Genomic DNA, 72,089 nt, shown 5'->3' with positions numbered 1-72,089 from the left:
CACAATCCCCCTGCCAATCTTCACTGGTGAGCCAGTTAGTGGACCTACTTCCGGTTCAAGTTTCTTCACCGCTTCATCAACAATTTTATAAAGTTCTTCATACATTTCAGTTCCTTGTAAAAGTCTTTGGCTTAAGGAGACACGATAACAGAGTATATCAACACGTCTAGTATCCTTTGCTACCATCAGCTGTTTTCTCCAGCATCTGATACATTTTAAGAAACAAGCCCACATGAGATTCAAAACTTGCCTATTTACAAAATTTTATCCTAAAAGTAATATGGCACATACACTACTCATTGAAAGAACAACTTTACCATCTTTTTATTGAACAATTACAATATCTTCACCATATTGTTGAGTAGAGGGTCACTCATCATCATATCTATGCAATCAAAAATTAATTAATCTCTCTCTCTTTCACAAAACTGATCATGCCTAAGATTCATCTAGAAATAACAATCCTACGAATGTTCAAAGCAAATTATAAACTAAAAAAAAAAAACATGATCCAATTTGCTATTATTATACGCAGCCTAAAGCTTTATGAACTAAACAAAAGAAAGGGGGAGGAAGAATCTTCTAAAAAAAAAGAAGGAAATAGACAGATTTCCGTTTATATTATTGACTCAATTGACTTTTTCCCCCATTATTGTCTATTTTGTTGCGTTTTGTAGACAACAAATGACTAAATTCAATCTTCTAGAACCCTGTTACATATTATTTTGCATGTGTAGTAAGCTTATAGCGTTCAAGACATTCCTAGATAGAGGAAAAATGAAGCAGAAATTTTAAATAGATACATGATGTCATTTGAGAAACTGAATAGCTTCAGTATAATTACCCGAGTAAATCATTTACTTTCCCACAAGAGACACAGTAGAAGCCTCCATCTAGCTTGGGACGCTCACCCTCTTTTCCAATTCCAGAACCATCATGCTTTAAAGCACACTCAAGGTGACATGACAAGCCACAAGAAACACCAGGAAATGGATTCTCAGAACTACATATTAACCACAGGCTAGGGTCTTTGTTGTCATCATACTGATGACAAATGCAGCATGAACATCTTTTGCAAAATGCATCTGCTTGATTTAGGGTAGCTTTGCAAGCTGAGTTTTTGCAGTATGTAGTACTAACAACATCACCACCATTACTGACAGGAACACTGGTCGCAGGAACAGGTATGTGAGAAGGATTCTCAGATTTTCTCTGCCTTTTAGCAGGTTTCTGACCTGGTGCAGGAGAAGAATGTGGTTCAGGGTCGGTTGCAGTTTCATTCCCCCCTGATTTCTTTTCAGAAACAATTTTTAGAAGATTTTCTATAATTTTCAACTTTGTCAGCCCAGTATATTTTCTCTCTTTTCCCATCTCTGCACAAAGTATTTGCAAAATCTCTTGACGGCTCCATGACTGCAGCATCTCAGAAGCACCATGCGACTTAGATACTTCATATACAAGTTCTCTTTTTTTCTCCATACTCAATTTACTGCACTTAGAAGGATCAAGTGCAAGGCCTGAGATTAAGGAAAAAGAAAACAGCACATTAGATACATGAAAGTATTCCAACTTTAAAACTTCCAAGCAGTGAAGAAGACAAGACTAGGTCTACAAAGACTCCTTCCATAACATGTATTCATGCGAGACATATCATCATCAACGAATTAGACATTTCTTGAGACCAGAACATGCAAATAAAATGCAATTATCTTTCTACATAAGTAATAAGTCAGTCCAGTCAGTTATCTTACTAGTCAATGCCATAATTTCGTTATGGTCTAAAATATTGACTACTTAAAAATATTACCAAGAAGGCCAAACAAGCAACATAATAAAAGGTATACAATTGGAACCAGTTGACTTTGAATCACAGGGACATCCCAACCACTTGAAGCACAGTAAATAAAAAGAAATATAAGAGACCCCGTGCAATGGACTAATCAAGTAAGACAATTAGGCAGTTGGACTTGATCTACCTTTGACCATTATTGGAGACTCCATTCTCCTAATAGAGAACCCATAAACCCGCTAATTTATTAGCTGGCACATTGTATACCAAATTATAAGCTTGTTAACCCTCCTTCCTCCCTTATAATGCATCAATTAAGTATTTTACATTGCTAAGATCGTGACCTGCACGACCCCAAATGCAAAATCACTAAATAAAATAAAAATACAATTAAATCAAATCATAAAAAAAAAAAAAACACACACACACACAAACACAAAAACAAACACCTCTCTTATGAAAAACTAAACTAAAATTTATAAAAATAAAAAATAAAAAATAAAAATAAAAAGCTAATCACCACCCAATAATCAGAAAAGTCGCACAGGAAGAGATCACAACAAATTAAATCAAACCACAGAAAAATCAGATAAGTCACAATGCTAAAAAATCATACAAACTAATCTGCACGTGGATCGTTAATTTCCACGAGCCTGAACATAGCGCAGATAACGAATCCTTCACAGAATTCAATAACCTCAGTTTCATGAGAACAAAACAGTGAAGGCATGAAAATTAGAAGAAACACAGATAATTAGAGAGCCAAAATAAGCAATTCACCCTCAAAAGACGAATCCGTAGCCATATCTATGCAACAAGAAGGAATCACTCAACCCACCACATTACCACCAAAAGCCCAAAACTTGTTCGAACCTGCACAACACAAAATCCAATCCACATCATGGGTCGCCGTTTATAAACCAAAAAATCATAAATTCAAGAGAGAAAAAAATATGACGACCCAAAAAATTACGAGAGAGAGAGAGAATGGAATAACAAATACCAAGAAAAGATGCTGGATTGAAATTCTAGAAGAAAAAACGAATCCATCAACCGAAAATTGGTCTCACACACAGTCTCTCTCTCTCGGTGAAAGAGGGAGATTGGAGGAGGTGGTGGAGAACCTTTCTTCTAGAGAGAGAAAGCTTCCAACTTGTATAATAGAGAGAGAGAAAGAAGCGTTTGTTTGCGTTATTTGTTACATAAAAATAAAAATAAATAAATAAAAAGCAGCTGCATGCTATTGCTCTGTTGCTAATTGCTATTGATATTGCATACTCACTCAACGACATTTTCACATTTCAGCTGCTTGGAAATTGGAATAGTCCAACCACCTTATTTACCAAAATACCCCTCCTTTCATTTTTACTTTTCTGTTTAAAATATCACTATCCATCAACCAAATCTAAATTCTATATTATCTCGTAACGAGAAGATTAGTCACTGTTATCGGCGATGAATATTCTATAGACGAACAAAATTTTTTTTTATATTATCTTATACGTCAAAATTTGTTCAACCAATTACAATACTACAACCCAATTACGTGTTTGTCCGCTACTCATCACATAACAAATAAAACATTAAAACTTATTTAAGAAATTAACCTATTTTAAAAACAAAATTATATACATATAAAAAACATAAAATATCTATACATATATGAAACTCGTGTGCGTGCCTTAATATCTATTAGGCGAGAGTGCATTTATGTTTCTGGTGCGTCCCAGTTAGTGTAGCATCCACATACACCATATCTCATCACTAACCTGCACCATAAATTCACACATCAGACCCATTTCGAAAGGGAGAGCTCTGGCGTGACATGCCATTGTAGGACAATATTTTAACTATGTCCTGTCTATTTTTCCCTTTTTCAGTTGTCTTTTTTTTCTGCCACATTTTTCTTCACGTATATCATCACTAACACATTACGTATTTTATGTATATGCAATAAATCAACATGCTACACAAAATGCTAATGATTTTTACTATTTTATCTGGATGGAAGGTGCAGGATGCTAAAAAAATTGAAGATTTAGTTAAAAATAGTTGGTTAATACGTCTTTTAATAATAGTATTTTAAAACAATTTTAGAATAATAATCATTAATTTTGTGTAGAAGATATTATTTATTTTCTGACAGAAGGACAAAATTATCCATACAGTAGCGGCCGGATAATGGAGTGTTAAATTTTGTTGGTGGCATGCAGTACGCGGGAACACATGGGTGATCAGAGTCAACAAGAGGGGTGATATCGTCATTTAATATTAGCCCCCACAAAATTACTGCAGTTTTGGATCAAAGTACGGGTTTAGGTTTATATCTGCATGAATTTTCTTGAAGTTTGTTCACATTTTTATTTTTATTTTATTTTTAGAGAAAAATTTGTTTCAAATCTTATTTGTATAAGAGAAACACCAAAGTCCATCATACATTAGAGTGGAAAAAAAGATAAATACAAATATAATATATAAAAAAAAGAGTATATGTTATATATAATATATATAAAAGTGTAATGATGGGAAGTGATCCTTTGGCATCTCATGGCTGCAATTGGTTTAGCTTATATTGCAGTCCGACATGTTAATAATGTTTGGTTTCTTGTACACTTAAAAGATGTATAAATTAGGTGAGCAACGTGTTTTATGGTTGTTGGTTTTCTTCCAAATATGATATTGTACTTAAAAGATATTACTGCTTTAAGCAAATTTATGGTTCTAAAAAGAGAAAAAATAGACAAATTTTCACCAATACACACGCTCCTTTTGCTTTTTATCATTATCTTTAATTAATTGAAAAAAATAGGATCCCTTTCCACAATGCTAAGTGTGTATGTAGATAAATAATATGAAATTATAATTAAGAATGAGAAAAAATTTAATAAAATAATAATGCGAGGCAGGATTCCAACGGAATAACAGATTATAAAAATGGCGTGGAGGATTATGAATGGTGGAAAGAAAGGGAAAAGAAAAGATAAAGGTGAATTATAGTTGAAATGAAAATGACGTTTGGAAGAGAAGAGATAAGGAGGTGCAGCCGACGAAATAATATTTATGGGCACAAATGATGGGATGGAAAGCCTGGAAAGCTTGTTTGCTTCTGCATGTGCCTTATTACTTTTTTATTTATTTCAATCACACTTATTTAAAGCTTAGTCTCCTACCCTTTTTTTCTTCTTTTTGCAATTATAATTTTTTCACCCGACAAATATTTTAAATTAATGTATAAGTAGTATTTTAATCTGTATAATATATGGACATATATATTATATAATTAAAATTTATAATAAATTATATATAAATAAATATTATATTCAAATATATAAATTATATTTAAAATTTGTATAATTAAATATTTTCAATATATAAATTAATTTTATATTTATGATAAATAACTTATGTTGTATCACAAAATTTTTATTAATAATTTATTATAAATACTAAAATTTAATTTATAAATAATTATAATAAATAAAAGTTAAATTAGATAAAAATTGAAAAATAATTTTTTAAGTTCTCTTGTTAATGAAAAATTCATAAAAACATTCGTAATGATTCATATTTAATATATAATAGTTGATAAATGTGAACTATTTATTCATTTTATTTATGGTTTAATTTTTATTAAAAAATTTGATTAATTATTTTTAGGATGTTTGTATAGAAATTTTAGTTTTTCATAATTTTGAAATTAAAAATATTAATTTTTCATATTCAATCTATTATTTAAAAATAACAACTGTAGAAAATACTATTTTATAAAAATTAGTATTTTAGTGTGTATAATGCATAGACATGTTTATTATATGAGATTAAAATTTATAATAAATTATATATACATATATATATTATGCTTGAATAAATAAATTTTATTTAAAATTAAAATACATAAATACTTTTAAACACATAAATTATATTCTAGGTTTATCATAAATAATTTATATTATAAAAAAATATTTATTTATTAATAATTTATTTTAAAATATGAATGTTTAATTCATAAATAATTTTGATAAACAAAAACCAAATTAGGAAGGAAGTTAAAAGAAATTCTACAAACCCTGCAATTGAAGAAAAATGATGTGGGTTAATAATTATTTTATAGAGATTGATTTTTTTTTACCTATATTTTTTGTTAAAATATTCTAATGCCAAAATGAGAATTAACTTCCTTGAAACAAAAAAAAGTTATTACAATAATACCTTCATTAACTTATTTATTGTCATAAATAATTTTTTTTTTGGAAAAGTTCTATTAAAATAAAATATAAAAATATTTTATTTTTAAAAATATGTATAAATATTATTAAAAATATGTAAATAAATAAATATATTTTAGTTTTATCAGAGAGATAATAATTTTCAAATCTTAAAAATTTGTAATTTTTTTATCTCATTGGATAATCTTTTAAAAAAATTTAATAAAGAAGCCAATTTTTCTCTTTTACAAAGCACACCTTAGTAAGGTCTCATCTTTCAACTCTTTTTTTTTTTTTTTAATTTGAAGTCATGTTCTTATTTAAGAAATTTGTGTCAAATTTCACTACAAATAATGAGATATTGATTTTATCAAAAACATTTATAATATTATTGGACTAACTTTCACAAGTATAATTTTTTTAATATTCAGACGATGATTGAAGATTTTATTTAAAAAAATTTAAATCACTTAAATCAATCATTTTTAATATTAGTTTTTTTATATTTCATGCAACAACAAAAAACATTGAATAAATAAATAAATATTAAAGCATATGTGCATGATTAAGATTTTTTGTTTTGGATTGTGTAACATTGTTGACTTTGAGGTACTTTGATTTAATTGTATGATTTGCATTATTTAGTTGTTAATTGTTATTATATATTTAAGAACTTTGGAGTCAAGGAGTTATGATGGTTAAATTGATCTCGAGAATAGTTATGTCATAGATAAGTTAGTTCAGTTTTAAGAAAGATATTTAAGAGTTTACTTAAGACTTGCACCTTATAATACATGTTTTAAGAAAATCTAGAAAAGTTCTCTAAGAACTCCAATCTCATTCTTCCCTTGTTTTCCATTGAAATATTTCTTTCCTTCCTTCTTGTAGCTGAATCCACTTACTTGAGTTGGAAGATCCAAGCCTGTGGAGTTGAAGATCTAAGTCAGGAATGTCAGGGGTTCTTTATCTTCCTATTTCCTTCTCCTCTTCTTGGTTGGAATCTATGAAAGGCAAGGGAAGCTTTGGATTAAATTTGGTTTGTGCATGTTGATTTTGTTGCCTGTAATCACTATATTCTTAGTTTTATTGTTGGAATCCATGGGATGATGGTTTGTGGGGTTGGGGTTCTCTTGAAGTGATTATGAGTTGAAAGTGTTGATTATAGATCCTTGATGAATGCATGTTATTTGTGTTGATAGAAATGAGTATTCCTTATGTTGTTTAGATGTTGTATGTTGTTATGCATGTGGAAATTTGCTAAGTTTCAAATGGATTAGGCTAAAATTCAGTTCTACGTAAGTGTAGAACTAATGTTGCATTTGGCGTGCCTTCATGGCATCGAGCATGATTTCAACCAAGAGGTTTTGTCTTGTTTATGTCAAACGCAAGATTGGTGGCACCAAACGTGAGAAGAGAGAATCTTCTCTATCTAGATCCTCGTTGGGCACTAGTGAAGTGACGATGGGTGTGAGTCAGGTAGAGGCCTTCTGCTTGATTAGAACCAGTGTGGGCTCTTACGATGCTAGGAGTGAGAGGGTGGGAAACTCTCTACCTCAACCACGCTAGACGCAAGTAGTTTGTTGTCGGACATAAGCAAGACAAAGAGCCCCTTATATCAATAGCACTAAGCATCCTATAAGTGGCACCGAACGCGAGTCGCATGATAAAAAAATTTTGTTTTAAATTGTTTTATGGTTGAATGATGATGAATAAGTTCTGTAGATGATGATGTATGATGATGAATCTATATGTTGTAAGTTGATACATGATTAATGATGTTTATACCCATAAGTTATGAGATGATAGATGGTTGAGTTGTAAATTTGTGTGTTGCTTTAAATTTCTTGGGGTATTAAGATGTTAAGCATGTGGTGAAAGACACGTGTCTTTGTTGAGATGCATAAAAGCTAGAAAGGAGTAAAATTTATTTTAGAAAACTCAATTTCATATTGTGTGAATATGCGTTATGGTGCTCTAAGAGTCCAAGTTGAAACCCTTCAGTAAGTAAGTTGACTTTTAAATTATTAGTTATTTTAAGTTGTCTCCTCTAGATTTTATGTGGTATTTGTATGTAAACAAGGTCAATACATACATGTATAAAGCAACCAACTAAGTAAAATACAAAGTCAGAAACTTAGTCCCTAACCAAGTATTGGAATGATGTAGTATTTGGAAGGCAGTTGGTGGAGTTATCCTATAGGCGACTTAGTATTGTAAGTTAATGTCATGGTAGACTTATAACCAAATTATTTTATCCTAACAATAGTACTTGACTTTCTAATTTAACTGACAAAACTTGAGAAATCAATCTAGTTGATGCTAGTTGGTTGCTTCTAGTTTTATACTAGTCATTATTTTTTATTTTATACCAATCGTTGTGACTCATTAAGTCAAGTCACTTAAATTACTTGTCTTTGTTATAAGAAATCTCCATAGTTGACATGTATAACAACGCATTAGTTGTATATTGTGTGTGATGACATGTTAATTTGAAGTTAATGAGTTATTTTACATTGTAAGTTGCATGAGTTGTATTGGTGATATGTTGAAGTTATATGAAGAAATTAATGTTGTTATTATGTTGTTCATGTTGATATGAATGTTGTGTTTGCATGAGGCTTTCATTTCACAAGCTTATCATGTGTTTTTCTTGTGGTAGGAACTATTATAATCATACATTAGTATAGGAGCAGATCACGATTAAGAGGATTTGTTAGATGCTTTGGTGGTGAGTCACACTACAACACAAATGATATTTAACATTTGAAAAATGTTACTTAATTATGTATAAATGTTGCTAATTTGTTTTAGCAACATATTATCAAATGTTGTATATAGTCCATGTTGCTAAAGACTTTTAGTAACATTTTTGCATAATTAGGTAACATTTTTTAAATATTATCAAAATAGTATTTTTGTAACATTTTAATGATGTTGCCAAGATTTTGTTAATCTTATAAAATAATAATTAATTTTAATTTAAATATTATTATCAATTATTATATTTCTATGTCTCCTAAACTTTTAGGAATTTCTTAAGTTTTTAGGGAAAGACATTTTTAGTTAGTCACCACTAATTATATATAGAATATCAAATTTCATTTATCTTAAATATAACTATATGAATATATATATTCTTTATGAATCATTAATCTACTCGATGTGAGACTTTAATTATGGGTTACAATTAGATATAAAAGAAATATACTTTTTTTTACTCGATGTAGGACTTTGATTTTAGAAGCAATTATAGTAACATTTTTCAAAAAAAATGTTACAAAATAACTTATGTAATTTATTTTTTACCCAATATGGGACTTTGATTTTGAAAACAATTGGAAAAAATAATATTGAAATATAAAATGTTACTCTATCTATAATGACATTTTAAAAAAAAAAATGTTACAAAATAACATATTTATATAATATATAGTAACATTTTAACAAATATAAACAAGAAAATATTGTTAAAGGATTAAAATCTAGTAGTGTCATAATGGTGGTGACTCATTTTGTTGAGGTTACTCAAAAGTAATCAAGTATTGTATAGTCACTTGACTGGTACGAGTAGAGTTTATTTTGCATACAATTACGTAATGATGTAAATTGTATATGTGTACAAGGCATGTATATGACCATAAGAGATTTTTATTTTTAACAATTTATTTTTTATCCAATACATATATAGTTTGTAGAATTATCGATCTATATAGTTGTTGCATAATAATTTTAAGCAAGTTATTGTCTATTATATTGTATAGTGACAAAATTATAATAAGTGTAATAACCTTTCACGTTATTACAAATTTTATCCACCTACTCTAACTAAGAAATATAAAATGTTACGAGAGCAATCTTGCAAGTGAATTTATTTGACTTTAAATTTTTAATAATGAAATGAAGTTATTTAGTACGATTTTAACAAGTGTATTCGTAAAAAGAATACATCAACTGGTTCTTTGATTTAGGGATTTCTAATGCCCTACGCCTTCATACAAAGAAAACACACTTTGATGTTTAAGCCATAATATGTCCTTTTAAGTATAGCTTTCTGGTGACAAAAAAATATATACAAGTTTTTTCTTAGTTATTTTAATGTGTTTTTATTACCTAATTATTTCCTTCATCTACATCATCACAAAAAATAATATTACATGAGAGTGCGCCTCACGGGATTTAGTATATAAAAAATATGTGATTTACTTCTTTAATTGATATGTATTCTCTAAGTTATACATGAGTCAATATCAGTCTAGTATGTTCAATTTCACAGGTATTATTGTAAGTATTAAAGATATTTGACAAATTTAGTGCTTGTGTGTTTTATGATTTTTTCTTTAAGAGATATATCATTATGTGAGTGTGTCATAAAATTTAGCATATAAAAAATGAGTTAATCATTTATATATATAGTGTAAATTTTTTTTTATATTGGCAATCAATTCAACATGTATCATTGTATGCATCAAAAGTATTAACAAATTTGATGTTTGTATGAGTATTATGATTTTGTCTTTAAAAAATACACCACTATATTTAAAAATATATAAGGATGTTCGTAAATTATTTTTTATCTAATTTTTTAAATAATGCAAGATTTTTTTGGTAAATTGAAATAATATCAAGGGTTAAGATATTTTTTTTAAGTTATAACACTAATGTTCTAACTTCATATTCATTACATTGTTAAAATTATCACATCTTATGCATTTGTTTATTTTAAGACAAGGAATAAAAATATTCATAAATTAAAACAAAACTTAAACAAAATTCTATAAAAGTTATTTTTTGTTATTTTTTTAATAAAAAAATAAAGTTTCACCTTAGTAATCCGTTTAATAAACATTTGCTTTAAAAGATTAAGCAAACTACCAAGATTTACATTAAATTATTATTCAATAATAGTTAAGGAACAATACAAATAACATATAAGAAATTGAATATAAGTTTTATCCAATAAATACTGTTCTTAATATCAATTCCTAAATAATTTTTTATGACATTTTTGGTATAGTGCAACATACTATCAACTATGAGAATAGATAAGATGATTGTTAAGATGTGTAATGTTTTCCATGTAACTTTTTTATTTTTAATTTGTTTATTTTTATTATGCAATTTAAATAACTATTACTATTGTTTAAGACACTATTTTAATTTTATGTTGGTATTATTTACTTCTTTTAGAACATGTATCATGTCATCCGTAATTGTTAGTATTGTGTGGAACAACATGCATTATGACTTGAAAATTTATGTATATGATTTTTTTAATTTAAAAATACGTTAATATTTTAATCACTTTACTTTATTATTCAACTCGACCAACCCGGCTAATGTTGAATCGCTCGACAAAAAGTATAAATATGACTTATCTGATCAAATTAGAGTTGAATCTTAAATTCAGTAAAAAATGACTCATTTATATTTCCAGAAAGTATCAGAATACCAATGTTTTGTTCAGTTTTTTTTATCCGTCTTATTTTTAGTTTTATGAATGTACAAAGAATATTTTTTCGGTTTTTAATATAGGCAAAATACTGATAATAAAAAAACTATCTATGAACTTAAAAAATAATAATTTACATTATTTAATTCTACCAATCTTATTTTTAAAAAATATTTCATTTTTCTAAATTACTTTATTTAAAACTTGATATCAAGAATAAAAAATATTAAAAATATAATACCATCTAAACAAAATATTTTAAAATAATAACATAAAATAAAATATAAATTTTATATTTGAGATTATTAAATATAAGATGAATTTTGCTTATATTCAACCTCAAACTAAGTAAATGCATCATAAATGCACCACGTGCCCTATGTGTTTAATATCTCAACTCCCAAGAAGGGAGAAAAAGAGAACATGTTTAACCAATATCTGAAAAACGAATTTATACTATAAATTTTAAAAAATTATCACAAAAAAAAACTAAAATATATTAACAAAATATTAATATTAAACTTTTTAGTTATAATAGATACTAGATTAAGATATAAATTTAAAAATATAAAAAATATAAAAATATAAAAAAAAAATTATACAGATAAATATTAAAAATATTAAAAAAATAAAATAAGGAATTATAATAAAAATAAATAAATAAATAAAATGACTGTTATGGTGTCTCACAATTATAGTGAGTACATATAATTTCTCTATTTAATTTGGTTGGTAGTTTAACGATTGCTACACTGTACTTTCTTATAAACGGTAAAGTGTGGAACCTGACAATTTTCCAGTATTCAATTGCCCTAAACACGTACACAAAACTCGGTGCAACGAGTTGCCCATTACACCAAGTCTTGTTAATAATTTTCCACACTTTTTTTTCCTCTCATCTATCTTGACTTATTATAGAAATTATTATAACAAAAAATGTGAAAATAATATTACTCTTCTGCATATACATGTGGTTTAATTAAAAAAAAAAAAAAAACTCTCTTAGTGTATTATGTATCAAACACTAGACCATTTTAAAGCGAAATTTACGTTATTCCAACTGGCAGCAGCTGCCATGCATTTTATGAAACAAGATTAAAAAAATATAGCGTTGGAAGTAGGTAACAAAGAACCAATTGTGTATATTGCGCATTTCAATCACTTAAAAATATGAAAGGAATATTTATTGTTTATTAGTATGTAAAGGCTTGGATACATTGTATACGTACAATTGGGAATCATATTAGTGATATAGTAATTAATTATCACTATTATTGGTTTGGCTGTTCCATAAAGAGTTTTCTATTCGTCACCATCGTTCACTAATTATTATTCTTTTTGTGGTCCTTGTTCATTCATACATATTTTTTTGGGGTGGTCCTTCTTATTATCAATGATGACATGAAAATTATTGCACTAGCTCCTTATCGCCCCTTAAGTTTCCTTCCTATTTATAAATGGGATTACATGTCCAAATCACTGTGTGAAATATAGTGCCATTGTGTGAAGGTTCTCCTAAACTCCAAAGAATTATGATTCTTAAAATAGTGATGACTCCATATGAAAGAGAAAGAATAGTAAGAAGGAAATTTTGACCTTCAATATATATATAGCTCCAGTGCCCCCACCAACTTCATCTCCCTTGTCCTGCGAATTCTGTTGGATTTTTTTACATGGTTCTCTTGCAACAATATATCACAATAATTACAAGAGTCCTTAATTAGCTTCAATTAATGCAACTTATATTTCTTGTGAATGAGAAATAATTCCTCCATATAGCTTTTACGATATGTTTACAGTTAATTAATACAAAGCATTTTATTCTATTCAGAAAAATTCTCGGTGAAATCATACATTATAAAGGAATCGAAATGTTATAAATTGAACCAACTAGATTTGGACAATATAGAAAACAAAAGAAAAAACAAAACGCCGAAGTCAAGTCATGGTGGTTCTAGATTATTACAAATTGCTGTTAAAGTAAAAGGATCGCAAATCACTTTCTACTCGGTGGTTGAGGGGTGTGTGTGTCAAATTAGCAAGATATTTTTTAGTCTTTTGACTTGTCAGCATAACTTTCTGATATATGTATACTGATTTACCTACTCCTAAAGCTTTAAAATGTTTTCTAAGCTCATCTTGAAAGTAACTTAATTAAAAACTCGTCAGAAATTTTATAGGATTGTTATTTTCCTACTATACAAGCCATGGATTAATTATAGAACAAAAAAGTAAGAATATTGAGGAATTAAATTAAAAAAAAAACATGTTGACTGCGCAATATACTTTCTGCATCATCGGTGTCTAGTTTCGGATGAGATTTGTCAAATACAGAGGGCACTTGTTTGTGTTTTCATATAGCAACTTTCACGGTGTTTACTTTCTGAATGATTAAAAAAAAAAAATAGCAACTTTAACGTAAAATCAGAAAATCAGAAAAAGCCACACATGACACAATTATGAATTATCGTAGAAAGATGTTACAAAATTGCTCAGTATGCGTAAAAGTAGGCTTGAAGAGGAAACTTCAAACGAGAAAAAAAAAATGAATATAGAGATCAGTTTCCTCACAGTCTAACTACGTACATATCCATAAGTGACCTTAAAGTAAAAAAGAAAGGAAATTGTTCATATGCATTTTATATATGTTTTCTGTAAAGTGAAAGATTCAAAAAGAAGCGCAATAGAATATGCATGAAAGTGAGTTCAAGTCGATCAATGGTTGGTGACTCTCCTCACTTTTCACAAAATCGATGGAAAATTAATGTAGGGAAATCCAAGGGTACACACGCAGCCACTATTTCAAGATTTATTTCAGTTACACACATAAGTACTATATAAAGGAAATTAATGGTATATTTAGATGAATTTAATTATGAGTCTGTTTATTTAAATTTAAAAAGAAGTATTTTTAAACAGGTGATTTAAAAAAAATTAAGAAACACATAGAAATTGATTTTTTTTAAAATAGAAAAATAATTATTAAAAACAATTTAGACAAATACATTAAAAAAAAGTGTTTATTTTATTTAAAAAATACTTTATAACAAAAAAGGTTAAACAAACAAACTCGATATCAATGCATACTATAATATATATTCTCAATCATAAAATAAAAGGTTAATTAAGGCTAAAATTATGTAATTAATAATATCATAGATTTCAAATTAATAAAAGTATTTACCTAAAAATCGTTAATTCAAGTAATTTAATATTTATGTTTCTTTATTAATGAACAGAATTTTATACTTATCTTTAACAAGGAGTCATGCACGATATAAAATTATTACTTTATCCCTATATAAACTAATCCGATGAAAAATATCCTTATGAAATAAAAATAAATAAATAAATAACAACCTTTTAGTCTAAAATCAACATTTTTTAATCTAATGTTAAAATAAAATGAATAAACTAATGTACTCTAATCCAACAAGCAAACAGACTAGATCTAGTTACAAAGTAGCCTACAAAAATTTGGATCGAATAGAAATAATACACTAAAAAAATTACAGGCATTAGTTTGAATGGATCAATTCAACTCATTTGATCACAACTCTAATTAGTATTATAGAAAAATATTCATTACTTTAATCCTTATTTAGAAATATGACAACAAAAAAGAAATGTGAGAATGATTATCCTCTTTTTAATGATTAGAGGTTTTATATTATATGATGAAAAATAACAGTTTTTCTACTATGTTTGTTGACTTGTGTTTTTTTTTAATTACAAAATTATCTTTGTTTTTTAATTTATTTTTCGTGTTCCAAAAAATTGTACAAGAAACATTAAAACTTTTTATTTCCTCTATTTCCTACATAATTTTAAAAAAAAATTGAAACAAAGGTAACAATTTTGTAATTAAAATGTTAAAACAAAAAATTAAAATAGAAAATGCAACAGTAGCAAATGCCCCTAAAAATGCAAAGCACGTAATCTCATATCACCAAAATTTCCTTGCCGAATATATGGTACTTAAACATATTAATTGACATAAATCCAAAACAACATTTACATCATATCAATAAAATATTACACCAAGACATACAAATAAGGTATAATAGTCGTTAGTGCAATTTAAATTTGCAATTATTTAATTATCAAAATATTACATGAAAAATAATAAGAGAATCAAAATTATTTGATTTTCAAAATATTTTTTCATAATTATGTTCATGATAGGTGAGATCTTAATCATATAAATAATATTTATTTAAATATACATATATTTTAAATAAATATTATTTATTATAATTATACAAAATAACATTTGCAATAATTATCTAAAAATGATAAAATTAAATCACATTATAATTAAACAAAATAAATATAAACCATTTACTTTATTTGTATAAAGTAAAAAAGTCATTTAGTTTATTGTGTTTTTATTACTTCATGTATATATATATATATATATATATATATATATATATATATATATATATATATATGTATGTATGTATGTATAAGTATACTCCTGCATGGAAACGCAGATGTAACGATGAGGAAACTATAGAAAGCAATTTTTTGTGTGTGAAAGCAGCAAAGGTGCCAGCAAATCAAAGGTTGATCAATATTACATTAAAAAGGGTACACCTTGTCTATTATAAACTTTTGCACTTTTCATTAAAAGAAATAATCTAGTTATTTTTGTTGAAACTTTATACTTTAAATTTAAAAGCTAGGGTCCATCATGTTCAAACCCTTCTTCACTATCCAAATTACTTCTCTCCCAACATATTGATTATCATCATCAATGATGAGTTCAAAACAAATTGTCTACTCTGCACTCCCTTTTCTCATGTATAATGATGGAACAAACTCTGGAATCTCCCAAACTATTATAAGGGTGGAATTCTTAGTTTACTTTTATCATGGAGAGTTTCTTATGCTTTATTTTATTATCACATTAATTGTTACACTAAAATCTAGTTAAAATTGCAAATGATAAAGACTAATATAATCAAGTTGTTACCCAATAGTCATTCAATAATATAAAAATAATTATAAAAAATCAAAACACATATCAACAATTCTTAACCCACCCTCTTATTGGCTTCCCACTCTCTAGCTTTTCAATGTACTGAATCATTAGAGTACAGTGAGTGGCAATAGAATAACTTGCTGAAGTGATTTTTAAATTTGAAGATAGGGGAATCTTTGCACACATTTCCTCACTTCGGCCAAAGGCCTTAAAAGTATCAAGAGTCACCAGCTAACAATAGTGACTTGCTATTTTTCAACAACACCTATAGCAAAAAAAAAATGACAATAGTCAGAAGCTAACAATAGTGACTTGTTATAATTTAATGATTAAATAAAAAATAATAAGTTTATATGGAGTTATTCAGTAATATAGAAGTATTTTTTTTTAGTTCGAAAATATATTTTGGAGTGTAAAGATACAATCTGAAAGTGATATAAAATGATTGTCTACTTATAACTCTATTTAGATATAAGCTTATGTGTAAACAATCAATATGAGATAAAAAAAATATAAAAAACAAATTTATGTTATAAACAAAAATTAATTTGTGCATCTTATTGAAAAGTTAAATAAAAAATATGGCTTAAATATGTTTTTAGTCCCTCAAATTTAAGATAAATTTATTTTTAGTTCCTCAAATTTAAAATTATTATTTTTAGTCCTATAATTTTCAAAAATTTTGTTTTAGTCCATCAAGTCACCAATAACATATTTGAAAGTAACTAATTAAGATGATTATGCAATATCAATCAGATTTAATGTAATATTTTTACTAACAGGGACACCAATAGGTAGATTTTATACAATAATATTTGATAAATTTCTTAACAACATTTGAATATAAGGACTAAAATAAGATTTTTTAAAATTATAAGAACTAAAAATAATAATTTTTAATTTGAGGGACCAAAAACAAATTTATCCGATTTTTAGGATGAAAACAAAAAAATGAAAATGTAGATTACTTTTTTTGAACACATAATATTTTTACTTCAATCTTTGTACTTAAAGAACAAAAAAATGATATGATTCAACCTCAAACTCATTTGAATGTAGCTGATAACAACGGAGCACGCGAACTGATGTGTATTCGAATCCTAGGAGCAAGTAATCGACGATATGCTTATATTGGTGACATTTCTCTTGCTGTAATAAAAGAAGCAGTACCAAATACGAACTTAGAAAGTTGAGAAACTAAAAATATATTTAAACCTAAAAAAATATTTTATAAAAAAATGTATAAATTAATTTTAACTTATAAAAGAATCTTTCTTTACTTTTCTACAAATTTATTCAAATAATTTTTGTATTTATCGGCCAAAAAAGTTCATATTTTTTACAACACTAATTAACATTCTCTTGCACATGATGCCAATGATTCTTTTATTTGAGAATTGTTGAAGATCTTATATAAACTAGAGATAATGATATAATATTGTATATAAGTGAGAAATGGTTCTCAATTTATAAATTGATTTTGTAAGGTTGAATTAGACTCTTAATTATTTTTTAATAAGAATATATAAACATTATACATTAATTTGCTGAAAAAATATTTTATAAATAATATAATACAATATTATTTTGGATTCCACATGCGCATTTAAATAGAAAATCCGTCTCAAGATGAATGTTCTCTTATTCCAACTTCCTCACAGCCTCCAGTAATACAACCAAGACAAAAAAATAATTTTCAACCTTAGTAGGAATGGAGAGAGAACTTTTGAGACTTCCAAAGATCATGACAAATTTTTAATCAAGGATACACTTAGCCTAATTCATTTTTCGGTGCATCAGTGCTTAATTAGTGAGTTATGATAACTTTTTCAAAGATTTGGTGAGAATTTTCTTACATCATGAAGGTAAATAATCAAATTCTAATTATATTGAAGTGAAATTATATATATACGATTTAGGAGGATTTGATGAAATAACATTAATTCATTTAGTTATTCATATATTATTTCTATCTTAATTCACATTACCCCCTAATTTTAAAGTAAGTTATTGAATATTATATAATCTTTTGTAAAACTTTTCCTAACATCGATTTTTTTATATTGTAATAGAAAACACTAAACTAGTTAAATCTTAGATGATATTAAATTAAATATATTTATTTTGTTGGAATGAATAATTTATTTCATAAAAATAAAAAAGTGTCGTGCTATTCACGGGTTTAGTATGCATGTGTAGATATGAAAGAATTTCTGAATTTCACGACTAGAGTGAGACAATGGCGTTGTGGTTATGCCTGTTTTAGTTGCATGTTGCAGTTGTGTTGTGAGAAAAGTAAGTATGAAGTATGATAGAAATTAGGTCAATTCCAGCTACCTTCCTTTGTCTTCACATACTTTTTCTTTCCCAGCTAATAAAAGTTGGTTTAATTAGTAAAAAAATGACTCATATTTTATAAGGATCTAGATTCAATTTTTGCTGGTATGAGAATCTTATTAAAGGATAATTTATAAATAACTCTATAAACGTTCACAAGACATTGAGATTTGTTCTAATCCTAATGAATTCTTGGAATCCAAATATTTACCTAAACTTTTTAGTGTAAAAAATATATATTCTTCCCTTCCTTCCATGGCTAAATGTTGCCATTTTGAGATTAATCCAATCATTATGGAATGATAATTAACAATTAAAGCATTGATTGGGGGCTGTCATAAGCCATATCATGAACATGTGGGTTAACTTTTCGTACCAAATCAGCAAAAAATTAATTTTGAATTATGTTTATAATATTTGTAAATCGTTGTCAACAAATATTCTAATTAAAATATTTTAATTATATATTCCTTATTGTATAATCACATTAATTTGGTTTAAATTTAATTATTATATGTACATAATTAACACTTAATTAATAGCAAAAGATATAACAATTCATGGATATTGACTATAATTGAGCTAAACTCTTTTAGTATCAAGTGTAATACTTAATGTTAGTCTTGTGACTTTCTTATCCTACTTATATATCTATGGTGTTTTTGGAATATATGATGGAACCTGGTATTTAAGGGACAATTAATTTTTTTTTCTTTTGTTGTTTCTTTTTTTCATTAATTAAAAAAAGTGTAAGAATTAAAATGATAGAAATATTGTGTACAATCTCAATAAATAAAAAAGACAACCATTTAATTTTCTTTAATTATTATTTATTATTTAGATTTTAATTGACATTAAATTTAACATTTCTTAGTGAATAATATTAAATATTAAAGATGTAATTCTCGATAAATGCTACAACCGTCAATTTTTTTTAAAAAAACATAATTATAATTTTCATAAATCCAAAAGTTCTTCAGTATTCTTTTCTAAATTTAAGGATCTTGAAAACATTTTCTTTTTAGAAAAATATAAATTAATAATTCTTAATATTATTTTAGTTTACGTTTAACATAATTGCATAAGCTAAATCAACATTTTATATTTAATTTATTAAACTATCATCCAATGGAAGTTTCTTGGAAGTTCCGTTGCTTATTCTTAAGCAACACCATAAGCACCCTCCATTGGAGGTGCTCTTAGAGAAAGAAAAAAAAATACTTTATTTTTTCTTTAAAAAGAAGTGGGAAAAGAGAGAGAGATAAATATAGATAAAAAAAACATCAAATGAAATCCTCTAAAAACTAGAATTAAAAAGAATCCATTTTACAAGTGTATTAAATATTTATTTTATTCACTTATCTGATTAGTTTTCACTATGCAAACACTACAACATGTTGGAATGTGGAGAAGGGTCTCTTGAAATATTGGTAATGACACCATTGATGTGGTAGCAAGCACTGCAACAACTCTGTCTGCTGCTCAAGGTCTTGGATTGGATTGCAGTTGTACTGTTTCTAAATAAAATAGTAGGAACTTGAGGATGACTTTTTCAGTAAAATATTCATAAGAAAAAGTCCATTGTACTTTTTGGTTTTCAGTGAAAACCAACATGTTTTCTTTCTTTCTTGCTGGTTTGGACAGAGACAAGCATGCATTCCAGTAAGAAAAAGTATCCACAAACACCGTCAATTATTCACTCTTTTTTTTAATTTTTTTTATGCATCACTTATTCAATAGACAATAGTACAGAGATGTCTTTTAAACAGTTCAAACTTTTGATTGGACGATTTGTGTTGTATCAATGTGGGGTCAAAGTCCTCTAAACTCTAAATGTGGGTATGGACATGCTTTGATAGAATTAATTTTTTATTAAGATGATTTTTTTTAATTGTTTTATCCGTACAAATTATTTATGATTTTGTAAATACTTAATTTCTATCATAGAACTTGATTCATTACTTTAAATGATTTCATATACACACATATGAAAATTTATTTAATAGAATTGACCAATTGAGTTTAATATTATTCAGACAAATAATTTGTTGATTTAGATTTACATATTTTTTTTAAAATAAATTGTGATTAATATTAATTTGCAGTAATGAAATTTTTGTTTGAATAATAAATATTAAAATGTGATTTTTTTTCCATAAAATGTTGTTAGAATATGAAGAGAAAAAAATATTTCTAATGTGTAATTATAAAAAATGAATTTTAAAATATATTATTTTTATATTATAATGTGTTAGAAAAATAATTCAAAATTTCAAATTCAAATCTTTATAATATTGTTTATATTTTAAAAGATATTGATTCTTTTAGAATATTGTTTAGAATTGAAACATATTATATTTATTATAAAGATTTATTGTCTTTTTTAAGATTAAGATGCTAGATTAGAGGCCCTTGATATAAGAAAAATCACCCAACTTGTAAAGGGGGTCACCATGTTAAATGAGAGAAAAAATCATATGAAAAAGGTTTTTCAAATTTTATTAGAAAACTTGTGAAGAAGAAATTTTTAAATTTTACTCATACAACTTAAGAGGAAGGAATTTTCAAGTTTCATTTAAAAAAAAATTTGAGGAATGAATTTTCAAGTTTTACGTATAAAACTTTGTGAGAAAGAATTTTTAATTTTCATCAACAAAACTTAAAGGAAGGATTTTCATAAACATACATATAATATATTTTAAGATGATGAATATTCTTATGGATGTAAATATGAAGGAGCGAATTATGTAAAATAAATTATATGATCTTTTCCTATTTCTTTTATAATGTTTTATGTATTCTCTCATTATTTTGCAAAAATAAAAAATAAAATATAAATTAGTGTAAATCCAATAGGTTTTTTATCGTGATTTTTCTGTGGCAATGAAAGTATATACTATTTGAAAGGGAGGAAATTAAAACATGGTCATGTAGTGATTAGTAGCCTTTATACTACTAGGATTAGCCTAGTGGTGTAGAGTTAAAGTAAAATGTATAGAAACTTAACTCTAATCTATCATTATAATTTCAATAAATAATAAAAAGAAAAGAATTTAGAGAAAATGTAATAACCAGAAATTTAAAATTGATTTTAAATGAAGGAAAAATATTTTTTTTATTGCTTTTAACTCCATCTAATTTTTTCTCTATTCAAAATGATTTTGTTTTGAAAATTTAAGTCAAATTTGATTAGACTTGTTCAATGTGATGATTCCATCGTGAAATCAAACATGTGCCAAGATCTAATTCATTGGAAATATTTTTTGTTGTAATTTTATTAATAATTATGAAAAATATGCTCTTGCTTTATTTTTTGTTTTTCAAATTTTATAGGAGCACAGGTAAAACCAATATGCATGTTTTAAAAAAGCTCTCAATTTGTTCTATTAAAATTATGTATTAACACATTAGTCTCCTCAATTTTTTTTTTATCACCACTTTATGAGTACTTTAAATATTTTGTCACTTAACTAATCTCTCATGGACTTAACTTCCAGTTACTAAATTAATGTCTCATACATAAGAAGAAAAATATATTAGCAAAAAAAAGTTAGTAACTAATTAAATCTTTGAAAAACTTTTCTAGGGACAAAATCTATAGATGACTGAAATATGGTAAACTATTTAAATCTTTAAATGGCCACAATTTGGTAATCTTAATTTTTGAAAGACTAGTATGATGAATAAATGGTGCAAATCACTTTGGATAATTAAATAAAGAATTTTCTTTAATATATTGTGATATTTTTAAAAACTGAAAGCAACACTATAATCTTTTTTTTACAAAAAAAACATACCTTTTGACTTTTCAATTACTCAATTTCTGTCCATTTATCTTGAAGGGAAATGAAAAGAATAAGTTCTCCATTTAATGGCCATTAAATTTAGCTGAAGAACAGGATATATATATGTGGGATATCTTCTTTCATGCGTCAATTAGTGCATAAACTCCTCTCCCCATATAAAATAATTTGGGGTATATATGATCGATGATTCCCCACTAGTGGTAGTGAAATTAGGATCATATTCAGTGTCCAAAGGCAACTGCCATATTTATTAGTGGGTTCGTCATAGATACCATCACTACATAACTCAGCTGCTGCAAAAAGTATAAGATCAAGACATTTTATTTGAGTCAATTTTTCATGCCAACAACACAGTCATGCATTCACGTGAAATTGCCTTGCCTTGCCTTGTGTCATGCCTTATGATAATTCCATGCAGTATTGTCATTATCAGTTTACCAATTTTCTCTTTTTTTCTTAGATTTTAGTTTCACGGTAACATCAGCACAAAGATATATATCTAAAAAGTGGTCACAGCCTCTGTCTCACATTTTGGACTATCTTCAGTAAACCTTCGTAAGTTTTGTCTTCTAAATTATAATTATGTGTAGAATTCGTACGTGTTTAAAAATATTAAGTCGTGAACATAAATTTATGGGTTTAAATGTTTTATAGTTACACACTGTTAGTGTAAATTTTATTTTCAACTAATTATAAATCATGATTAATACAAATTTTTTAAGTAACTATATTAAATTAACAAATTTATCATAGATGATAATTTGCTATTGAATGAGAATAAAACAGTTTTTATGTTTTCAGTGCATAGACTATATTATCTGCATATACAATTACTACCTTTTGAATTCGTTTTACAAAATTCAATTTCCTAACATGTTTTTTTTTCTCTTTCAGATTATTATAAGTTTGAACGTTACTACTAGAGGCTTTTTATTTTTGTTTCAGCCCGATTCCTACAAAACAATGAGGTATTATACAAATGTGATCGGGCCTTTGTCCACCATATAGTTTTACATACAGGCCTAGTCCAATTACTGAAATTAAAGGATGCCCTATTAGACTCATGATACATACACTTATATATATATATATATATATATATATATATATATATATATATATATATATATATATATATATAAGTATACTTTTTATTTTTATTTTTTAAAAATATTAAAATATCTTTAATTTTTAATTTTACACCTCCAACTTTTAATTTACTATTTTTTTCTTCTTTTTCAAAGGTTTATTTCCTTTTCCTTTTTAGTTTTTACATGTATCATCTTATCTTTCCCCTATTCTTCACTTATTTTGATAGGTAATTTTAATTCTCTTGATTGTCATATTACTCTTTTTCTCTCACTTATTTCAGTTTTCTCATGCACCTGAATTGTAGAATTGGTGTGCAACAATATTGTAGGCACATGCGACTTCCTTGACAATTTTTTTCGAGCTAGACGCACATTTTTCTTCTAACACTATTTTTCTTTCAGATTTTCGAAAATCTTAATATCAAATTTAGTGTTATGGAAAAGACATTCTAGACCACTAATTTCATTATTCTAGAATACTTCCTAGAATAGTGAAATTAGTGTTTTAAAAATATTTTAATCGTATAATTTATATACTTCCAGAAAGTACTTTTGAAAAGTATGAAATCCGTAACACTAATTTTAGTGTTCTAAAAAGTATTTTTTTGGAATAGTAAAATTAATGTTCCAAAAAAATACTTTTTAGAAGTGTGTAACTTTACATAATTTCAAAATTTGCTTTTCGAAACTATAAATTTAGTATTCTGGAAAGTATTTTTCATAAATATGTTAAAAATACAATTTCAAAAATATTTTGAGAACATTAATTTTACTATATAGAAAATACTTTATGAAACACTAAAATTATTTGATATTATGCTTTATAGACGTGTAAATGAGAGAAAATGCTCAAAGAAAAAGCCCACATTTGACTCAGCGTCTTCAACATTGTCAAGGAAGTCACACAACCTATAACGTTATTGAAAACTAGTTATATGTCTCATGTGCATGTGAAAACTAAAAGAGAAGAGGGAAGATAATAGTATGAAAAAGAAAAAAAAATATAAAATTGAAAAAATTAAAATTACATATTGAAATAGGTAGTGAGTAGAGAAAATAAGTGGAAGTGAAAAAAAGGTAAAGAAATACATGTAAAAACTGAAAAAGAGGAAGAAAGGAGGTGCATACAAAAAAAAAGAAGAAGAAAATGCTAAATTGAATGCCAGAATATAAAATTTAAAAATAAAAAATATTTTAAGATATTTTTTTAAAATGAACCGTACTTATAAAAAAAATGAGATGTACCTATTATTGTTCGATTTTGAACCCAAAACTTTTTTATTTGGTTCGACTCAACCTGGACATGGCTATGGTTATATTTTAAAAGATAAAATATATTTTTATTTTCTGTAATATATATATATATATATATATATATATATATATATATTTTCCTTCTTAATCCTAACTATCAATAAACCATATACGAATTCTTTTTTATTCAAAATATGTACGAGTTCACGATCAAAAATTAGTGTAAATAGATTTGACACTCGTGATCAAAATTATAAATCTTCATTTAACCTCTTTTCTCATTTTTAAATATTAAAATTTTATTATAATCTATATATTTATTATTGAAGATTTTAATTTTGATACACTATCGATGTAAATATTTTTTTTCCTGTGAATTAATTAAAAATAAATCACATGACTTTTAAAGTAATTATTATAAAAATTAATAATTTTATTATACATAGTAATTTAATTTTGAATGCATAACTTTTATATTGATGCATAATAGAAGACGTAATTTGATTATTTTTTATTTTATTTACACTTAATTCTTTTGTACATGGATAATAAAAAGGAATTATTCAGGTGATTTTAAATGTTATTATTACTTCTACTCCGAATCAATTCACCAACCTTGCCAATTATTTTAGGAGTATATTTTTATTCCATCAATAGTAATTATTTGTGTGGGCAAACCTGTGAATCTGCAACTAAACAAATAGGTTGAGGTGAATAAAAAAAAATATCGGTGAATCAAAAAAATAAACAGGTAAAGATTTTCGACCTATTTTGTCAATACATTCTATCATTTTTATTATTTTGGGCCCATCACAGCTCTTTATTTAAATGGACCATTTTTTTTTCTTGGGGTTACAGTGGGTTTTGCGTGGAGATTTCAACTTGGACCATTTTATTCTCTCTCCTCGTTAGTAGAATGGGCCCTCCATTAATCAGTTGATGAAGGGAACCCTATTCTCACACTCAATACTATTAAGTTTACATTTTTTTATTCTTGACCGAAACATATTTTTCTAATGTTTCAAGCATCTGACTTTGCAATATACAACGGAAAACATAGATCCATTGTGTAATTTGATCGTCAAATATAATGGAAATGCATTTCCTTATGTATAATTATACAATACAAGTTACCTTTTTAATCGAAATTAAATTAATGACGATACAATTTACCTTTTCTAGTATTAATTTTGAATAATATAGTTTTTAATTAAATTTAAATAAATAACAATATTATTTACCCTTTTATAGTAATCAAAATATTTGTGATGTAAATTATCTTTTTAATTGAAATTGATTTGATTACAATGCAGGGTACTAATTTTTTAAAAATAATTGAATTATTTACGACGTAGTGTCTTTTACAAATATTTAATGAATAAATTATATAATTTGGTTGTTACAAAAAAAAAGGATATCGGTTCTAATCTCACCTTTATTAATTTTGTTATTTTATAAACCATAAGTCTATTTGTTACGTCAAAATTAACATGTCATATTGAGTTAAATATCAGTTAATGAATAAACTAAAGTTGTTTAATTTTAGAATTCGGTTTACTAAAATTTGGTATCAGAAAAAAAATTAAATTTACATATTGAAAATTATGAGTAAAAATGTAATTAAATCATAAATTTACCTGTTATGGCAGTGTTATGTCAGAGTTAATGTGTCATCTAAGTGTTAACTAAAATTCTATCTTTAAGATGTGATCAAAATAGTAAATATTAAAGATTACAAGGAGATAAAAATTCCAATTATATTATTTTTTATAATATTATACAAAGATTGCTTCTCTAATTTTACTTACTAATGCTATACGATGATTAACGGTGTTGGGAAAAATAACAAAGTAAAGATATAATGCTTTTTATGTAAAAACTGTACAAGTAAGCTGATGCAATTTTTAGTCGCGAGTAATAATTAAGTTCGCATGACACCACACCACGTGATTCGAGACACTAATATTTTGACAAACGTTTGTGCTTGAAATTACAATTTATTTCCATTAAGCACGTTAAAAAAATTAATTATGCAAGCAATTACTTACGCAATTCAAAATTCTAATTGTGAATTTAAGTATTTAACCATCAATTATATATTATTTGAATTCATCTTCATATAATCCCTTTAAATAAAAATATTTTTGTTTTCAAAGATATTTTAATGATATTTTTTTTTCTATAGAAATAATTCATGTTGTATCGGATAGATCCTGGGTGTCCTTGTCAGAAACTTAAGTGTTATCGACCTACATAAAATTTGATAACATTTTAATCTAAATCGAATGTAATATGCTGTAGGTCAAAGAATTCTTAATCTTATTGAATACATTCCTCTGCGATTAAACTTTAGAGAAAGTAACATTCAAACGTTACATAATAATAAATTTTTTGAATGCACTTAATTGATTGAATATTTAATGATAATATTTTCTTATATATATATATATATATATATATATATATATATATATATATATATATTCAGAAGGTAGCTTACAACCATTATAATCTTAAAGACCAAAGAACAAGAGCTTAAGACTTTATATTGAAAACTTTAGACAAATATTTATCACTAAATACATGTGTAATATCTCAAAATTAATGCATTTCTAAAAATAGCATATGAATATCGTATCTCAAAATATATCTTACTACCACCGAATAAAAAGGCTTGATCGATAAAAATTTCATCCACTAATACATTTCAAAAATGAATTAAAAAAGAGTATCGGGAGAGATCTGAGATCAATCGGGAAATATAAACTAAAGGAGTAGAGAAATAAGATCTGGTCAATCTAATTCTGACGTCGAACCGCACGCTTCGCTGGTCAGAAAAAGCACGTGAGGCTTCATCAACGCATGATTATCACAATATTAACAAATGATTATAATAATTCCTTCCTCACACTAATTTAAAAAAGGAGTGTACGACGGACAAACTAAGCAATATTTGTTAATTATGTCCATGATTTCTTGTTCTCATCCCAAAAGGAACACTTGCTCTAATACTTTCGTCATTATATTAACATAAAAAGAAACACAAACAAAACAAATAGTGGGTTTGGTAGCTAGCTAGCATAGATACAATTTTAGGCCTCAGTCAAAGGTACTCACCCAGCCAAAAAGAAGACATGTAATTAATAAATCAACAAAGTTTTATGTTTGTATTATCCTATGGCCGACATAAGTTGTTCGTATGGGGAACATAGATTGTGACTTAACTCACCCAAAAAAAAAGCATTACAGAAAGAAAACAGAAAAAAGAGGTCCCCTACGCTCAAATTTAACAAGAATAAAGGAAAAGGAGGGAGCTTTTTGCAGTTTTACATTTGACTACCATTATTCATTTTGTTCCATTTCAAAGTGTAGCCTTTTCAACATATATATGCATGTGCCTGTCAACTTGGTTTGAAGTTTGAACACATCAACTAGGTTGACATAAAGTTATCAATTACTTTCGTACAAATTAATCGATGCCCGCCCACGTTTTTCTCACTCTAGAACTATATACATATATATAAATGAAGAGACCGATTGTGTTGTTAAATACCCTTCTCAGAACTGAGTTAACTTCTCAAGCTAGACTTTCATCTACATATATTTGATCTTAATACGACGGTTATATTCGGAAATAAATAGTTTAAACATGGAGCCTCCTTCTTTGAAGGATATGAAGGACCATTCCCACTATCTCAACGGTGATTACTTGGGTTTCTTCGAATCAAAGTAACTGTGACCGTGTGACGTATTTCTTTCTCTATTTATATAATGTTGGTGGCTGTGGTTTTTCGCTTGACTTAAAATTTGTAGGTAGGGCATTTGAGTGGAGACAAATTAAGGCTTAATTATTATGAACACATGCAAGACCTTAATTATTATGGGCGACAATGCCTGGGACTTTCATACTATACTCCTAGCCAATACTAGTACCTATGTCCCAATAATGACAATTACGTATAATTGTTTATTACTCGAATAAACAGACAAAATTTTCTTTGAAAAATTATGGTAGCTAATAATGCTCGAGCCAACTTGGATAAGGTCAGCCAAACTTTGAATTATCCCGGAATCTCGTATAATTCATGCATGCAAATTGCAACACTGACCCAGTAGTCCAGCTTTCTTTACAAAACTTACATTTCACAGGTAATTAATGTAATATACACCACGGGTATATATTATTATGAATAGAACGAAACAGGAAGAAACCCTATATGGAGACTCCGGATCCCAATGAGTCCTATAAACGCACACGAAGTCAATCACTTTTTTAATAAGAATATAATAATTTTATTGTAATTAGCATAATCAATATATTTTTGTAAACAAATGTGTATTAACTTAATTAAAAGACAAATAATTAATACGAGACAGATGAAGTGTTTCAAAATTGTAGGAACTATATCAGGTGAAGCATTTGTTTAACAATAAAAAAGAAACTCTAACGATTTTAGACGCGTTAATTAAACGGAGATCTTGTAATGAATTTGTTCCATGAAAACTAGCATGACTTATTGATATCCAACTCAATACTACTAATTGATTGAAATTAATTGGTATACCTTATCCCCTCAAGCAATGTGATACGGTGTAATATGCTTGACAGTGGACACTCCTTTCATGATTACATTCTATATTATTAGTATTATTATAAGTTGATTTTTTAAAAAATTAATATTAATTATACAAATTCCTATAGTAAAATGACTAATTTATTTTAACAAACGTATTACTGTTTTGTAAAATTTTCAAGTATTTAGGTGAAGTATTAATAAATGAAAGAAATATTAGAAAATAAAACAAAATCACTGCTTTCCTAATTTTGTAAATTGAAAAAATATTTTGAGATAAACGAAAATCATCAAAGAGACATATATGATGAGAGATATATTATGATAGTTAAAAAGATGCATGATGGCAAAATCTTATAGAAGCTGACCACACGATCTGAACAATCTATGCATGATTAAAGACAAATTAAATTGGTTTTACTATTTAGTTAGTTGTGTACTTGTGTTTAACCTGGTAAGGATGTATACCCTCGTCCTGGTGCATGGTAGCAGTTTCTGTGACATCTCTTTCCATCATATTAATGGAATATTCTCCTCTCTTTTCGTTCGGATGAAGGGGTTGGAGTTAATTTTGGACATATCGGAGCGTTATTCCGAACATACTGTATTCGTGCTATAGCATCCATTTTCAGTACACTTCAATATGTTATTGTGCTTCAAGCAAAAAGATGCAATAGTCAAATCTATGGTCAAAGATGAGGGCATGGTGGGGAAGGATCTAATAAGCGCCGAAAGGTACAAAGGACACTCATCATGTAATCCTTAGGGTTTAAGAGACAAGAAAAGACACATTTTTTTTCTTTTTCTTTGGCGATCCCTTCTTCTATTCCCTCCTTTTCTCGTTCCATTTTTCTTTCAAATTTTTGAACTATGTCTCCAAACTATGTCCAGTTGTAACTAGTCTAAAAGGAAGGGACCCATCACAAAAAGTTCACAACAACACTAACAATATTATGGTTTTTGGTTCTGTCCTATGTATATCATGATCTTGCTAGCTAGTTACACTTTATTTTTATCACTTTTGAATTTCGATTATCCAACTTTTGGTCAAAATTGTGCTTCCTCATAATTAGTGGCCCCCGACTTACCTTTCTAATGTAAATAGTACACAAGCATATAGGACCAATTATTGCATATTCCTAAGTTAGTATATACATTGCTGAATTGTGGAGTTTGACTATTAGGACCGTGAAAATAGAATAAAGAGATATAATAGTTAATTACTTAATTGTTGGTTATAACAAACTGATGTGTTTATTCATTGTATAACAAAGAGCAGCGAAAGACAAAACCTACTAAAACAATTGTATTTGATTAATCTAAAGAAATCATGTTTAACAACTAGCTAGCTAAATTGAGTAGGATCTATCCTTAAGATCTTTCTAGTCGTGCCCTAGTTGAACACAAAGTATATTTGTTTTATTAGTAGCACTCATTCCTAGGCAACTGAACGGAGAAGTATGTGAGAAGAAACTTTTAAATGAACGTACTTTTGCTTCTTCCAAATTGAAAACCAAACACACTAAAACTAGTACAGAAAAGCATTTTGAAGATCTTTATTTATTTATTTATTTTTTAGAGGAATTGAAGATCTTTATTGTTTATGCATCACAGTTCCCTTTATATGTTTTGTTTTGGAAAGTATATAAATAAAATAGGGTTAAAATGTGTATTTTTTATTTTATTACCCAATTAAAATTGAAAAATGATATAAAATAATGTGTTGATTATTATTGCAGTTTAAAACGATGACTTTTTAAAACTTGTCTACGTCATTTTTGTTAGTGGATTGTTACCAGACCTAAACGACGGAAGCATCCAGGTGTATCATAGACGAATTTCTTGAACTATATGGTTGTCCAGTTGACCATTTGTCTTGATAAGTCGAGAATAGCATTATGAAATTCAACCGGACCATTTACTTAAAATGAATAAAAATGCACGCAAGCATGCACCACCATATTCTGGACAGACTGGATTTCTATAAGAACAATATCTACTCAAAATTATCATTCGAAATTAATAGCAAAATATGTACTTATTCTTATCTTAAATTTATTTGATTAAACTAATATCTGAAAGTTAATAACTATCTGAATTCTGAAATTATTTTTTAAGATAAAAATTACGCACAAAATAAAATCCTACTATAAGCCAATGGAGAAATATGCACTAATCTAAAAAGAAACAAATATTCATTATTCTTTTTTGAACAAAGTAAAAAGTAAAAGCAAATGACTGACTCTATAAAGTACAGAGAGATGCGTGGTAGCTTGCATGTGAAACAAGTCTAGCCGAAAGAGAAAGAGACACGCACTCACAATAAACGCCAGAGTTCAAATTCTCCCGAGGCTAGCTCAACGAATATAATCTCAGCTTTATCCGTGGCACACAAGTCACACCAGGTGGACGAAAAAACATCGGAAAGACCACTTACGCTAGATAACCAAGAAAATGCTCTAGATAATCAGGTCAAAACTAAAGAAGAAAAATATGATAAGAGAAACCGAGTCAAATTTAAAACCATTACGTTTGTTATTGTAATTATCTGAATCAGAAAACAACTAGGAACCAACGAATTGATGCGAATTTACCTAAATAAGTTAAAAGACATAGCAAAGGTACGCCAATATAACGGGCATTCAATGCCTTTCGCACAGATGTACTACTAACAAAAAAGAAATGAAAGAGATTACAAAAGGATTTTCTTCCCATTATACTCAGAAAATAATGTCAGTATATTAACAGGGACAAAAAGCTAAAGGCGAAAAAGAAAAAGAAAAAAAAAAAGAGAAAAATATCGAAAACATAACAAGAAAGGAACTTTGAGTTAGTACAGTGTGAGCTAGGTATAGCTATAAGGTAGGCTCTGATGAATTATGACTGTCAGTCCAACTCATTCATTCATAAACTGCTGCATCAGCAAAAGAGACTAGTTCGTCCTTGCATATGCATTGCATGCTAAAACACCATCACCACTACTTTCATCATTATATGCACAGATTCTCATCCCACCACCTCGTGCATGAGCTCATTCCATGCCAAATATTGGCGTTTGAAAGAGACTCGCTTTTGCATGGGATTGGAATGTGTGCAGGCTTGGACCAATCCAGTTTCCATAACCACCACTGCTCTCATAACTAGCATTACTATTTAGAGAAAATATGGGCGTGGCGAATGGGATTGAACAGCTCAAAGAGGAACCACTGCTTCCACTTTGTTGCTGATGAACAAACATGCCTCCACTGAAAAACGCGCCATTGTTATCGCTGCCGGTGCTTGAGGGGGCACTTGAGAACTCCATGTGGAAGGGTGTTGCTGTCACATTATTGTTACTAGCATTGTTGGAACACGGGAACGATGCTGAGGTAACAACACTAGTAGTGTTCCTTTCGAGGGAAAGAGGATTATGGCTATGATTGTACCCCAGAACGGACCAGTAATCTGAAGGGTCTTGCTTTATCGGAATGGCAAAGCTCAAGGTAGAGCTTGAAGGTGGCTGTTGTTGCTGAGACTGTGATCCAAAGGTCACGGATGAAGCTGATGATGGATCGCGTTCGTCGGATCGGCTTGCCTCGTGGCTTTTGCTCTCAGATACAGAATCGTTGTTGTTTTTGTTCTTACTGGATAATCCTCCAATGGGAAGTGTGCTATTGGCAATGCTTTTTACATCGTAGCGACTCATGTCGAAGTTTGTCACAGCATTTAATCCCCTGAATTTGATAGCTGCAATGTCATAGGCCTCCGCAGCTTCTTCTTGGGTGCCTGATGCCAAAGTTAATTATTGCATATTATACTCTAATCTCGACCATAGTGGTTTATTATATGTTTGTATTAAAAATGAGAAAGTTGTTTGCCTTTGAAAAATGCACATGCGTAAACAATAATTGATGTGAATAAATGGAAGATATATTATTGATGACTTACTGAAAGTGCCAAGGTAGAGGTCTTTGTTTCCGGCAACTCTGCCAATTCTGGCCTGCCATCGGCCATGCTGGTGGTGTCTGAATCAATTTATTTTATTCATTCAAAATTCAGAATCAAAACATAACCGCTAGCGGCCAAAGGAAATGAACAATGAAGCCACTAAACGTTAAAACGTAAAAGTACACATATACATACCTCGTCACTCCTCTGTATATAGAGGCCCCCCTAGAGAAACCACTGCTCTTCCTATAATATGGAGAAAGAAAATGAATTAAACATAACCATGAAACTACTGTCATACATATCTAATGTCATGATAACTCGTGAAACCATTCAAAAATAAAAAGTAAATATTTAATTTTACCTTCGTAGAGAAGCAACAAACTCTTGCCTGGTCATGTTCTTCATCTCATCCAGTTCCTTCTCATAGTTGGAAATCTGTGAAATGCAGAATAGATATAACATACTGGGAGTGTTGAATAAGACTAGAGATATGAGAATAGTATAATAATAGAGGCAAAAAAATAAGGCATTAGTGAAATGAAAGGAATGTCCCTTCTACTACTACTTACTGGAAAGTTGGTGGTGGTAGTTGGACCCCAGTACTTGAGAGCTGCAAGATCGTAAGCTCTGGCTGCCTTATCTTCCTTGTCATAACCACCTATAACACACGAAGGAAGAAGAAACAAAAAGTCATTTTTTGACTAAAATGATTACCAATCCATGAGAGGAATCTGAATCTAAGAAATGCGCAATCACGTTGATGATGATCATAAATGAACAGGAGAAGGGAGAGAATATGCTTCGTGACGGTAAAACAAAATGATGAGGTCAATGTTGCAAATTAAAGCAAAGCATACTCACCCAAGTAAACTGAAAGGACATAATGAGCAAAAGATCCCACGAAGTCAGCAATCATTCCCCAGGAGCAAAAGCAAACAAACGAAAGCACGGTCAGAATCTTCAACAACAACAACACTACCACCACCACCACCCATTCGCTTACACTTATAATAAAATTATTAATTATTAATTATTAATTATTAATGAATAAACAAACGCAAGCACTGTGTCACTGTTGCAGTTGCACTATATCATCCTAGAACCTAAATAGACATGACACACTATAGCAATACGCCAAAAAAATATGTAGAGCAATCTAATGCTGGTGGCAGAAGAATCTGAACCATTGAAAGGTTTGCATTGGGATTTGAAATAGCGAGCCACATTCTTTAACTCCCATTTATTCCGGTCACATTCAGTGGACCATCTCACACTCACTCTGCCTCACTCCCAGATCTCGTGGACCCGGTTAGTGCATGAACCCTCCAAGCGCATATTAATCTTAGTCACAACATGCCATAACTCATGATTAATTAGCATGTAAATATTAAAATTAAAATTATTACCTTGCCTTCCTTTTCTACTTTGTCCCTCCCTTCTACAACTATTATCCCACAGATGAGCCTCATATCTCCCGGTCCATCTATGTCTGCAAATAAATAAATATAAAATTATAAAAAATAATTCAAATAAAGAATATAGAAGGTACTGTTGGATATTGAATAAGGCACCGTGTAACGCCGCGGTAGATGGAGGTGCGTTGACCGAAGGTGTCCACAGTTTTCTTGGGGGAGGGCTTTTGCGGTTCGGCGGTGGCTTCGGCGGCGAAGCCGCGAGGGAAGCACGCGGCTATTGTTGTCTTAAGCTCCGAATCGTAAAGGTTGTTGTTGTTGTTGTCGGTGGAGAACTGCGGAAGCTGTGGCGGTGCACAGGTGGCGGAGCCGCCCAGAAAGTCCTCGAACTTTGGGGCGCCGGTGAATATGGAGAGGTTGGTTGCTCCGGCGGCGGTGGCCTCGGGGGATGCGTCCACCGTGGTACTGCCTGGAAGATAAAATGAAAATAATATTATAGTGAGAGAAAAAAAAATGAAAAGAATAGAAACGTGAATAGAGAGAGAGAGAGAGAGAGAACCTGTGAGAGTGAGTGATGGATAGGTGAAGGAGTGGAAAAGAGAGAGGGGAGAGGAAGAGGAGGAAGAAGAAGAAGAAGGGTTCTGGAAGTGATTGGAAAGAGAGAAAGGGAGTGAGTTGGTGTTGTTGTGGGAAGGTGGTGAAGAAGAGTCCATGGTCATGCTTATGTGAACTATGGGGTTTGAAGTTGAGTTGGGTGTCTTTGGAAAGTGCGATGTTGCAGAGAGAGAAAGAAAGAGAGAGAGGTTGAAGAAATATGGGGAGGGATTATGCACAGATATAGAGGTGGTCTAAGAGAGAGAAAGGACTGAGCTGCTGGTGCTGGTGCTAGTGCTTAGGGTTGCACCAAAAACGAGGATGGCTGTAGATATGCCACACAACAGTGACATTTCTATGCTATAATTTTCAATATATCAACGCTAAATGCCCATGCCTCCATGCATCTCTCTATGTATATCCATAAAATCATCTCAACTCCTCAAACCGACAATTTTTTACCCATGGTCCATTTCTTCATATTCTACGTCAATCATAATACCAATCAATTTTACATCGTAACTATATATATATATATATATATACCAGTTATTGGGTGCCTAATTTTATTAACTTGTTTTTTGTTTTTTGTTTTTTGTAGTTCAAGAACTACCCATCATCTACGTATGTTTTATGCAAAGTTTTATTACGTTTTATTTTATATATTTTAAAACAATCAATGTTTAATTACAATTGTTAATATAAATAATTTAGCATGTGATATTCAACTCTACTTTGAACATAAAATCACGACTAAATATATTATTTCATTTTATTCATGTGAGAAAAATAAGAATAAAAAGTATTTTATATTACATGAAATAATTTTGCATTTTATTATGAATTTATGAGATTTAATTTAGTGGAGTGACGAGAATAAAATAAGGAGGAGGGAAAGTGGAAGGGTTTTATAGGAAGAATGGGCGGTCGCAGTCTGACTTTAGCCAAGATTAGAAAGCATTGTTTTAGGATAGAGATAGAGATTTGTATGTGAAGCAAATACGCAATAAAAGTATGGGTATAACAGATATTTTTGGTTCAATTAATTTAGGATATAGAGAGGGATCATAGTAAACAATAAACTAATTAATATACACATTACATATAAAATATATGAATTATAGTATATGAATTGGGTGTTAGTGTATGATTGTAGGGAAGCAAGACGGAAGAAGAGGGGACACAGTGGCCCTTCGCCCATAACATGCTTGCTCTCTCAATATTAGTATTCATTTATTTTGTTTATGGAAATTTTCATTGAAAAATGGTAAAGAAGAAGAGTATATGAATGATCAAATATGGAGGGTTGGCATGGCACCTTTAGTCAGATTTTCCCACTGTCCAATCCAATCGTGTAGCGTTTCTTTTGATATTTATCTATTTCTCTGTATTTGTAAAGCGCACCAGCACATCCCTTTTCTTTTTACTCCTTTAACATGCCTTCTTCCCGCCCTATACATTCCCTTCCATGCTCCTCTCAAGCTCTATTACCTACTTTTATTTTTCATCTCTTTTTAAATCAACTCCCAAATTTATTTTCTTTTTCCTTTTCCCTTTCAGAAGATTGTTAAAGATGTCAAAGAAAAAAAATTGGAAACATTTTATAAAATATACTTTGGTTGCACACACATACAATGGCAGACTTAGAAACTTGAATTTGTGGAGCAATTATTTATTTCAAAATATATATATAAATTATATTATTATACAAATAATGACATAAATGTTATATAAAAATAAATATTATTTCATTACATCATGTGTATGATCAGGTTTTAACCCATACTTAAAAAAAATATTGGAATTTCTTTAATCATAAGAATTTTGGTATATTAAAATAAATTATCTATAAAAATTAAAATTTGATACACATAAATGATGATAAGGATGGATGCATGTTGAGAGTAATGGAGAACAATTATCTCCACAAAATTTCATATTTTATTTATATATATTTAAAATTTAATACTTCCCCCCCCCCCCCCCCCCAAAAAAAAAAGTATTATTCCCATAACATAGTTTTCTTTAAAATCAGTACAAAAAATAATAAAAGATTAAAAAAAATAGTACTAATTTTATTACTTTTAACTTTCTAATTTTTATTATTTTGTCTTTTTTATTTATAAAAACTATAATGTTGACAATAATAAAATTCAAACTTAAAATTTAGTACATACTATTTCAATCATTGACTATTAAAGTTGACCTTAGTGTAGTCCCATTTTCATTTTTTTTTCTTTAATATTAAACAAATTATATAAAATTACTAATACAAACCTCATTACAATCTCGAACAAAGAAAAAAAATGAGAAGTTGTCACTCTAATCACTAAATAATCCTAATTTGTATATAAAAAAAATTAGGTATATTAGATTCTTTAGTCATAAAAATATGTATTTATAAAAATTTATTATATTTTTCTTATATATAAATATTATAGACTATTTTTTTTGCCTCCTCTAAAAATAAACTTCATATTTGTCACTCGATGATGACATGAAATATTAGTCTAATATAATTATCTAGATATGAAATTATAAAAAAAATATTTTATCAACTTTAACCAATTATAAAGAGACTTCTAATTTTGAGGACTAAATTACTAAATAATAAAAAATATGAATGACTAGATTATAATTTTTTTTAGTCTATAGACCTATTTAAAAATTTCTAATAGTTCAAGAGTCAAATTATATATTAAACCTTAATTAATCCATCTAAAATATATTAGAGATCTCAATTAATTGGTTAAAAAATTATACTATAATCTACCTTATAACAAGAGATTAAGATAAGTTTATGAGAATTTAAGTTTTATTTTCATTATTATTATTAAGACTATATATAGATCTAAACCAATATATTGATCTAATAAAACTGAATCAGACAAAAAAAAATGAATCAGTTAGACTATTAGATCAGTTCAAATTTAAAAATTAGAAATCTAATTAAGATAGTCTGAATCTCGAATTTTAATTTCTAAAAATTAAATCAATTTGATATATATAATTAAATAAATATTATATTATACTTATTATTATTATCAAGTTTGGTTTAGGTTATCAAATTTGGATTTTTACCGTAAAATAAATCTATTTAATGTCTGAGAGTACTTTCACAAACTTGTTATATAGTGTTGGCTTAAGAATTTCTTTTTGGTGTCTTTATAACATTGTTGAGCATGATATATTTTTAGGTTTTATTGAGTTTATAATGTTTTTATACTTGATAAATTTTGAGTACTTTATAATATTAATAATATTAAATATTTTACTAGTTGATGACATACCAACATGTTTTACATGTTTTCTGTAATGTAATTTTTTATTTTTGAAAATTCATATTATTTTAATGATTAATATAATGAACTGAGCCAAAATCAAATTAAATATGATTAAATTAGATCAGTTCATATTGAAGACTGAAAATGAAAGAAAAAAAATCAATACAAACCTATTGAACTTGATCATGTCAAATTAAAAATGTATCGAATCTACTTCGATCTAATTCGTAGCAACCCCTAATCATTAGGGTAATATTTTCTTCTGAAAATAAAATAATCGGTAGAAATATTAAATGAAATCGATAGAGAACTAGAATGTCTAACAATAGAGTATAATGTTAAGAGAGGGACGGAGCCAGGATTTCAATACTGGGGGCCGAAAATAAATAATATATAATTTATAATAAATGAAAATTAAAGTATCAAAAGCATATAAAAAAATATAAAAAAAAATTAAAATTGTTGGGGGGCCGTGGCACCCGTAGGTCCCCCCTTGGCTCCGTCCTTGGTTAAGAGACTATAATTTTTAGTGATTAAGTTATATATTTACTCTAACTTATTACTACCTAATAACACATTCATATGTTTTTAGATCTGTTTGTACACAATTAATTTTAATAAATTGTTTTTCAACTATTCATATAATTAAAATATGTACTTAAACTAATTTTATCATAAATGTTGCTTTAGAATTTACAGAGAAAAGTAATTGATTTTGTCGTGTAATTTAACCGACACTCGCTTTTTTTAAACCTCGAACAAAAAAACCGGATTTGGTACAGCAGCATCACCGTGCGTGCATGAAATTCTATAGACACGTACTTAATATTTTAATGTTTAGGATAAGCAAATTTCGACACGTGTCAACAGTATCTTAGGATGCCATGATCGAATATTTTTCAATTGTCTCTCTGAGATATGCATTTTTTTAATTTGAAATAAGAAAATAAAGAGTTTTAGTTATAATTAAAATTTATCATAAATATTTATTATAATATATAATTTTTAATCATATATTTTATCTGAGTACAAAAAGTATATAATGTTAAATAATATTTAATTTTAATTATTCACATAAAATTGTATATTTAATATTCCTTTCTCTTATTGTTATATTAAAACATTTTTGTTAGATACATCATGTATGTATGGGTACGTGCACGTGGGAGATGTGTTTGGTAGTTTGGATTTTTCCTTTTAAAATTTGAGGAGTGTTCCCTACGTTTCTAATTATAATATTATAATTGAAATTTATTTAAATTATTAAAAAAATAAAATTTAAATACATTAAATAAAAATAAAACATACAAAAAAATATATTCATTATAAATAATAATTGTAGTAGTAGTAATAATAATAATAATAATAATAATGATGTATTGAAAATGTTGAATTAGAATTTTTCTTTAATTTTTTTTGAAAGTATTAGGGAGATAGTTCATTGATGCATGATACAGAGAGAGTAAAGAGAAAAATAAAAAATGTATGAAAAGATGGGTAGTAGTGACAGAGCCAGGCTGCCCCTGCAATTGCTAAGATATGGCCACCAGAGGGCATTCAAAGGCCATGGACCTAGGACAATAAATTCACCCTTTATTGCCATTAAATAAATGGTATGTGTAAAAAAAGTACCAAAATTATGTTTTATAGAACTATCATATTTGATATTTTCTGGAAGCATGCACAAGAAAATGAAAAATACGTGGCTGGTTGTGATTTAATTTATCATTGCTTTTTTGGTAACTAGATTTGATTCTTCTGATTCGTTGCTTGTGTCATGAGTTTTCAAAAAAAAACACTTTTACGATGAATCGTGTTGTATGATGGATAGTCATTTTTTTATTTAGATTTTGTAAAAATAAAAAAATTATTTTTAAACCTTAAATTACAATCATTTTATCACAAATACAGTTTTTTTTTTATTTCATATGATTTTACTAATTGTTTGCAAGTTAATTAATATTAAATAGTATCTTGGGGTTGATAAACACAGTCTCAACTCGCAAGGATAAAGAAATGATCAGAATATAAGAAAATAACACTTTCTGAAAAGAAAAATTGCATAGCCCATCGCGTACTTGAAAGAAAGCTAATTTCATGACTGATATATATAGTGAATCAAACTTATAAAATTAAAATATTTCATAATTAAAGTGCATGGTAATAATTAAGTAATATATAGGTAAAAATATAAATAAACAAAAGAAGACATATGGATCAGAAAATTAAAAGCGTGGACACCACAATAGGTTGTCCATTTGTCTTTTTCTTCTGATCTCACATAAAAACAAGTAAATAATAATTTAAACGATAACAATATTCTTTTTAAATATGTCTGATTTTAAGGATAAATTTTAAATGATTGTATCTGCATCTTAACCATTCCTATCCCTTTACTAAGTTATGAGTCTTTTGTGTGTGTGTGTATGGGTGAGCGTGTTAGATTATGAATTGTTTTTCAACAATTTCTAAAGATATATTTTATAATGTTTCAATAGCCTAATTCGCTTATCACTTTGCCTTTCAAATGGTGTAATCTCTGAATTATTACATACGCGAATACAAATTATACTAGTCATAGATGGCATCAAATTGCACGTGTAGAAGCACAGCATATATAGCAGTATTGGATAAACTTAAGATGCTTTCCATTATTAGATGGGTGGCATGAATTTTCATCGTTAATGACATTATTGTCTAATCAAAATTACGTGAATGGCTTGTCCACCTAAAGATATTCCTAGTGTAAACAATAATTCCTTTACACTAAGAAACAGGCAAACAAATGACAAGAAAGACATCAAACAAGTGAAGAGAACACAACAGATAATCTCGTTATGTACCGACAGGATCATACTGGAAGTGGAATTAGCTTATTGGCGATGTTTGTCAAAGCTGCAATTTATAGTAAGGTGGACAAAAATATGAATTAATATATACTCTTAACAAAGTATGCTATTATTTATATATTTTTTTATATTAACGTATCAACTTGTTTAAATATAAATATTTATGAACTCGTATTACGCGTGGCAAACTCATGCATATGAAATGTATAATCTACATGCTATTGCTATACAAAGGTGAAATAGCAAACAATCTCACTATTCAGCAGACATCTCAATGGCTCAAAAGTTTATGGGAAAGAATGATAAATAATTTAAGTAATTATTTATCTTACAAATTCAATATCGTACCTTTGTTGTTTGTTGTATGTTTAGAACAAAAAAAATAAGGAAAAAAACCCTCTTCCTATCATAGTAGAAACAAATAATAATAAGTTTTTTTTTACAATTAATTTGTGGTGAATAATTTGAAAAGTATTGCAAGTATTTTAGGTGGGCAAGATTATCAAATTCATGACTTAGACATTTTTTTAATAGAACTTTATATCTTTCTGATGTCTCGGAAAGAAATTCATCAAGCCTTTGAAAGAATGTGACAATCTAACTTTTCACTTGGTTGATTCAAGATTGGGAAAGAATCATGCTAAAAATTTCTTCTTCACTTCAAATCAATCACTCAAGCTCTAATGTGGGAGAGCATTGAGCCACATTTTAACTTTCTCAATGAGTGAGAAAAGAAAAAACTTCATTCAGATCACTTCTTCAAGAACTTGATGTATCTTTACGGTATCACATAACTCAATATATAAACGTGTGAAGATGCATGTGTGGATCTTCATGATCAAGCCCGACAAATTGATTATTTTGGATCATATATTCAACAATGTCAGTTTCATCTCAAAGTTGGTGGTAGTGACTTTAGGTGTGATAATGCTAGAAAAATGCCTTATACCATGATAAGCCACACAGTCCCCAAGAGTCACTCTTGGTGTCTCGCTCACCATTTCTACCTCTTATGGAATTGAGGGTAGGGGAGTGAAAGTAAACAAGGTAGACTCTCTTTGATATGCTTGTTTGGCTAGTATTTGATGCCTCCTTATTGCTCCCATATTTCTTTGAGTTGTTTTTTTATTTTTTATTTCTAGGTCATAAGTCACTAGTAGGAATGATACCTCACATACACAAGAATCACAAATACTAGATAAATAAGTCATCAATAGAAAGGTAATAATTAACAATGTAGAGAATATAAAAGTAAAAGAATAATAGATTTGGAGCCTAAATTAGTAGTCAAAATGAATTTGCCTAAGTATTGAGACATGTTAGGTCAAAAGACAATCTTTTAGATTCATCAAATTATAAGTTTTAATGAAAACTTAGACATTTTTCTAGAGAAAATTTTTTCAAATCATTCATTAAGATAAATGAGTATAAGACAACTGCACTAAAATGATTTGTTATCTTGACATAAAAAGTCTAACAAAAACACTTCATCTATAAGACATTTATGTTGAGTTCATATCATTTATGATATTTGATAACTAAATCAATCTTTGTATATATAATTCCTTAACATATCAAAGTAAAACAACTTTCTTGATACCCACAATAACAAAAGAAAAGAAAGACATGTTTTTCGTCAGAAAAAGACAAATAGATCCCTTGAATCACAAAAATTCTCAAAAAAAAGTTACTTTGCACTAATACACACTTGCCTCCACTTGCTTGGTACCTAAAATGTGATAAGTAGTTTTCTTTATCAGATAAGAAGTGGAAATTTAGTGAATGCATTAATGCAAACAATTAATGCACTAATGAACACTTCTACCACAAGGAGGGAAAATTGAAGACATACAAAGCAAGTCTATGACAAATGCTCAAGGATTGCAATAGTCATCTCCATTGAAGCATCTATAAAAGGAAGTTTGAAAAATCACAAAAGAAAAAGAAGAATGCACAATGTAAAAAATTACATTCATTCTTTCTCTATATAAATATTGTACTTAATATTGTTGTATCACGTCTTGAAAGTAAGACGAACAACACAGATATCTTACATAACTTTAACTTTGTGTTATTACTTTAAGCTTTGAGAGACTTGAATGTAAAAAACATACATGGTTGCTTTGAGCCTAGTGATGTTTGTTTGTAAAAGAATATTTGGTTACTTTAAGCCTAGTTAGGTTTGTTTATAAAATAATATTTAGTTGTTTGAAGCTTGAAGAGGTTTTTGTATTAAAGAATACTTGGATAGTTGCTTGAATAAGCAAATCAAAGAATACTTAGTGTCAAAAGTGACTTGTGAAAGAATACATGTATCATGGTAAAAGATAGTGTGGAACTTGATCAATTTAATCAAGAACCGGACCCAGTCTCAATGATTGAGATGAACTAGTATAAAAATATTTTATATTTTTTTAACTTACTTTTTTTGTCTATAGTCTTACATTTTTGCTACTACTTTACTATTTCAAAAAAGTGTGGATTTTTTATTAACATTATTCAATTTCTCTTTTAGTGTCTTTCTTTTCTCCACAAGACGTAAGTTCCCCAATAATAGCGCCAAAAACTTGTTATCTTCTTGACAAATGTACCAAATTTTACAAGTAGTTTAATGATAAGTATGAGTATCGTCTTCCAATAGACTTACATAATACTTGGCATAAATGACTAATTACACTATACTAAACTATTAGAAATGAAAATATTAATTGATTGGAGAATATAAGGTGCTTAACAAAGATAAATATTATAAGAAGTCTTTTTGGTATTGTTACGAAAACTTGAAATGCAAAAACTGATTTTAACACAATAATGATAGATGTTGGGGTTTAACTTCACCAAACCTTCCTCATGCTTCCAAACAAGTTCAATTGAGTTATAATTAAAAAATTATCAATTACCCATAAGTATATCCAACCCTAAATTCCTTACAAATTGGAATCTAAGCTTATTAATCAAGTTATCCAGTATAACTTAACTAAGAAGTCAACTTAAAAAAAAAAAGAGCTTAAGGAAGACTAATAACATTTACCTCATTCCTATAGGTAAGTACCATTATTTGATCTACTTTAGTTCAAAGGTTCACAAATATTTTTTAATCACTTTAAAACAATAAATTCAAGTTAAGGGAGATCAAACAATAACAAATATTAAGTAGAAAATATATAACAATAATACCGAATAACAATTAAAATTGCTAACTTGGAATGTACACATGAGAATGAGTTTTTGGTTACATCAAAATCCAACAAGGGAGAGTTTAGTTACACATAGACATAAAGCACACTACAAATGGTGAAGAGAGGAGGAAGTTTGATCTTGAAGTCATGAGAGCTCTCTAGCCACCACACACACTCCAAGAAATATTCTCCAATGATTGTGTCTTGTAATTCCCCCACATTAGGTCATAAGATCTTTTATTCTCTTCTCAATAACGACATGTCAACACTTCAGGCATTAAGCGTGAGTTTTCACACTTATAATGAGACAAGGAACAATAAATAAAAGGACCATTGGGGCTAAGGCGCTAAGTGCAGATTTCACGCTTAACATGGGAGTTCGAATTTGCCTTTGAAAGGTTGATACTGAGCATGAGATTTCACACTCAGCATGAAACTTAAAAATGCTCGTATAACCCTCAAGGAAGCTTAGGCTCAATGTGAGTTTCCAAGTTAAGTGTGAAGATTTAGCCAAAATTTTCTTCTTTCTTAAAGTTTCACTAAACTTTCCACTTGTTTTTCTCAATGTTTCCCAACATTCTTATCAATTATAAAATAACAATAAAAGCTTGAAAGTTACCAAAAAATGTGAGTTATAAAGACTACAATTAATTTAAATTTGGATCAAATCGTCAAAGGAAATTAAGACAAGTTGAAATTATATGACCAGATAAAGCAAATATGAAACTTTTCATTATTAGAGATATATTTCTTTAAATAATGTTACATAATAACATTATTAGCAACAAACAAAATGTCATCAACATATAAGGCTAAAATTACAAATTTGTTCCCACTGACCTTCATATAGATACACCGATCAATGGTGTTCTTTACAAAATCATATAACATAATGGTATTATTAAATTTAAAATATCATTGTTAGAAAACCTGTTTTATTCCATATATTGACTTCTTTAATTTGCAAACCATATTTTTCTTTCCTAAAGAAACATATCCTTCAGGTTGATTCATATAAACCTCTTCCTCTAAGTCTATATTTAAAAATACGATCTTTACATCCATTGGTGAAGCTTTAAATCATAATGAGTCACCAAAGCCAACATAATTCTTAAAGAGTACTTCTTAGAAACTAGAGAAAAAATATCTTTATAATCAATGATATCCTTTTGAGTGAAACCTTTGTGACGAGTCTAGCCTTATATTTTTCAATATTGTATTTTAAGTCACATTTGGTATTAAAGACCCATTTACAACCAACATGTTTTGAACCTTCAAGCAATTCAACTATATCGCATACTTTTTGTCATTCACTGATTTCAACTCCTTTTTCATTGCATTAAACCATTTTCATAATTGTAACTTACTATGGCTTGTCTGAAAGAGACTAGATCTTTATTAATGCTCAATTCACATTCATGTTCGAGTGAATACACAACATAATCACTTGAAATAGTTGGCCTTTTTATCTTTTCAAACCTTCTTGGTGTTATTTTTGGCTCCTCTTCTATCACATGTTCATTTGTGACTTGCATATTATTTGTTGGTTCATTACCTATATGTTCATCTTGTGGGTTTTGAATATGATCATGTTGTCTCCAAGTATTGTTTGAGTGTGATACGATAAAAGGAACAACATCTTGAGGAGGGACTATAAGTGAAGAAGATTCACCAAGAGTCTCTACAATATCCACTATTTGTGATTTCTCACTCCCACTAATCTAGCCATTTTCAATAAACCTAACATTACTGGATTCAATTATTCTTGTACTATGATTAAGACAATAGAATTTGTAATCTTTGGACTTTTCAAGATACCCAATACAAAAATATATTATCTTTAACCTTGCTTTGATGCTAAATATAAGTAAATTTTATGATCACGTGTAATTTCACAATATTCATCATTTAAGAAGATTACACTCTAGGGATTTTAGATAACACATTTCTCACTACTATCATCCTCTATAACTTTTATGAGAAATTTGAAAAACATACCCAGATTCATAATACAATTCATATTTTCTAATAAGTTGTTCTTTTTTTTCTTACTTCATTTACTTAGTCTCTATGATGGTGTTGAAACCTCTTTATTTGGTTCACAATTTTTCTTTGTTATTTCTTAGTATTTTCTTTGTTATCACTGTCACTTGCTTGAAAATCTAAGTTTTTTAAAAATGCGTTAAAAATAAAAATCTCTTGAGAGAAAAAAGAGGTTACAATTTTTAATAAAATTCAAATTTTATCTATTGTCTGAAATTTGAAACTTATAAACACTATTAAGATAAAAAAAATTTGCTTAATATTTTTTTATTTTTAATTCATTAAAATTATAAAGACTATAACAAATTTAATTTTAAAATCTTGCAAGTATTACTTCAACCACATCATTAAGGTGACACACTATCCTTGATCTAAAGGTTAATTTTAATTTTATTTGTAAGAATTTATGTTAAAAACTAAAATATCACTATAATATAATAAAAAAATATTCTTTTATTTCATAATGATTGTAGTTTGAAATTTTTATTCATAAATTAAAAATAACAATAAATATATTATTTTATACAATTTTATTAAAATAATTATCCTGTCGATAAATTTATTATTTTAAATTATGATAGTCGATAAATTTATTAATTTAAATTGTGTTACTTAAATAATTTATGAAAACACAAATTAAAACTAATTTAATTAACATTCATTATAAGACTTGATATGTGCGACTGAATTAACTAAAAAAATTATTCAAGCAAATCACCATTCAGCAGAGTTATATGTTGCTAACTTGATATGCATTTAAAGATGACATAGATATCACTTGGACAAGGCCAAGGGATGAGTAATGAAAATTGAGATTAAGATAGCAGTGTTGAATATAATCACATCCTTTTTAAATGGAAGTATTAAAATAATGGTGTATAAAATGATAGAGATTTATCTCAATTATAGAATAAGTGAAGCAGGATTAGGCAAGAAATATGGTGGCTCGCTCCCGAAAGGACACTTTGACCCCGGAGCATGCGGACACTTGTCTCAATCGTTAAAAAAAAATGTGTCATATAGTGACTCAACCACAGCACCAATCACCCATTCAGATTGCAAGCCAAGCAAAGGTCACGTTCACATTGCACATGTGAGAAGAAAGAGACAAAAGAGATAGCGATGAACATTTTAATAGAGATTAGGTAGTGGAAAACAATTGAATTTACTATAAATGTGTGCAGCAGACAGCAGGCAAGTCCTCAAAACACGGATAAGAGTTAAAAATGCTTTTACATTAAGCAATCAGAATGCAGAAAGGAAAAAAGCCTAAAAAACAAACACAAAAGGTTACATTATGCTCAAGTTATTTGTGAGGAATAAAGAAAAAGTAAAGGGTGTTCGAGATTGGCAGAGAGTTCGGCGGGAGTGGGAGCTTGATTCCCTTCAATTCTGCAGTTAAAAGAAAAAGGATTAGTTTAAAACTTAAACTAATAATTGTGGCATTAAAAAATCATCCACCACTAAAAGCCATTTTCTTTAATTCAAGTCCGAAAACTACTTTGCCAAAACAGTCAAACTTTGTTGTAGAAAGCCATAGCAGAGTGTAGTTTGGGGTCAGAGAAACGAATCATTCCTCACGTTCGCTACCATATCTTAATTTGTATTTTATTATTATTATTATATTATTACATCATGATCATCCCTTTGGTTTCTAGTTTCCGGTTCTCTTTTATTTTAGTTGTGTTACATTATTCTTCTTACATTCTCGGTTTCGAGAAAGGTCTGTGTCTGATCCTACATGATTTGAGACATTTATGTGGGTCCAACTAAGGGTTCATAATACGTATCGTTGATTATGTGTGATTCTATTACAAAATAAGAGTCACAAGTGTATCAAGATAGTTGTTAGCATTTCTTTAAGCCAAAAAAATATTTTCTAATTTCATTCTAGAATTTGTCATATATATACTAACAGACTATCTATTTAGTGCGTATACTCGGATTCTGCCTGAGTACATAAATTTAGATTCTTTCTTTTCATACTATAATCTATGTAATAATTAAAGAGAGTGAAAACGGTGCTTCCATGTGAGGGCCAAACATATAAAATGAGATTGCATGCACGTGGCGTTTTGGGAGATCTACTCAGTGTAAAAATGATCCATCACAACAGCACGTGACTTCACAACAAGTGCTCTGTTTCCACGTGCCATTTCAGGCACAACACCAAGAGGGCGGTGGAAGTTGTGCTTAGAGTGAATTATACGTGATGTTAGTGCCATTGTCATCAACCTCTTGCACTTTCTATGTATATCCTTCTATAATAATGATTCCCTTTCAAAGTTCTGTTGTTTCTAACTCACTATCGATTCTTAGCTTAATATTATATGTCCTATTATTGGACTTTATTACTTTATTTGAAAAATAACAAATATCGTTCCACGTAGAACCAGTGTCCTGTGTTTACTCTTGTACACTTCAAAATAAAATTTATTTATGAAACGTGTTGCAAGTTACATCTCTCAAGTGCAAATGACACCAAGTATTTATATCTTTTTCATACCAGTGTGCATGCTTCCAAATTTAGCTCCCACACTGAAATTGTCACCAATTTGATAATAGACAGAAGTTGTGTCATGACGGGTCCAATACTCGGCCCATATACGGCTCCTAATAAAAAACATTACCGTTTTGCAGTAAAGCCCGGTAGCTCCTCTCCTCACAGTACACTATAGCATCTATATGGATCAGTTCATATGCTTGATACAGTTATAATGAAGAAGAAATATAAGTTTGATAAAAATATAGCAGGCTTATGCATATAATGTAACACTACGATGCATCGTAATTACTGTGAACATACTCAGGCAGAATTGATGTGGTCATAAGCAATAGTTTCATAAATGACAACTTCAATAAGATTTTTAATGGTCAACATGCAGAGTCGGAATTCGAGTCGACAAAATTTGTATGGCACGAGAAATTCATGTTAAGCATTTTTACCTACATGCTATGCATCAGGTTTTTTTTTTTTTTTTTTTTCCTTTCAATTTTTACTTGTTTTACCAGATTTTGATTTTTACAAGTAATTGTTCTCAAGGCCAATTTAGCAATTTATTTGGATTGGACGCTACTGGTCCAATGATTTTCCCCTCTAACTAGCCCGGTATAGTTTTCAACAACAAAAGTCATATCTAACTAAATAAAATCGGCTACATCGATTACCTAAAACTAATCGACTCGGTTAAAGACAGAATCTTCAAAGATATTAGTATTCATTATGAGATCTTATAACAACTCCCATGAATACCTTGGTCTCCCTTTTCATCAGACAAAATCATACAATATACTCTCCTTAGTGTTTAGAGTAACCTTTGTACATGTCTAAACTCCTTAATAGTGTGTTTGGATGAAAAATTTATATAGGGTAATTCATTTATTTAAAAATTTTCAAATTTCTTGAGGTGAAATATTTTGTTTGGATGAAGAATTTACAAAGAATTTGAAATCCAAGCATTTGTGAAATTTCTTAAAATAATAGAATTTTAAATTCTCCTATAAATGGGAGAATTTGAAATTCCTCATTTATTTTTCTTATTTCACCTATATATTTTATCTTATCTCTTCATTCTTTTAATTATTGGATATTCAAAAATATTTTTAAAATTGTTAAACATTATCTAATATTAATTTTTAAAATTATTAAATATTATCTAATATTAATTTTTAAAATTATTAAATATTTAAAAATGGATTAATATTTATTTTTATAAAATTTAATTTCAAAATCTTAACATATAAATATATTTTTAAAATCAATTTTTATTATAATGGAATAAAATTATCATATTCAACCTAACAATTTAAAATTTAAGAAATTTGAATTGACTCATCCAAACAAAATATTTCAAAAATAATAGAAATTAAAATTAAAATAATTCAAATACCAAGAATTTAAAATTCCTTGAATTTGTAAAATTTCTCATCCAAACATACTATAACCGATTTCTGTCAATTTTTTCAAAAATTAGTGTCAAACCAATATCTCTTAATCATGTGAGAAAATCATGTTAGGTGAAATATAACAAGGAAAGAGATTCACAAATGATTGTCAAGTAGTATTAAACAATCTATGACATAATCGTTCAAAACATCAATGTAACCTTGGGTGTTATCCCATAACTGGTTTAAATAATAATATGTAAGACAATGTTCTTTGCTCCGTTTTTCTTCTCTCTTTTTTTCTTTCATTCATTTTTTTATTTGAAAAAAGAAAGGTATAGAAGTTTCATCAATTATTCATACATAACATTTCTCAAATAATTCCATTGCTTAACTGCTCCATTCATAATCTAAAGAATGACGAGATTTCATGTTAACAAATGTATAATGGTAGCAAACAAAATTATGTAAATATATCTCATAAACACAAAATAGATAACTAAGGGCTATGATTAATATATAGAGAAGATCCGTTTATACCATACAAATTTAAAGACTAGCACTAAATCTAATCTATTAACATAAACGAATTATACAATTTATTTTATATATATATATATATATATATATATATATATATAAAGAGGAATCTACTTACCCCAAGAAAAAAGCTTATCTAAACTTACTCCACTCACTATAAAATAATCAAAAATTGGTTTTAGTTCCTAAAAAATATTTTTCTTTAATTTTCATTCTTCTAAAATCTAAAACTTTTATTTTTGGTTCCTAGTGATTATTTTAATGTATATAAATAATATTTAGTTTAAAGATCTATAAAAAAAAATTAGAAGTAATATTTTAACAGAATATCACAAACAATTGTAAATATCACTTAGGATAGTCATTTAACTTTCTATTAAACAAACAAATTGTAAAATAGAATCACATAATAGTAGGAATTAAAAACAAAGTTTTAAATTTTAGTAGGAAGAAAAACAAAAACAAAATTATAGAAACCAAAATAAGAACTTACACATTTCATGAAAACTAAAATCATACTCAAGCCTAAGTATATTAATATTATTATGGTTTATTGTAATCAATTAATGAATTTTTAGCACAAATTAATTATTTAAATCATTTGAATTAATTTTTTGCTCGATTGATTAATATTTCAATATTTATTTACACAAATTATTACAAGATTAATTTGTTTTATACAAATATTTTCAGTGATAAATACTAAATAAATTTATAACTACACTATCTTTAACATATTTCATTTTAATTAGTTATTTTGTTAATTTTAATCAATTAAATACTTTTTAAGTTAATCTTTTGTTGGATTTATTAGGACTTCTTTGCATCAATTATTTGTATAACAACATTTAATTAAAATGTTGTCAAATGTTTATATACAACATTTTAATTATATAAATCTAACAAATGTAAATAATTATGTACCAAAAAAATCTAACAAGAGATTAACTCCAATAATTTAATTTATTTATAAAAAATAAAAGCTAAATTAGTTAGTATAAAATATGTTAACATTAGCGTTCGGTGCTTACTCTAGTACACATCAAAATAAAAGTATATTTATGAAACAAATTCAAAGTTCCTCTCAAATGTAAATGACCCCAGGCATGACTTTTTTATTCATACACATACAATCATTTGTATGACATTTTTTTAATGTTTATCCCTCCATTAATAAACAAAAAATATTGCGATGAAGAAAAATAGATACAAAATAACATTGTACAAAATTGATGTCCAAGTATCACTTCTCATTGGCCAACAAGTTTATTTGAAATATAGTGTAAAGAAGGGCCCAATCCTTGACCCATATACTGTTGACAAAAACATTGCCATTTTGCAATGAAGCCCGTTAGCTCCTCTTCTAAAGTATCTTTAATCCTTATACCAGCTCATACTCTATATATAACTAGTGTAAAAAACACACCGTGTCTCGTGTATTTTTAAAAATAAAATAAATGATAAAAATAATTAAAGTTAAATATGTGTGTATGATTTACAATTAGAATGTGTGAACAATTTCGAGTAATTTAGAGAGATACGAGAAATTTGAAAAATAAATATACGGAAAAATAGAAGAAAAATAAAACTAAATAAAAAATATGGGAAAGAAAGAGTTTTGGAAGCCAAGAAACAAAACAGTTAACAGAATGTGTACACACAAAAAAAAAAATGTATCACCTATATTAATAGTATTGATATAATTATCATGGGAAAGAAAAACAAGTTGACCAAAATCAAGCAGAACTTCTGTTTTGCTTATGTAACAACACTAGAAAGCATATATATTTACCCAAATTTGATGAGCATACTCTGGCTCTGGCAAAATTGATGTTGTCGTCCAGGTATCAACCATTGATGGTTGACTTATAATGATCAGCTATAGCTTCATAAATGACACCTTCTTCAATAAGACTTTTAATAGCCACCCTGCAGATTCAGAATCAGAGTCAACAAAAAAATTTAAATAACGTGAGAAAGAGAAAGAGCGAAGAGAGAAGAGAGGGACATGAGCTTATCCAAAGAAATTCCCAGATTCTGTGCTATAAGATCACGAGGGACTCCCTCAATTCTTGCCCTGAAATATCAATATCAGACAGTTAAGTTGCGAATACCAAACAATATTCATCACATGCATTAAAAAACAAGTGCAAACTTTATTGTAACTAACTAAGCTAGTGTGATGGTTTTTTACAATGGTATAATTGTACTAACCTTGGAATGTGTAATAAAGTTAAATGTTAAATATTAGTCAATTCAGTTTTTAATTATGAGAAAATACGCCGTTGCAAATTGTACCGGAAGGTCCCTATCAGTCACGTTGACCAACACGTGCCGTTCTGTCAGACACCTACGCCATGATGTCGGAAACATCGGTCCAGCCAACGTCCAGGACGAATGTTACTAACGGCTCGGCATAAGACCGAGCCGAAGAGTCCCCCGTAGGGCAGGATAGTTAGACAACTGTTGATCAACCCAATTAATAATAGCGCCCCATTCCTTTACCTATCGGATCGGCGAAAGACCGTACCGATAGGTGAAGAGCGGTTATTAATTATGATTAGCAGGTAAGCGCATGGTTAAGTTAGTAAGTAAGTAATTAACATCGTATTACCTAATTTAGTAAACACCTGAAAAAGCCCACAATGCTCAGGCCCACGTCAGGCACTATAAATAAGTCACACATAACGAGGTATGTCACTGTTCATTTTTACCCTAGATATTCGTGCATACACTGACTTGAGCGTCGGAGTACCCTTTGCAGGTACCTCCCCCATCCCTTGGAGATATCGTTGGAGCTCTTATTCGGTCCCCTTTCACCCAGAAGAAAAGGAGTGTGCCCTTAGACAGGTACATTTTGGCGCCCACCGTGGGGCCGAACCGAGAGCTATTCCGAGATTATTATTGAAAGAATGGTGAAGACGAGAAAGAATAACGTTGAAGAACACCAGTCCGAGGACGAGCATCAGTCAGGAGCCGAGACCACGGAAGAGACAAACTTGAACAGTATGATGCGACAGATGAAAGAGGAGATGGCCGCTATGAAGCAACAGCGGGAGAGAGATGCGGCCGAAATGGCTGCGCTACGGGCGGAAAATGCCACCCTCAAGAACCAATACCACGATCCTACATGGAAGCCCTCCGAGACAACCCACACTCAAGGGTCGTTCCATTCGCATGGCCAGCACACCTCGGTCCCTTATACTTCTGTTGCCCCTGCCGCCCACGCCTCGGCCAGCCGACCAATACAGCCCATGCCGGCAGGATCACACCGACATCCCTTTACACCCAATATCATGCAGTCCGCCCTCCTTGACAATTGGAAGTCCTTGTCTCTCGACAAGTACGACGGAACCACCGATCCAGATGAACATGTTGACGTGTTCTTGACTCAGGTCACATTAAGCACCACCGATGACGCCGCCCTGTGCCGAATTTTCCCGACGTCGCTAAAAGGACGAGCGTTGAGCTGGTTCACTCGACTCCCGGCCAATTCGATCGACTCATTCGGCACCTTAGCCTCTCAGTTTACCATCCAGTTCGCTACAAGCCGACCACACCAGTTGACTTCTCTATCACTAGTGAGCATCCGCCAGGAGAAAAAGGAGTCTCTCCGGGCGTTCATGAGCCGATTCAACAAAGCGGCATTAAAGATCAGGGACCTCAACCCAGCCGTCGCCTTACACCATCTAACCACCGCGTTGAAGCCGGGTCCCTTCGCCAACAGTATTTGTAAAAAGCCACCGGCAAACATGGATGACCTTCGGCGCAGGGCCGACAAGTATATGCAGATGGAAGAACTAGCCGAGTTTCGCAACCAGGCCAGAGCAGAAGTGGTGAGCAAGACAGAAAAGCCAATAGAAAACAATTTTCGCGGTCGTCCAAAAGAACTCGTACCCCGCGAGCGGCCACCCCGTGGTCCGAAGTATACACAGTACACACCACTGAACACCAGCCGTTCAGCAGTACTGGAACAAGCATTGGCTTCAGAAGTGCTGACTATCCCAAAGAGAGCATCGACCCCTCCCCGAGCCGACACAACCAAATCCTGCAGATTTCACCGCAATCGTGGGCATTCAACTGACGAATGTTCAGTCTTGAAAGACAAAATTGAAGATTTGATCAAGCAAGGACAGTTGCAAGGTTTTGTGAACCGTCCCGACCGGCCCCGACACGGCGAACAATCACAGAGACGTGACCATTCCGAACACCGCAGAGCAGAAACGCGCTCGTATAGAGAGCGCAGTCGGTCACGGGATAGGCATGAAGAACAGCAAGCCACACAGCCACGGCGAGTTATTAACACCATTGCTGGCGGTTTTGCTGGCGGGGGCTCATCTTCGTCGGCACAACGAAGACACCTGCGAGCTGTCCGACATGTGCATGCCATGGAAACAAATCGTTGCCGTCTGCCAACCATTACCTTCACCGAGGCCGACTTCAAGGGAATCGACCCATATCAGGACGATCCGATGGTGATCAGCGTTGAAATTCACAATTGCATCGTCCGTAAGACATTGGTTGACCAAGGAAGTTCAGCGGACATACTATATTGGAACACGTTCAAGCAGCTGGGAATTCCAGAGTCCGAACTGGTCCCTTACGATGAACCTTTGGTGGGATTCTCTGGTGAACGAGTCAAAACAAAAGGATATATCAAGTTATCAACACGATTTGGGTTCGAAGGGGCGGAATACCGAGACATCTCGGTTAAATACGTGGTTGTTCATGCGAGCACCTCCTATAACATTCTGCTCGGTCGGCCATCCCTGAATCGACTCGGAGCAATTGTGTCTACTCCTCATTTAGCTATGAAGTTTCCGGCACAGTCAGGACGGGTTATCACGGTACACGCCGATCAAAAAACCGCACGCGAGTGCTACTTTGCCAGCTTGCGGCTACCGAAAGTGCAAGACGAAACGATCAAAGAGCCACAGAAAGTCCACTCGGTAACCCAACAGTCCTCCATAGACCTCGACCCCCGAATCGGGCATGACGAAAGGGTCGAGCCTATTGAAGAAAGGCAACCACTCCAAGTTGGAACCCTTGATACCCAACTGACTTATTTGGGAACTGTTCTGACGGAACAAGAGAAAGCAGCCATCGGACAGGTAATACTTGATAACCGAGATCTATTTGCATGGCACCCCTCCGATATGCCGGGTATCGATCCAGAGTTTTTGTGCCATAAGCTCTCAATTAGTAGGGAGGCAAGGCCGATCGCCCAGCGACGTCGGAAGACTGGAGAGGAGAAGAAGGCGGCAATCGATGCTGAGGTAGCCAAATTATTAGAAGCACAGTTTATACGGGAGATCCACTACACGACGTGGTTGGCTAATGTGGTCATGGTCCGAAAGCCGAACGGGAAATGGCGTATGTGTACCGATTACACGAACTTAAATAAAGCTTGCCCGAAAGACGCCTACCCGTTGCCCAATATTGATCGTCTCGTAGATGGGGCGTCTGGCCACCGTTTCCTATCCTTCTTAGACGCGTATTCGGGGTATAACCAAATTCGCATGCACCCTCACGATGAAGACAAAACAACATTCATCACCGAGACAGCCAACTATTGCTACCGTGTAATGCCGTTCGGTCTGAAGAACGCCGGTGCCACGTACCAGCGCCTGATGAATAAAATTTTCCAGAGTCAGATTGGTCAGTGCCTCGAAGTGTATGTTGATGACATGGTCGTCAAATCTGATGAAGTTTCTGCCCATGTACGCCACCTGGCCGAGGTATTCCAAGCGCTCAGACAACACCAAATGAGGCTGAACCCCAAAAAAATGTGTGTTCGGTGTATCAGGTGGAAAATTCTTGGGATTCATGTTGTCTACCGGGGCATCGAGACAAACCCAGACAAATGCCAAGCCATACTGGAGATGAAGAGCCCCACCACTCTCAAAGATGTACAAAAGTTGGCAGGGCGGCTAACTTCGCTTTCACGGTTCCTTCCCCGGCTTGCCGAGATATCTCAACCTATCCTCGCCCTGCTGAAGAAAGCAAAGCAATTTACATGGACTCATGAATGTGAAGAAGCGTTCCAACAGTTTAAGCATCGCCTTAGTTCACCTCCCATACTGTCCAAACCTACTGCCGGCTCCGACATGGTCATTTACCTTGCCGTGTCAGGACATTCGGTCAGCGCTGTCTTAATACAGGAACAGAGGGATCAAAGGCCGATATACTTCACCAGTCGAACATTGCAAGAAGCCGAGAAGCGTTACCAGTTAATTGAAAAGGTAGCTCTAGCGCTCGTCTACACGGCTCGCAGGCTCAGGCAATACTTCCAGAGTCATAGGGTGGTTATCCGAACCGACTGCCCGATTGCGAAAGTTCTTCGTAAACCGGAAATCGCTGGCAGGATGATTGCCTGGTCGGTCGAACTCTCAGAGTTTGACATATCGTTCGAGCCGAGAGGACCCATCAAATCACAGCATTTGGCCGACTTCGTCAATGAGCTTACCCCAGTAGGTAGTTTTCACGACGAGCCGTGGACAATGCATGTCGACGGCTCATCCAGTGCGCAGGGAAGCGGAGCGGGAATAATTCTAGCCAGGCCTTCGGGCATCACGGTCGAACAGTCACTCCGGTTCGGTTTTCGGGCATCTAATAACCAAGCCGAGTACGAAGCACTGCTGGCCGGTATGAGACTAGCAGCCGAGATGGGTGTGACAAGGGTCGTATGCTGTACCGATTCAAAGATCGTGGCCGAACAGGTCAACGGCAATTTTCAAATTAAGGACGCTAATTTGTTGCAATATTACCACCTCTTCCAGAAGCTCAAAGAGGAGTTCACTGACGTACAAATCCGACACGTTCCCAGGAGCACCAACGAACGAGCCGATCAGTTGGCTCGGCTTGCTAGTAGTCGAAAACCAGGACAGCTGAGAACAACCATTCACCTGGAAACCCCTGCCCCAAGTGTGGCGATTGAGTGCATGGCGGCCGATACTGACACACCGAACTGGATGACTCCTATTCGGAACTATATCCTCCAACAAGAGTTGCCCACCGATCCGAAGGAGGCCAAAAAGCTTCGCACTCAGGCCGCTCGATACTCCATAGTGGCTAACGACCTCTACAGGCGAGGATTCTCCACTCCGTTGCTCAAATGCATTGATAACTCGCAGGCGGATTATGTGATGCGGGAAGTTCATGAAGGTATCTGTGGGTCCCATTCCGGAGGCCGTACCCTAGCTGCAAAAGTGTCACGAGCTGGTTATTATTGGCCATCTCTGAAAGGGGATTGCGCTGAGTTCGTCAAACGTTGCATACAATGTCAGCGACATGGAAACCTCATCCATGCCTCCGCCGCCGAGCTGCACAGCATCAGCTCTCCATGGCCGTTTGCCTTATGGGGCATTGACGTACTTGGCCCGTTCCCTGTGGCAAAGGGACAGGTTAAGTTCCTCCTCGTGGCAGTAGATTACTTCACAAAGTGGATTGAGGCCGAGCCGCTCGCCTGCATCTCCACTGCTAACGTCCAAAAGTTTGTATGGAAGAACATCATCACGCATTTTGGCATCCCATATGCCATCATCTCCGATAACGGCTTACAATTTACAGACAAAAAGTTCAACTCATTCCTCGAAAACCTTGGCATTCGGCACAGATTTACATCGGTGGAGCACCCTCAGTCAAACGGCCAAGCCGAAGCAGCCAACAAGGTTATCCTGACTGAATTAAAAAGAAGACTCGGCTCGGCAAAAGGAGTGTGGGCCGATGAATTGCCAGAGGTTCTCTGGGCATACCGGTGTACACCACAATCCACTAATAGAGAAACACCCTTCCGCCTCACGTACGACACTGATGCGATGATCCCGGTTGAGGTTGGAGAACCATCTTTCCGGCGACAGAGCTTTCGGGAGGAATCTAACGACGCGCACTCCGAGCCGAACTCGATGTCCTCGAGGAAGTGCGGGACAAGGCACATGTGGTGGCCGAGGCATGCAAACAGCGAATGACTCGGCGCTTTAATTCCAATCTAAAGCCAAGAACTTTTCACGAGGGCGACCTTGTGTGGCGTGCAACGGGGGCAGCCAGGCGTAACTCTTCTGAAGGAAAGCTCTCTGCCAATTGGGATGGACCATTCCGGATACGACATGCACTCCACAATAGGGCCTACAAGCTAGAGGAGCTGTCCGGCAAGGTTATTCCAAGAACATGGAATTCTACCCACCTAAAGACATACTACAGTTAAATTCGAATTTGTAATACTCGAACTATGTAATTGTATCGCGGTGCACTCTTTTCCTTGACTGATCTTTTTCCCTCTTGTAAAAATGTGAAAAGAGGTTTTTGATTAGCAAGGTTTTTAACGAGGCACCTTCTTATCAATGAAAATACATCTCCCACTTAATTATCTCCACTTATTTCTACAAGTCTTCCCTCCCGAGAAGTCTCTCGGCCAAGGATGTGGCTTAAATTTAATTACAAGTCTTCCCTCCCGAGAAGTCTCTCGGCCAAGGATGTGGCTTAAATTTAATTACAAGTCTTCCCTCCCGAGAAGTCTCTCGGCCAAGGATGTGGCTTAAATTTAATTACAAGTCTTCCCTCCCGAGAAGTCTCTCGGCCAAGGACGTGGCTTAAATAAATAATTACGTCTTCCTTCGCGAGAAGTCTTTCGGTTACGGATTTAACAGAATTACCCAAAAATTGCGAGAATTTAAATTTCATTCAAAAGGCCCTAATAGGCCTAGAAGTACATGCAAGGGGGGGGGGCGCTATCGGCCCAGCATTACAAAATAAAAATCTCAAGACACGACCTCAGGCTCTCCCTGGTTCGCATCATCCTCGGCAGCGGGCTCCTCGTAAGTCGTTTCCTCCTCATTCGGCCTGGCGGGCCACTCTGGGGCCTCAGCATCGGCCTCTTGATCCGGCGGAATCGAGCTTAAGTCCACCAACTTCCCCTGAAAGAAGTCCTTCGTCATATCCAGTTGAAAGTCAGGGGGGAAGTCACCAAAGTAGCTAGCTTGCCGAGCAGCTTGGGCAAAGCCAGCCTCATGCTGGGACAGGAGCTTGTCGCGAGCCTTTTCCCTGAAGGAACCAAAAGATATTTTCTCGGCCTCCAATTCCTTCTGAAGCAGGGTAGCCTTCTCAGTTTCATTCTTCAAAGACGTCTCCAAGCGCTGGACCTTTAAGGTGAGATCGTCAACCATACGCCCTCGGCGGTCAACCTCGGCCTGGAACTTGCCGTTAGACGTCTGAGCATCGGTCAACGCCGTCAGCGTCTCTCGCAGCGACTTCTCCTGCTCCGCTAGTTGACGGCGAAGTCCATCAGCCTCCCCATTCGGTTCCATGACGATGCTTTGAGCCAAAGCCACAGCCCGAACTTGGAACTCACAGAAGAAGTTCCACTTTTGCGCCGAACTCATCCGGCCCAGAACTGCCTGCCCAGCCTCAGAAGTCAAGTCTTGGCTTAGGAAATCCTGCGCGTTCACGTTACTGGCCAAGAAGTTTGGCCCAACCAAGCTCTCCGGGGCATTGGGATTGGCTAGCCGCTGCTGTTTGGCTTGGCGGCTCTCCTCCACAGCCCTCCCTTCAGTAGGCTTTCTTTTTTCGGGCCGCCGAGAGGAACCCTTGCCCCCTTTCTTGGGATTGGTGGGTTGCCCCGCTCCGCCCTATCGTGGAGCCGGTTGATTCCCACCTGCACGAGTCTCGGTCGGGGTCTTGTTTCCTGTGACCCCTGCCACTCGGCTCCCGATCAGATTGCGGATATTCAAGTCATGGTCAAAGTTCGCCATAATACCTGCACATCATTAGTCAAAATCAATGGTAACGCAGGAATTTAAACAAACAAGAGTTACTATACCGATTAGTTCCTCGGTGACGTTGGTCGATTCGAATAATCGGACCAGGGGACGACACGATAATGGTCGTGGCAATTTCTCCAAAATATCCAAGCTCTGCCTTTCCTCCGGCGACATTCGGGATTTCGATACGGTATCGTACTTTCTTGGCCTTCGGGTCCAATACAGGGGAAAGACCGACTTCCCCTCATCGTCAAAAAAGTATTTATTCCCCGTCTCGGGTCGAATCATCACCTTTATAAAACCCACTTTAAATTTTTTGTAAGAAGTGGTGAATGGCTGAAGCAAGCAATCACTGTGTCGAATCAATGACAACCACTTCGCCTTCTTCGTCGGCCGAGAGGAGTAGTAATATAAAAATAAATGTGGAGTAGGTTGGAGGCCAAGTGCTAAGCACAACCGTCTAAATCCTTGCATTGCTGCCCAGGTGTTGGGATGGACCTGAGAAGGCGCCACGTTCAGAAGACGAAGTATACCCGAGAAATAATTATCAAAGGGGAGGGATATCTTCAAATCCCGAAACATATAGTCATACACATAAAAGAACGGGTATTTGGACGACCCCTGGTCTAGATAAACAAAATCCGGATTAGGAACCCCATCACCTCGGCATGGCTGGAAAAAGATAGCAGACTGCTCCTCGTCTTCGGGAAAGTTTAAAAATTTCATTGCCGATACGAAGTTAACAAGTGATTTCTTGGTCGTATACCGGGAGTACACACTACCAACTTCCCCGTGTACCCATGAAAATCCAGGCGTCGATACGGGAGGAAAGTTTCTTGATGAACCCCCACCCCACTTGGACGGTCATCAGAACCTATAGCCGAGGCGGAACCACTTCCACTAACCCTCTTGGCCTGCTCAGATCCAGAAAAGGACTCGGTGCGATCTCCATTAGAGGCCGAAGCTGAGACAGCGTCCCGGACCGGAGATATTCTCCGTCTCGATTCCCCTTCGTCACCGGAGGAGTCGACATGAACAATATTTAAATTTGCCATTACGTACCTGAATGCTAAACTTCAGATCTTCCTTCGACGAACACTCGAATGCTGATTTACTAATTCGGATCCGGAGATAATGATTGTGCACGTATGTGGCGCCCCCTCCTCATGCCTATTTATAGACCCTGCATGTTACACATTCAAACGTCGCAGCCTTGGGAAACCGTTGGATCAATTTAATCCAACGATCCTCAATACGCAACCCCTCGTATGCTCCACCTAAGCCCAACTGACACAACCTTTGGCGTTCCACACTTAATGCGAACCCTAGCATGCGCCATTCCACGCACAATGATGGCAACCCTTGACATCCCATCAGCAGTTGTAACCCCTCACGCGTAATTAATGTCTGTCAGTTATGCACCAGAGAAATTAATGCTTGTCAGCTACGCATCAGAGAGGCACTCTAATCATAACCCCTCACATTCCTGAATCTTTCATCGTATCCCAATCGGAACAATTAACCCTTTGCGTCGCTTCCCTCCTCAAGGCTGGGGGGCTTGTGTACCGGAAGGTCCCTATCGGTCACGTTGACCAACACGTGCCGTTCTGTCAAACACCTACGCCATGATGTCGGAAACATCGGTCCAGCCAACGTCCGGGACGAATGTTACTAACGGCTCGGCATAAGACCGAGCCGAAGAGTCCCCCGTAGGGCAGGATAGTTAGACAACTGTTGATCAACCCAATTAATAATAGCGCCCCATTCCTTTACCTATCGGATCGGCGAAAGACCGTACCAATAGGTGAAGAGCGGTTATTAATTATGATTAGCAGGTAAGCGCATGGTTAAGTTAGTAAGTAAGTAATTAACATCGTATTACCTAATTTAGTAAACACCTGAAAAAGCCCACAATGCTCAAGCCCACGTCAGGCACTATAAATAGGTCACACATAACGAGGTATGTCACTGTTCATTTTTACCCTAGATATTCGTGCATACACTGACTTGAGCGTCGGAGTACCCTTTGCAGGTACCTCCCCCATCCCTTGGAGATATCGTTGGAGCTCTTATTCGGTCCCCTTTCACCCAGAAGAAAAGGAGTGTGCCCTTAGACAGGTACACAAATGTTTTTCCAGTCGACTTGTGGGAAGATTCTATTCAATAATGGTGTATTAGGCATTCATACCGACATGCTATGAAACAGTTTTTTTGTAGTTCTTCGGTCAATTTTTACTGGTTTTACCAACTTTCGATTTCTACAGCAATTGTTGTCAAGGTCAGTTTTGTAATTTAATTGGATTGGTCACTAAGAGTAGTTCACTGATTTTCTAGTCAAAGCAACTAGCTCGGTCTGGTATTGAACAACAAAAGTCATATCCTACAAAAGTGAAATTGGCTACATAGATCACACAATACCATTTGGCTCAGTTAAAGACAAAATCTTCAAATATATTATTCACTATGAGATCCTTCTTAACAACTCCAACTCTTATATTTTCCTGTCAGTACAACTAGACATAGTTGTATGATACAACTTCCCTTTTGAGTCTGGTAGGTGCATTTGTGATCACAAATAACTCTCCATTCAGTTTCCAAAACATAGATTACTAACCTAGAAGATCTGACATCCTTAGATTTCTATTTTGTCATAATAGGAGAAAGTATGTATAAGAATACATTATCCAAAACTAGTTGAAAATCATGGATACCAACAAAAATCATGCTAAGAAACTTGTTCATCCATATTGTCGGCTTAAGACGGCGGTTTACCAACCTGTGTTGTGTATAATCACTGGAAAGTAGAGACAAACCATTCCTTAACATGCATTTTCAAAATGTAGATTAATAATAAAAAAGAGAAACTGTTTTAAACCTTTCTCCAAATTGAACAGCTTGAAAATTCCTTATTCTAGTTTTACAAAAGACAATGCATAGGTTATGCAATATTTAAATATTTAATATTAAATAAATCACATTAGAAAAAATACCTGTTTGCGGGAAAATGCAGAACATCTAAGACCATATCTTCAACACTCTTCTGACCATTGATCTGTTGACCAGAGAACTACAAATAAAAAGTAGCAAACAGTGAGGATATTGAATAAATAATGAAGCAAACACAGAAAAATATGATTCCCAGTCTTACCTGATTTGATGGTGGAACAGCTTGAGTTTGATAACCTTTCGTGGGAGTGATTGGTGTGGAATTCATTACATTTTGCTGATTAGGGACACTAACCTGAAGATGTTACCTCATGAAAAAATAGAATACACACACGTATGGTACAGACTTGTTAAAATCCATAACCACATATATACATGTCAAACTAAAACATAAAATTTGCAATTTCTTAACTTATACCCGTATCTTGGTATTATAGAGATGTACGTATATGCACTCAATGAAATGGTTGGCTATCTCATTAAAGTCTGTCACTGGCCTGAAAACAACACGACGGGGCAAGGTATAATATTGAATCGTAAGCAAAATAATAGGTTTTCCCTGCCATTCAACTAATCACTATGCCAATAGGATACCAAGCTTTGGTAATAGTTGTGATAATGATACATATACAAGACAATTTAAAATATTGAACTGTTAAAATAAAAAGTGAAAGGTAAACTATATATCATACCTAAAAGAGAAAACATTTAAGGTCCTTTTACCCTGAAAACCTTTCAAATGTCCATGGAGCCTCGCATACATCCCGTCCCTAATAATGAAACTAGAATATTAGTACATACATCGATAAAAAAAAATTAAAAATACTAGCACATACTATGTGAAATAAATTGTCTGATAAAAAGAATAAAATACACAGGTGGCAACAACACCAACCTTGTAGAAAATGATCACTTATGTGTGTATAGTGTACCTTCCCTCAGGAAAAAAAATAAAATGATCATATTTCTGTATCTTTTCCTTTTATGGAAAAAATTCTATTTCAGCAGTAACATGTAATTCAAAACATTTTATTTCCTTTCTGAATTAAGTCAATTAACCAAGCAAAAACATATACTGTTGAGAAGAAAAATCTGATGAAGAAACAGGAAAATGTGATTAATGCCATTCTTCTCAATACTTGCAGATAAGAGTTTAATTGATTAAGAAATATAATATTAAGGTTCTCTTTGGACAAACTTCTCAGCAAACATTTATAGGAAAAGAAAATGAGGAATTATAAGCTAAAATTAACTTGTACAAAAGTTAAAATTGAGAGAGTTTGTATAAATTAGCTTATAAATAAATTTTTTAACTTAAAGAGTTACAAGATAAACTTAATTCTTCTCCCTTTTTATTTTCTTCTCTTACAAGTACTCATTCAGAAGCTTATCCAAACAGGACTCAAAATTTAAGCAGGAAATGCAATATAGTAGTACTAGTAACATACAAGATACCCTCTGCAACATTTGTATCAGCAGCTTCCTGAAGCCTGCACATAATCAAGAACTCGTCACTGCCAAAACTGAATGGAACAAAAGTGAAAAATTAAACCAGACTAACAATGTGGACAAGATAAGACAAATTCAACAACAATCACCATTTATTACACTCAATCCTCCCAGTACCATCGTCAAGCACAAAAGTAACATCAGTAATTCGTCCAACTTTGTTGCACACTTTTCCTACAAGAGTAACCTGAACTCAAATCGTTAGAACAGGAAAAAAAAACCACAAAACCCTAACCAAATTCGTAAACTAAGGTTTAAGGAGAACACACATTGTTAACGTCCACACCATCGACAATCAAATTGGTTTTATCGTCACTTGACTGAAACGCATCGTGGATCTGCTTCACTGTCAGAGGAAGCAAGGCCTGAGCATCGCGATTCTACAAAACAACAATAAATAAGTAAATAGAGGCTAAAACCACAAATTGATTCCATCTTATTTTCTCAAAACACTTGCAATTAGAAGAAGGTAAAAAACCCTAGAGGTTAATTAGTGTTACAGTGATGTGATTTTAGGTTGAATGTGGTTGCGATTAAGAAGAATAAGAAGAAGAAAAGAGTGAGAAGGAACCTTGGAGGGAAAGAAGGAAGGGTCGGCGCTCTGAGTAGTCTGAGAAGGCATGAATCCGCCGCCGGAGAAGGCGGCGTTGCCGTCGAACTGGCTTGAGTTTGAATACATGGTTGTTCTTCACCTGCAGAACTGAAATGGACTCACAAATTTGAAATTTCACGACGATTTGATAACAGCCTGCGTAACCGATACATATATCCTTTCCTTTTTTCCCCCTTTTACAATTAAAATAAAAATAACTGGTTTCCCGCCATTTTCTCTTTTTTTTTTCTTCCGCTTATCGTGTTTTTTTTTTCATGTAATGTAAATTTAATAAGGAATTCTTTTTTTTTTTTTACATATAATTGTATTTTATTTGTTTGCCTTTATTTGTCGATAATGAAGGTTTAATTGCATTTTATATATATTTGAACTTGTGCTTTAATTTTGTCTCTAAGTTTTTTTTTTATAAATTATATCTTCAAATTTTTATATTTTAATAATTTCTGTTCTTTAGTCGGTTACCTATCAAAATATTAAAAGAACACTAACGGTGATATCTATATTGTGAATAGAATTAATGATGTAATACGTTTGATGAAAATTTAATCACACTTTTGTTATTGAATTTTTGTATTTTTTTTTTGACAAATTTTGCTCTTAAGTAATTTTTCATCATGTCTCAAATTTTATATTTTGTGAATTTTATTCTCTCATCAATTGTTTATCAAAATATTAACAAAAAGTATACGAGTTTAAATATAAAGAATAAATGTTTTAGTAAAACTTTTATGGGTGATTTTTTCCTATACTTACAAGAAAGAGTTACATGTAATAAATTTTATTTATATGATATTATATAAAATAATTGTTTGATTTAATATAATTATGATATTTTTTATATACCCAGTATATATTCAATCTATACCATCTATATGTACATATTAAAATAAGGATGGTATTGTCGTCTTTGTCAACTTTTTTATTTTGGAGATTTCTTATAATAGAATGTTGTTGCAAGATTAACAATTTTTTTAGAACAATTTTAAAAAACTACTTTAGATTTAATAATATTAAGATAAGATTAAGATTAGGAGACTGATATATTTTAAAATAATTAATAAAAAATTATGTGTTTAATAGGCCTTATTAAGTTTTTCAAATGCTAATAAATTTGTTTTATAATTAATAAAAAAAAAATGTTTGAATCAGGTACAAAGGAGGGAGAAAGTCGCATGTAGATAGATTCCTTTTAAATGTGATTATGCTAATAACCATATGATGTTTATATTAAAATGATTATTTTTACGTCATTTATAAAATAATATTAAAAATATTTATAATTATTATCATTTTCAACAGAATTTTTTCAAAATTCAATTTTTTAGAATTAATTCGGATCATGTTAAAATTATTTTATTATTAAATCTTAATCAGTAAATTTTCAAAAATTTCATATTCGATTTCATATATATATATATATATATATATATATATATATATAAAGTATTACGATATAAAATTTGTCTAAAGCTTTAAATTTTCTATACAGGGAACGTTACCTATGTCTCCTAAATCCTAATCCAGCTTGACACCTATGAATTCGTTCAAGAATATCACAAAATGATATGTGTGAATAGTTAATCATTTTCTAAAGTCACTAAAGTATGCTTAGTAGTGAAAGATTAGGACAATATATATACGATATCTTAGATTTAAATATATTGTAATCATTGTAATTTATGCGTATAAAAAAATTGAAGAGACAACCTACTTAATTTAAACAAATGAATAGTTAAATTTAAATTTAGTGACATCTGATTTATATATATATATAAGAGGGATTTAATTTCTCTAAAAATAAATCATATGATAAGTTTATTTTACTCAATAATTTATAATCTACATTAAGTTTAAATGTTTCAACAATAGAATTACTATAAGAAAATTGTTATATAGTAATATGCACTCTAAAGTGACATAAAAATTACTTTTATCTACATAATAAATACAATATATGTTGATATATTGTTAAAAATATAGATATGGACTATGGTGACACACAAAATATATTGTTAAATTTCATTCAAAATCAATATTAAAATTGTATATAGTTATATATTAAATAAATATATACTTACATAAATTATACTTATAGTGACATTTTTTGTATGTCACTATATGTAACATTTCTTGTAGTGAATTAAGTAGTGTTCTTAATAAATAAATTAAGTCTACAAGTTTTTACAAAATTTGAAAGTCATTTGATGATTTATTACATTAATTTGAATTAATGTATAATATTTTGTTTAAATAATTGCTTATTTAAATTAATGAAACAACTAATGAATTTCAATTTTTGTAAAAAAAATATAGACTTAATCTATTTATTAAAAAAATTTAATTTAATGAATGATTAAAAATCAACGTAAATTATAAGTTATTAAGTAAAATAATTTTAACCAAATTTATTTTTAGAAATTTTAGAATTTATTCATATATATATATATATATATATATAAAATTTGTAAAAAAAATATATAACTTAATCTATTTATTAAAAACTTTTAAGTAAGATTCATTTATAAAAAAAATAAGTCCTAATAAAGTTACTTTCCTTCGATTATAACAATGTTTTACTTTTATGCATGTATGTGATGATGTAAGATGATTTACGATGTTTTTTATATTTTAATTGTTATATTTTGTTTTTAGTTGTTTACAGAGTTCTAAAGATTAACAAACTCTTAAAAAGTTAGGTTGATTAATAGAGTTTCTCTAGATGTTTTTAGATAGCATCTTATAATGTCTTATAAAGTTACGATGATACATCCATATCCAATGCACTATCAGATAAGCCGGAAAAAAAATTGAAGTTCAATAAAATGTATTATTACATGAAACCAGATGAAATAATAGGGTGCGATCATTGTGGATAAGTTACAAATACCCAGCGCCAGCCAATGCATCAGTAAAGCTTAATAGTAACAAATAATTTTCCTGAAGTCGGTATGAGCAAAAAGTGGCTTATGTCTCTCAAGTCATGCATATAATAACTACTGGGCCAAATCACCCACAGTTAGGTTAACTGTTTCCCAAACCACACTCATTAGGAAGTCATAATAAAACAACAAGGTATAATGCAGATAATTAAAAACAACTAAATGTCAAAAGTCCACTTCATTCTTACAATTATGAAATAGTAGCTAGCTAGTAGCATTTGCACTCATTCATATTCAATGAATGAAACCTTGGGTAATTTCCAAAGTAAAGGACTTAGCTTCCTTAACAATTGAGAAAAGTTGTCAATGTTTCAATCAAAATAAGCTGCGCCATGTACGTTGTGAAGATAAGTAGATAGACCTTAGTTGTCAACTGACAACTGTAACCCTAACATGTGCCCCACATATATAACACAAGCCCTTAAGGGTTTGGTCATGGCACATGCAATAGAGGCCGGCCAACTTATATAATAATTGGTTTATCGTAGTCTTAGAAACAACGACATTACATATCTATATTGCTTTACTAGCTATTTGTTTACTTGTCAATACAAAAAAGACTTGAGTCACTCAAACTAGAAGCAACATGCCCATGACTAATCTATCAATTTAACAAAAATATTGAGTGTATTTATGACTCTCTAAAGGTCAAAAGACTCAAAACAGTATATATATAAACAAATGTATACCCAATACTCCATCCTAGCTATATAAACACAAGCAACGTTACATTCTTTAATATTGGAAAAGCTATGATGGAGTTTGAGTATGAGAAGAACATGTCATTGAGCAAAATTCTTTCAAGGAGAACCTCTCTGGGATGCTCCTCTCGCTTGTCTTACTATAGGAGTGGAGAAGGGGTTCCATTCAAATGGGAAAGGCAACCAGGGATTGCAAAAGAACGACCAAAAGAAGATCTTCCTCCACTAAGTCCTCCACCAGCACTTCTCAGCATGGGGCTACCCAAGCCATGCATTCCGGAACCAAAACCTTCAACCCGTTCAAGGCTAAGGTTTTGGAAGAAAAGGGTCAAACGTGGAAAAAGCAAAAAGTCATCATCCCAAGATTGTTTTCATGAAGATGCTATTGGTTTGGACATATTACCAAGATTGGATTGCAGCTCTGATTCCGAGTCTGAGGCATCCTCTCGTGGTTCAAGTTCTTCTTCTTGGTCCTCTACGTCGTTCATGAAAAGCCCTTCCACTACCATCAGAGAAGTGTATGGAAGGCCTTTGACCTTATTAGGTTGTTTTCCCATGCATGTTAGCAGAGTTTTCGTTTCTATTGCAAGGCGTGATTGAAATAACATCTTATGCAGTTAGTTCTGCTTTTACGCTTTCTTTAGAATGATGTTTGCTATTTTTCATTTGTAAAGATTCTAAACCAATAAATTAATAATGACTCTACAGTCTAAGTCTAACGCTGCCACTTCAACTTCTGGGAAGATAAGAGATTACAATGTAACACTAACAGTTATTATTCTTTCCATCATGACGTGCATGTAAAAATTCGCCCACTCTGGTTAAGAATACTGGAAGGATAACTGGCTCTCGATTTAATTTCTTTTTTATTCACATAAATCTCGGTTATATATTTTAGAATCTATTCGGATATAAACTAAAAAAATAAAACTTTATCTACTATTTATTTTTAACAAAGAAATTTTCGAAAAAATCTTTTAAACTTATATAAAGTAGCTTGTACCGTAACATAATATTGACACATATACGTAACATAATATTGAATCTATTTGGATATAAACTAAAAAAATAAAACTTTATCTACTATTTATTTTTAACAAAGAAACTTTCGAAAAATTCTTTTAAACTTATATAAAGTAGCTTGTACCGTAACATAATATTGACACATACGTAACATAATATTGAACAAAGAAACTTTCGAAAAATTCTTTTAAACTTATATAAATTGACACATACGTAACATAATGTGTGTGTGTTAATTTTTGACGGATATAATTAATTTTATAAAACTAATTTGGGTTAGAATTGAATTTGTATGGAAATAATTTATATTTAAAAATTATTATCTCTTTATTTGAAAATTATTATCTAAGGAGGTGTTGATAAGAATCTTAAATTGAAAATCTGATTTTTCTTATTTAATATCTATTTAAAAAAAGTTCAAGAATATAATTCCTCTAATAGTTATTTTTATCCTATTTTTTCACAATTTTTTTTTCATGAAATGAATGGAAATCTAACTTTTTTTAGTTAAAGGAAAAAAATTATGTATATAAAAATATTATTATTTCTTTTTAAAATATAAAATCTATCTCTTTCTCTCCTATTTTTCATTGTCCCTCTCTATGTCCCTCTCACTCTCACTCCCTTTCTCTTTCTCTCCCTCTCTCCCTCACCCTTTCTTTTTCTTTATTTCTCCCTCTCCCTCTATCACTCTCACTCCCCCTCTGCTCTTCCCCTCTCCCCTCTCCCTCTTGTATTTCTATCTTTGTCTCTCTCTCGCTCTCATATCTCTATTTCTATATCTCTTTTTTTTATCTCATTATTTTTTAACTTTATCAATTTTAATAATATTATTAAGGTCTATTTTGTTATTTTTATTGTTTATATATTTGTTAACACTTTTAATTATTTATTTATTTGAATGAAATAGAATAATAATTTTTTATCATTCTTTATTTATTTCTTTTGTTGAACTCTATATTTAAATAATTTTAACTATAAGTTTCCAACTTTTTAAATAGTTTAGTGTCATATTTATAATAGGATTTTGAGTAAATAAATATATCTAATGAGATTATTTTAATAAAAGATATTTTTGTAAAAAATATTTATATACCTAGGAATATACTATTGTAACTAAATATTAAAATTTTGTATGAACAATCTTAGAAACATTTATGAATAATCAAACAGATTTTAGTTATACCCAAGAAACATGATTCCCAAGATTTATAATCCTAGGATTCATGATTCTTGGATATGATAAAACTTCTCCCCTACAAAATACGTCCTAAAAGTAAATTTTTTAAATAATCTAATGTATAATTCTTAATAAAAAAGTTACACAAATTTTTAGTAAAATGTGTTTTTCAGAATAATCTTAATTAAAAGAAACTTGGGTCAGAGTCATGCATT

At 31.0% G+C, this 72,089-nt stretch overlaps 3 protein-coding genes across 5 annotated transcripts in view; all 3 read right to left on the bottom strand.

The window, feature by feature from the left end:
* Nucleotides 1-3,002, bottom strand: part of LOC109807957 (VIN3-like protein 2) — a 5,096-nt gene extending 2,094 nt beyond the window's left edge. Inside the window, exons 1-5 of one of the 2 annotated variants that reach the window (XM_083075697.1) lie at nt 2,793-3,002; nt 2,570-2,662; nt 1,977-2,133; nt 845-1,517; nt 1-205 (exon numbers count right to left, since the gene is read on the bottom strand). The exon at nt 1-205 is cut by the window's left edge and continues 115 nt beyond it. In XM_083075697.1, coding sequence (XP_082931823.1) covers nt 1-205; nt 845-1,517; nt 1,977-2,001 — 903 coding nt within the window. In that variant the 5' untranslated portion in view covers nt 2,002-2,133; nt 2,570-2,662; nt 2,793-3,002. The remainder of the gene's footprint in view (nt 206-844; nt 1,518-1,976; nt 2,134-2,569; nt 2,663-2,792) is intronic. The other variant, XM_020370715.3, reaches the window with a different exon arrangement.
* Nucleotides 3,003-32,114: 29,112 nt separating this feature from the next.
* AIL5 (AINTEGUMENTA-like 5) lies at nt 32,115-35,803 on the bottom strand. 2 transcript variants are annotated; one of them, XM_020373313.3, is made up of 9 exons: nt 35,394-35,803; nt 34,994-35,303; nt 34,829-34,911; nt 34,284-34,292; nt 33,992-34,080; nt 33,784-33,857; nt 33,615-33,665; nt 33,420-33,496; nt 32,115-33,257 (listed from the first exon to the last, which is right to left on the bottom strand). In XM_020373313.3, the coding sequence occupies exons 1-9, from the start codon at nt 35,551-35,553 to the stop codon at nt 32,524-32,526; spliced, it is 1,587 nt and encodes a 528-aa protein (XP_020228902.1). In that variant the 5' UTR covers nt 35,554-35,803; the 3' UTR covers nt 32,115-32,523. The 2 variants fall into 2 exon arrangements, with proteins under 2 accessions (XP_020228902.1, XP_082931822.1); XM_083075696.1 differs by lacking the exon at nt 34,284-34,292.
* Nucleotides 35,804-52,862: 17,059 nt separating this feature from the next.
* Nucleotides 52,863-66,179, bottom strand: LOC109809317 (replication protein A 32 kDa subunit A). Its single transcript, XM_020372582.3, has 10 exons — nt 65,990-66,179; nt 65,688-65,798; nt 65,508-65,605; nt 65,358-65,399; nt 64,602-64,679; nt 64,328-64,406; nt 64,112-64,204; nt 63,954-64,030; nt 53,217-53,285; nt 52,863-53,137 (listed from the first exon to the last, which is right to left on the bottom strand). The coding sequence occupies exons 1-10, from the start codon at nt 66,095-66,097 to the stop codon at nt 53,056-53,058; spliced, it is 837 nt and encodes a 278-aa protein (XP_020228171.1). The 5' UTR covers nt 66,098-66,179; the 3' UTR covers nt 52,863-53,055.
* Nucleotides 66,180-72,089: the final 5,910 nt, after the last annotated feature.

The sequence above is a fragment of the Cajanus cajan genome, chromosome 5 (genome assembly GCF_000230855.2).
Source record: "Cajanus cajan strain Asha chromosome 5, NIPB_CcT2T_4, whole genome shotgun sequence".
In the NCBI taxonomy this organism is placed as follows: Eukaryota; Viridiplantae; Streptophyta; class Magnoliopsida; order Fabales; family Fabaceae; genus Cajanus; species Cajanus cajan.
The sequence above is the reverse complement of the archived record's forward strand: the minus strand, read 5'-3'. Positions and strand labels throughout refer to the sequence as shown.

Coding starts and splice junctions, on each gene's coding strand:
- LOC109809317 (XM_020372582.3), bottom strand. CDS start 66,097: ATGTATTCAAACTCAAGCCAGTTCGACGGCAACGCCGCCTTCTCCGGC. Junction 64,031..64,111: donor CTGTTCCACCATCAAATCAG/GTAAGACTGGGA, acceptor TTTTATTTGTAG/TTCTCTGGTCAACAGATCAA. Junction 53,138..53,216: donor ATTTCTTTGGATAAGCTCAT/GTCCCTCTCTTC, acceptor CTGAATCTGCAG/GGTGGCTATTAAAAGTCTTA.
- AIL5 (XM_020373313.3), bottom strand. CDS start 35,553: ATGACCATGGACTCTTCTTCACCACCTTCCCACAACAACACCAACTCA. Junction 35,304..35,393: donor TCCATCACTCACTCTCACAG/GTTCTCTCTCTC, acceptor TTTATCTTCCAG/GCAGTACCACGGTGGACGCA. Junction 33,858..33,991: donor CTACCACCACCAACTTTCCA/GTAAGTAGTAGT, acceptor TGCATTTCACAG/ATTTCCAACTATGAGAAGGA.